A 72,089-nucleotide genomic window follows, 5' to 3' on the forward strand; every position below is an offset into this window, starting at 1 on the left:
TTTAGCGTATAGTGAATACGGCATTAAATTTATACTAGCACCTAAATCAGCCAATGCTTCTATTGAACTAAGACTACCCAGAAAACATGGAATTGTGAAACTTCCTGGATCAGATAGTTTTTCTGGTATCTTATTCAATAGCACTGCTGAACAATTAGCATTCATAGTAACAGCCGAGAGTTCTTCCATTTTCTTTCTATTCGTGATTAGATCTTTCAAGAATTTAGCATATCTTGGCATTCCTGAAATCACATCAATGAAAGGAAGATTTACATTTATCTGTTTAAACATATCCAAGAATTTGGATTGCTCGGCTTCAAGTTTTTCTTTCTTCATTTTACTCGGATAAGGAAGTGGTGGTTGGTATGGTTTAACATAAGGTTTATCCTTAACTGTGTTATCTTCATTAACCTTTTCAACTACCGGTTCTTTTTCCTTATCTTGATCTGGTTGTGGTTCTTGTGGAGTAGGAATAGTTTCATCAGAAGTTACAGGTATTTCAGGTGATTTAAGTGTCGTACCACTTCTTGTGGTAATAGCTTTAGCTGTTTCATTCCGGGGGTTAGCATTTGTATCACTAGGTAGACTTCCCGGTTTTCTTTCACCTATTAACCTTGCTAGGTTACTCACTTCTTGTTCCAGATTTTGAATAGAAGCTTGTTGATTTCTAAATGCTTGAGCATTTTGTTCATTGGTTTGTTTTTGAGATGTGAAAAACTGCGTTTGAGTTTCAACTAGCTTCGTCATCATATCTTCTAAATTCGGCTTTTTATCATCGGTTTGTTGTGGTGGTTTGTTTTGAAAATTCGGTCTTTGCTGATTGTAAGTATTATTGGATACTTGTTGATTGCTAGGACCTTGTTGGTTGTTGTATGGAATATTTCGGTTATAATTCTGGTTTTGATTGTAAATCGGTCTTGGCGGTTGATAATTATTCTGATAATTATTTCCAGGCCTTTGGTTTATGTATGAAATATTCTCTCTTTGTTCCATTGTTAATTCAATACTGAGACAATCTTTTGTCAAATGTGGTCCTCCACACTGCTCACAACTAATTCGTATAGCATGAATATCTTTAGTCATTTTTTCCATTCGTCTCTCGAAAGCATCTATCTTTGCGGAAATGGAATCTAAGTCATGGCTAGAATCGGCTCTAGCTGCTTTAGATGATCTAATGATGTCTTTTTCTTGGTGCCACTCATGTGAGTGGGAAGCAGTGTTATCAATAATTTTGTAAGCATCAGTTTCGGTTTTCTTCATAATAGAACCACCAGCTGCTATATCTATGTCTTTTCTTGTAGTGATGTCGCATCCTTGGTAGAATATTTGTACTATTTGACAGGTGTCTAAACCATGTTGCGGACATCCTCTTAATAACTTCCCATATCTTGTCCACGCCTCATATAGAGTTTCATTTGGCTTCTGTGTGAACGTAACAATTTCTGCTTGAAGTCTTACGGCTTTAGATGCAGGAAAGAATTGTTTAAGAAATTTGTCAATTAAAACATCCCATGTATCGATCGCCCCTTCAGGTAACGATTCCAACCAATCTTTGGCTTCTCCCTTTAAAGTCCAGGGAAATAACATGAGATATATCTGTTCATCCTCCACTTCTCGGATTTTAAATAGTGTGCAGATCCTATTAAAGGTACGTAGATGTTCATTTGGATCTTCCTTCGGTGCACCACTAAATTGGCATTGATTAGTCACCATGTGTAGAATTTGTCCTTTGATTTCATAATCTGGCGCATTAATGTCTGGATGAGTAATTGCGTGACCTTGGCCAGTGCGTTTAGCTCTCATTCGGTCTTCCATACTTAAAGGTTCCAGATTCTCCATAATTGAATTTGTTGACTCGGTATCACTAGATGATTCTGATTTAATAGTTCGTTCCTCAACAATCTCTGTTTGAATGATTGGTGGTTCCGGAGGAAAGTTTAATGGTTCAGGATCTATGAACCGTTCCTGAATATTTTCTGGATTCTCAATTGTGAGGTCGGGTTCAAAAAATGGATTATCGGTATTTTGAACTGAAGTACTTGGTCGACTGGATGACGATTCTAAAGAAAAATCAACGGCGGTTATATTTGTTAAACGATGTCTTGATCGAGTTACAGGTGGTGAACGTACAAAAGGTGGTGAACGTCTTGCTCGGTGCATTCACTGAATATCTTATTAGTTTTAAAAAGGAAAGAAAAATTATAATAAGTTATCCAATTAATAGACTTTTCTGATTTTGCCCACGTTTCGAATAGCCAAAAGATGCAGCAGAGGGGCAGGATTCGTTTGGTCTCAATATAATTGAGGACTGTTTGGCTCCAATAACCCGGTCCACGTACAAATCCAACTATTACTACGAACCAGAAAATTTTGATGTCTATCAATTTAACCACTTAAAATAAATTTTCGTAATTTTAAGAAATTTAGATAAGAAGTAGAAAAAAAAATTCTAAGTCCTAAAAACTAGAATGGCGAGAAATAAGAAAGACAAAGAGTTCGTCGCAAAAGGTCGAAAAAGAAAAATGGTTGAAAAATAAAAGGTGACGGAAAAATAAAAGAAACTTATAAAAACTTAAAAATACTTAACTAATTTAACCTTATTACTACAACTAACTTAAAATTATAATCGCAAATTGAGATTACTAATTGGAATGATAATTGATACATAGTAAAAGGTGTCTAAAAATATTAAAGCTTACAGGAAAAACTAAATCCCAAATGGAAATAACTTAAAAAGAAACTAAAACTTAAAAAGGCGTCGCAAAATTCTAAAGCACCTAAATCTTAGTCTAAAGAAAAAGCACTTAAGGAGTTCTACGGCAAAGCCTAAAAATCTAGGAATAAAAATAACTATAGCAAAAACTAAGTTTAAAATAAAATATGAGCTAAAAAATACAAATATTACGCTACAACGATTAAAAAGGGACAAAATATAAAAATATACAAAAAGTTGTAAAAAGTACAATTTTTATAAAAATATTATTTTTATATTATTTATTTTACTAAACTATTAATTTTACAATTTAATAAAAACTTAATTAATACTAAATACATAAATATAAAGTAAAAAGTAAAAATAAAACTAAAATTAATAATAATAATAATATTTAGGTTTTAATAATAATAATAATTAAAAATAACCCGTGATTAGGGTTTTTTTGTCCGTGTGTCAGAGGGTCTCCGCGAGTCGCGGCAAATAAAGAGGAAAACCCCGCAAGTCGCGGGGTTCAGGAATTCAGTTGACAGCTTTGTCTTTTTACGCGTTTTTCTTTTTATTTTTTTTTTCTTTTTATTTTGTTTTCTGTTTTTTTTATTAAATAAAAGATATTAAAATTAAAACTTATATTTTTATAAACTAAAATAAAAATAAAGAAACTTATAAAACTTAAATATTTAACAAAATCTTAAAAATGCTTATATTTTTGTTTTTTATATTTTAGAATAATTAAAACGTATTTCTACAAAAGCAAATTTTTAATAAAAGTAACTAAAAATCTTGTTTTTTTTTTTTTTATATTAGCGTTGCGCTTCCGGCTTTTAAGATGTTCCCCGGCAGCGGCGCCAAAAATACTTGATGAAGTGCGAGGTGTATATAAAATAGCTTATATTTTACTAGGAAATACTATTAAATACGATACAATTTTACACAAGATATTTATTTATTTATAGAATGGATATACTTAAACCTTGCTACAACACTTATAGGCAGTGTACCTAATCGTACAGTAGTGTAGTTTTTAGTAAGTCCGGTTCGTTCCACAGGGAAATCTTTAAACAAAGCTCAACGCTATATTAGTTTACTTTTATAAAAATACAAATATATATATAAGTAATATTATTATTATAAAGGGGGGTTTTTACCGTTTAATGACCGGTTTGTCGATTTTAAGACTTTAGTCGCAGTTAAAACCTAATGTAAAATATAAAATAAATACAAGACTTTAAATTAAAGCGTAAAGTAAATAACGATAATGAAATTGCGAATAATAAAAATGCGATAAAATTAAATTGCGATAATTAAAAAGTACGATAATTAAAAGTGCGATAAAATAAAATAAATAAAAATGCGATAATTAGAAGTGCAATTAAATATAAAATAAAGGAAATTAAATATGAAATAAAAGAATTATGCTTATTTAAACTTCCGTAATCATGATGTTTGACGTGTTGATTTTAGTTTTATGCCCTTGGGTTAATTGTCCTTTGTCCTGGATTATTCAATATGTCCGTCTGGTTTTTGTCCATAACAGTCCATCAGTCATAAATATAAATTGCAAGTGTCCTTGTCAAATTATTATTATACCCGAAGATAAATATTCCAACTAATTGGGGATTCGAATTGTAACAAGGTTTTAATACTTTGTTTAATGAATACACCAGGTTATCGACTGCGTGTAAACCAAAGTTTTACTACTTTGTTAACAATTACACCAATTACCCTTGAATGTAATTTCACCCCTGTTTTAATTATTCTAGTGGCTATTAATCCATTCCCGTGTCCGGTTAAATGAACGATTATTCGTACATATAAATACCCCGCCCATCGTGTCCGATCGAGTGTATATGGTAATTTATAGGGACGCCCAATTGTAAATCTTTATATTAACATTAACAAACTTTCATTTAGTTAAACAAATATAAAGCCCATTAATAGCCCATAGTCTAGTTTCCACAAGTGTCGTTCTTTTGTCCAAACCCCAATTATGGTACAAAGCCCAATTACCCAATTTTAGTAATTAGCCCAACATCATGATTACTTTGTTTTAAATAAGCATAATAATAACTTAGCTACGAGACATTAATATAAAAAGGTTGAACATAACTTACAATGATTAAAAATAGCGTAGCGTTACACGGGCAGAATTTCGACTTACACCCTTACAACATTCGCTAACATACCCTTATTATTAGAATTATAATTAAAATTAAAATATAAATTATAAATATAAATATATATTACTTCGTATGAATGAGAAGAAAAAATGATGATGATTTTGATCAGAATTCGGGTTGATTTATAGCCAGACTTGATTTTTGGGGCTCCGCGACTCGCGGCCAAATACCCTTAAAACTCCGCGAGTCGCGGAGAGGTATTTACAGTTTACACCCTTGGAGTTTCCTGCTGCCGACGGTTTTAAATATATATATATAATATATATATATAATTAATATAATTAATTATATATTATATTATATTTATATATATAGTTAACTTGTAATTTTTAGTCCGTTGCGTCGAGCGTTAAGAATTGACTCTGGTCCCGGTTCCGGATTTTCGAACGTCCTTGCGTACAATTTAATATCTTGTACTTTGCGTTTTGAATCTTGTACTTCTGTGATTTCGAGACGTTTCTTATCAATAATTGGAACTTTTTTGATTGTCTTTTGTTCTTTTGAGCTTTTTGGTCGTTTGCGTCTTCAAATCGTCGAATCTGTCTTTTGTCTTCACCTTTTATTATTTAAACGAATATCACTTGTAAATAGAACAATTGCAACTAAAAGCTTGTCTTTCTTGAGGAATAATGCTATGAAATATATGTTCGTTTTTAGCATTATCAATCCTCAAGGTCAAAATTCCAATTACCAACAGGGGTCAAGTAGTGGGTTCCAACAACAAACTTCGGGTTTTTATCAAAAACCCCAACAGGAAGAAAAAAGGTCAAATTTGGAGAGTATGTTGGAAAAGTTGATTGCATCACAAACCCAGCTTGTTACAAACATAAATCAAACGAACGAGAAAAACGAACACCAATTTAGGAACCAACAAGCCTCAATTCAGAATTTGGAGAAGCAAATGAGTGGTTTAGCTAGTTTACTTAGTGAAAGAAAACCAGGGAGTTTACCGGGTGATACCAATAAGAACCCCCGAAATGAGCACGCCAATGTTATCACCACACGGAGTGGTCTAGCATACGAAGCTCCTAGAATGCCCGAAGATTCTGATTTCAGTGTTCCATTGAACAAAAATGATGAACCGGTTAAGGAGCCGGAATAAGTGGTTGAGAAGGAAGAACGGGAAAAACCCGTAGTGAAGCCATATCAACCACCGCTCCCATACCCAAGGAAACAACAACAACAAGAAAGGCTCGAAGCCGAAAGGTCAAAATTTTTAGATATGTTTAAATAAATTAACATAAATATGCCTTTCGTTGATGTGATTTCAGGTATGCCCAAGTATGCTAAGTTCCTAAAAGACTTACTTACTAATCGAAAGAAAATGGAGGAACTTTCATCCTGCCTCAACTCCACAATCACAATCATCTGTGAATAAAAAAGGTGGTTTGCTGCTGTCCCCGACATTAGAAAGACCATGAATGCTAATTGTTCCGCAATTTTGATGAACAAAATACCAAAGAAGTTAGCAGATCCTGGAAGTTTTACCATACCATGTCTCCTAGGAGATTTGGAATGCATTAAAGCATTAGCGGATTTAGGGGCTAGCATTAATTTTATGCCTTATTCATTATATGTTAAGCTAGACCCCGGGGTGCTAAAACCAACCCGAATGGCAATACAACAGGCAGAGCGCTCTGTTAAATTCCCTCGTGGAATTTTAGAGAATATGTTAGTAAAAGTGGGTACTCTAGTATTTCCGGCCGATTTTGTAATTCTGGACATGGAAGAGGACACACGTGTGCCTCTTATATTGGGTCGACCTTTCCTCAATACCGCTAGAGCTATGATAGACGTTCATGGTCAAAAATTGACCCTTAGTATTAAGGATATTAAGGTTACCTTTTCCGTTGACCATGCCTTGCAATACCCCGAGTCTACTGATGATAAATGTTATTATTTGCAAACCGTAGACACGTATTCAGAGTTGTTGCAGGAATTTCCAGAATTGCAAGGTTCGGGAGAATGCATTTTGGCGGAAGGTGATGGAGAAAACATGGTGGAAGAAGTGGAGATGTTGACCACTTTGATGGCTAACGGTTATGAGCCAAATGATGAAGAATACAGAAAGTTGGATTTAAAAAATGAGTACCGATGTAAAACATCGATTGAAGAACCTCCCGTTTTGGAACTGAAGCCACTTCCAAATCACTTGGAATATGCTTACCTTCAAGAGGATTCTACTCTCCCGGTTATCATTTCATCCGAACTCTCTGTAAGTGAGAAATCTAAACTTGTTTCCATGTTAAAAGCCCATAAACCGGCTCTAGCATGGAAAATTCATGACATCAAGGGTATAAATCCCTCTTATTGTACACATAAGATTTTAATGGAAGATAACTATAAGCCATGTGTACAAAGACAAAGGCGACTGAACCCTAATATGCAAGAAGTCGTTAAAAAGGAGATTGTCAAACTCCTTGATGCAGGTCTTATTTACCCAATTTTGGATAGTCCTTGGGTGATTCCGGTCCAATGTGTACCCAAAAAAGGGTGGCATGACCGTTATCACCAACGAAAACGATCAATTAATTTCCACTAGGACTGTCACGGGTTGGAGGGTATGTATTGATTACAAAAAATTAAATGATGCTACCCGAAAAGACCATTTTCCCCTTCCTTAAATTGATCAAATGTTGGAAAGGTTGGCAGGAAAGAACTTTTATTGTTTTCTTGACGGTTTCTCGGGATATTTCCAAATCCCTATAGCGCCCGAGGACCAAGAGAAAACCACCTTTACATGCCCTTATGGCACTTTCTCCTATCGACGTATGCCCTTTGGCTTATGCAATGCTCCTGCTACCTTTCAAAGGTGTATGGTAGCTATTTTTCATGATATGATTGAAGACTTTATGGAAGTATTCATGGATGACTTTTCAGTCTTCGGTGATTCTTTTGACTCATGTCTTAATAATCTTGAGCGTATGTTGATAAGGTGTGAAGAATCTAATCTTGTGCTTAACTGGGAAAAATGCCATTTCATGGTAAGAGAGGGCATTGTATTAGGTCATAAAATTTCTTGTGCGGGATTGGAGGTGGATAGAGCTAAAGTGGAAGTCATAGCCAAATTACCACCACCGACAAATGTGAAAGGTGTAAGAAGTTTTCTGGGGCACGCTGGTTTCTACCGTCGGTTCATTAAAGATTTTTCTAAAATTGCGACCCCGATGAACAAACTTCTTGAGAAAGACACTCCATTTGTCTTCACGGACGAGTGTCTTAACGCCTTTAACCTCCTTAAAGAAAAACTCACGCAATCACCCATTCTCATATCGCCGAATTGGTCAATTCCATTCGAACTTATGTGTGATGCCAGTGACTTTGCTATTGGTTCCGTCTTGGGGCAAAGAATTGAAAAACATTTCCAGCCCATTTATTATGCTAGTAAGACATTGCAAGGAGCCCAACTTAATTACACTACCACCGAGAAGGAACTCCTGGCAATTGTCTTTTCGTTTGATAAATTCTGATCCTATTTGGTACTAGCAAAGACGGTTGTCTATACAGACCATTCAGCATTAAAGTACTTGCTTACTAAGCAAGATGCTAAGCCCCGATTAATACGTTGGGTCTTGCTTTTGTAAGAATTCGACATTGATATTAAAGACAAAAAGGGGGCCGAAAACCTAGCTACCGATCACCTTTCTCGCCTTGAGAACACGAATCTTGAGGTTCTCCATGAGACTGTTATCCAAGATAACTTTCCGGACGAAAATCTCATGAAATTTGAGAAAATTGATGATCCTTGGTTTGTTGACATAGCCAACTATCTTGCGGGTGGATTTCTAGAAACCGGTATGTCACATCAAAAACGAAAGAAATTTTTCAGTGACTTAAAATACTATTTTTGGGAAAACCCGTATCTCTTCAAACGGTGTCCCGATGGGATAATCCGTTGTTGTGTCTCCGGGGAAGAATGCAATCAAATTCTTCTCCAATGTCATCTTGGTCCCACTGGTGGACATTTCGGACCCCAAATCACGGGGAGAAAAGTCTATGAGGCCGGTTTTTATTGGCCTACCATCTTTAAAGATGCCCACCGTATATGTAAATCATGCGATTCTTGCCAAAGGGCAGGAAAGATTAGTCAAAGAGACGAAATGCCTCAAAACATAATCCAAGTTTGTGAGGTTTTCGATATTTGGGGCATTGATTTCATGGGACCATTCCCAAAATCTCATTCCATCCAATACATACTCGTTGCCGTTGACTACGTATCAAAATGGGCTGAGGCAAAAGCTCTCCCCACAAACGATGCACGAGTTGTTGTAACTTTTCTTAAAGACCTTTTTGCCCGGTTCGGTACCCCGAAGGATTTAATTAGTGATCGTGGTACCCATTTTTGCAACACTCAATTAGAAAAGGTGTTAAAACGATATGGGATAACCCATAAAATTTCTACATCTTATCACCCACAAACAAGTGGGCAAGTTGAAAATACGAATCGGGCACTTAAAAGGATCCTTGAGAAAATGGTTGGATCCAATCCTAAGGTGTGGTCAACGAAGCTTGACGATGCTTTGTGGGCATTTAGAACCGCCTACAAAACTCCTATTGGAACCACACCTTACAGCCTAGTCTATGGGAAGGCATGTCATCTCCCTTTGGAGATAGAGCACAAATCACATTGGGCCCTTAAGACTTGTAATCTCGATCTTGAAGACGCGGGAAACCTTCGTTTAAACCAACTAAATGAGTTGGATGACTTGAGACATAACGCCTATGAAAACTCGCTCATATACAAGGAAAAGACCAAAATTTGGCACGATAACCGTCTTAAGAATCCGAAAGATTTTAAAGAAGGTGATCATGTTTTGTTATTCAACTCATGATTTAAACTTTTCCCTGGAAAACTCAAGTCCCGATGGATGGGACCATTTGTTGTTAACAAGGTTTTTCCGTATGGAACGGTGGAATTACGGAATGCGAAGGGTGACACATTTAAGGTAAACGGACACAGGGTCAAACTATATGTTGACGGACCAATGAACATTGAAGATGAGGTAAAACTCATTTTCAACCCCAAAGCTACCTAAGTTTGGGGGAAGAGTCGGGTGAAGCGACTCGTGTTTTTAAAACCTTCACAAATGTTAAAGATAGGTTTTTGTGTGAATTACATGATTTTGAGTGATTTTAATTTTTGTTGAATGCCATTACGTTCACCAATCTGTTACCAACCTCACTGTAATGATCAAACGCGAAAAAACAGCTGAAAACCACTGTGCGCGCCGCGCACCCCTCAGATGTGCGCTCAGCGCACTTTGCAAAAACTGGGTCAGAAGATTTTTAAGCTCAGATCGCTAGTGCGCGCCACGCTCCCAAAAGTGTGCGCTTGGCGCACTCTTAAATATTGCTCGGATCAGCTTCAAATTTTTTTGGGGCCCACTATTTTATCTCCTCTTTACAATCACACACTCGTTTTTCACTCACTCCTCACCTAAAATTGCAGATTCATTCTCTCTTTCACTCTAAAAACACTTCAAACCCTAATTTCAATCCTTCCAATTTTAACCAATTCTTCTCAAATCAAAGCCTAAATCAAGATGCATAGGGTATGTTAATATGATTCCACTTAATTTTCTTTTCAATACTTCGATTTCATGCTTAATTTTTCGGATTGTTTAAGAAATTTATGTGGGTTTTCTTGAATTGATAATTGTTATGAACATTAACATGCTTTAGGTTGTTATAATTGCTTTGTATACCTTGAAATATATTACATTGTGTTTTTAGGGTATATTCATGATTCTAGGGTTTATGTAAAACTTAAATCCGAATTTTGGCTTTAAGTTTGGTTGAATTTGGTTCCTAGCAAAGTGTTTGTGAATGTTTGAGATAATTTGTGTACTTCATAAATATGTATCACATTTTGAGCATAACATGGTTCATGTTTTGGAAATCTAACATATTTTGGTTCTTAATTGTTATAAATACTTGAAAATTGTTAAGTTTCCATTACTTTGGGTCTAATGTGATAGTTTGAGGGATGAGAATGATATGAGGTTCATGTTCAAATTTGGTTTCTAAAACGCTAGACTAGTTATGTTAATCTTGGATCTTTTGAGAAAATGTTCATATGAATGATTAACATGATTATGTGCTATATGTATTTTTGAACATATACTTGATTTATGATGAACTCACACTAATGCATACTATTGTCTATGTGCCGCTTTTGTTTTGGTGTATGTTTTATGTGTGCAGTACAACTTTAGATCAAGGGCAAGTCAACAACAAGAAGAACCTTCCCACCGATACCGAGAAGAACAAGATTCTTCGGATGAACAAAATTCTTCACCAAATGAACGACAATCTTCACCCGAAGGATCACCGGATCAAAATGATCCAAGGGTTTGGTTAGCTTATGTCCGGGATCATTCGGATTACGCAAGTGCATATAATTGGGTAGCGAACAAAACATGTGATGCCACTTGGTATTTTGACCCGGCTCCATTGGTTGAAGCAAGGGAATATGATAGAGTCTCGAGAATGTTGAAGGTTAAATACCGGATTTTAACTGGCAGGCTAATAACAGTCAGGGCATGGGAAAGAATTATGGGATTCAATGATGTCATATACCCGGAATTATGCAAAGAATTCATAGCATCCTTACATTTTGATCTCATTATGGACCCGACAAATCAAAATTTCATGAGATTTCTTTTAGGTGGGATCGATCGGGCACTTAGTCAAATTGAGTTGGCCTGACTATTTGATCTGTATATCGAGCTAGATGATGCCCAACTAAATGCTTACTTACGGTTAGCCGAGTATTATGATGATTCTTATGATCCACACCCATTTTGGAACGATATGAGTGACACTCAATTCTCCTCTAGCCGAAGCAAGTTCACCGATATAAATGATAAAGACAAAAGAATGCTTCATCGACTAGTTGCATGTACGTTTAATGCAAGAAAACATGGCACAAATAAGGTAACACGTCAAGATGTTTTTCTTGTAGACAAAATCTACAATCAAAGTAGTGTCGACATTCCATCTACTTTGGTGGATTATCTTGACAACTCGCGGGGAGATAGAGGGTTGAATTAGATTGTTGGTGGGCATTACATCACCCAAATTGCCAGGCATTTTGGTGTCGATTTCTCTCGGTTGATTCCAAACAGTACAACAATGAAGCCTTTAAGCAAGACTTATTATCTGAATGCAGAATTTTTGAGCTACAACAATCATCAAAGGCGTATTCCATTTGTCCCGAGGGTAAACAAACCACCACGTGCCCATGATCATGAAGCTGGTGGTAGCGGTGTTGGAAGAGATGAAGCGGGGGAAGAGGTTCGCATGGAAGAACCTGAAACTGAAGAAGAGTTACCACAAGCTTAAAGGCGAAGGCGTAGGCCGACACAAAGGTCAAGGGAAGAAGAGTTGGAGGAAGTGATTTCCGGTTTTCATGATATGAGGGTAGGTTATCAACACAGGGATAACCAATATGAGGAACAAATGCAACAATTTAACCAATATCATGAAGAACAACGCGAGCATAATAGGGCGGTAAGGTATGACCAAAGGTGGGGGAATTACAGGGGCGATTGGCTTAGCTATAATGTTGGTTTATATATGCAAAACCCACAAGAATATTATGCTACTTCCTACCAACATCCGACCTACTACAACACCCCAAACCGAATTCCGAGTCCTCCGTTATATGAGGAACAGGCGGCCATACAAGATGCTCAAAGATGCTTTGAGGAGCAATACCCGCAGGGAAGACCTAGGAATGATGGTTCGGGAACCTACTCTGACTGGCCTTTTGGTAACTTCTTTGGTGACACTTAGAGGGATCATGTGCCCTATTTGGTAATATTTGGTAACATTTGGTAATTTTTTAGAATTGTTTCTTTTAAGACAATGGTGTGTAATAATTAGAATATTTATGTTGTACGCTTGACATTTGTGGTGGTTGTGTTACATACACCACTTTTATCTATTCTATTTTGTGTGTTTGTTTATTTCTTATTGTTAAGGTTTAGTAATGCTGGCATTAAGTTCAGCGAAGTACAATCAATTAGGAATTTATGATAGAGATCAAGGAATGAACGATGTTCTTATGCTGGCATTAAGTTCAGCGCCATCGCTCACCTACATTTCACGATCTCCGGCTTTATGCCAAGGTTTTTCGAACTCTTTTCACACTAATGCCCTCGCGAATTTTTAAATTATTTCTGATTTTAAGTAATGAGGGCCTTACTTAATCTTAAGTGTGGGGAAGGGGGAAATTCTCTTGGATATGCAATACAACTTGGCTTATTGTCGCATTTTATGAAAAATATTAAATTTTAGAACTAAAAGTATTAGCGAAAAAGCCAAGTGTGGGGGATGTCACCAATCTTTTCGAATTATTATCACAAATTTTTGCAAAGTTAAAACGATTAAAGTACTTTTGGCTTGGAAATAAAAGAACTAAAAATCACTGAACGAAAAGGATGAATAACGACACACTTGCTAACTTATGTTAGAAGATGTAGTCCAGAACAGATGTAGGTTGACGAAAAAACTTGAAAAGTCGTCTCTATCATCGGCTGGAAACCCACCTCACCTCAGCATCAAACAGGGTTTTTGGTGGTCAGATTTATCCTAACCATGAGATGGATTTGTCTCGTACAATGGGGGGCACATTGCAAATTAGCTTTTAAGACTAATGAATCTAATCCCCAGATGAATGATTTTCGTAAAGATCAAACGCATCTATGTTTGACCGCGGTCAACATAAATATGCTATAACAAATTGAGGTGTGCAAACTCATGGTTCACCGATGATATTTGGACACGATATAAGTTTCTTCTAAAACTTATGCTATTTTATGAACTATATTGTGTAAAACCATTTTTTTGGGCATTCGGTTAAGAGTTCCATGATACTACAATCATGGGGGCGGATAGCTTGCTAATCGCCGACTGAGACTTCGATTTTCAGTTACCCTCGACCGGAATTTGATGTTAAAACAGGAAAACGTGTTTAGTTTAAAAACTAACATTGACATTTTCAAAATCTTAAAACGTTTTCTCAAAGATCCATTTTTCCCTAAGGATCCAAACTTTTTTTTAAGAAAAAAAAAAAAAAAAACTTTCACCAAAGTTCGTTTCTCCCAAATAAATCCAAATGTGTGCGTGTGTTCCTTAAATTGTGTGTGTACCTAAACGAGTGTGTATTCCAATGGTGTAAACTTGTGTACTATATCGTGTGAGTGTGTATTCCATTTGTGATTTATGGGTTTCATATAGCGTGAGTTCGTGTGTGTTTTGCGTGATTTGTGTGATTCGTGTAAATTGTACTTCAAATAATGCGTGTGATTCATTTATGTTTGTGTTTCGTATATGAATTATTAGAACAAGACTTGCTTGAGGACAAGCAAGAGTTAAGTATGGGGGATTTTGATATTACTCCAATTAGTCATATCTTTAGTCGTAATATCACGTCCTATTGTTGTTTATTTCATATGTAAACATAGTAAATCCGTTTGTAATTCATAGTATTGTAATATAGTCTAGAATCATTGTAAACTTGAAGAAATATGAAGATTATGTTTGATAACAGCTCAGAGATCGAAAACAAGACCAGAGAGCCAAAGACAAGAGAGTGCGCTCAGCACACCACAAAGAGTGCGCTCAGCGCACATTGTATAATTTTGATCAGAGGATTTCTTGGCCAAAACCAAAGTGCACCAAGCGCACTTTTTGATGGTGCGCGCCGCTCACAGTGGTGCGCTCAGCGCACCCATACGCGCACTTTTGACAGAAAAGCAGATTTGAACGTGCGTAGTCGAGCTGTAAAGTATAAAGTGAAGTACGTGAGAGTGCGCTCAGCGCACCCTTACTGTGCGCGCCGCGCACAGTGCTTTTCACCAACTTTTTAGCTTATTTAATTCCATTTCCAGTTTCATTTGAGGAGTACCAGTTTCCTTTCTGCTCAGGGACGAAAAACATACGATTCAAAGCAGTTCTAGGGCATATCAAAGTGCATCTAAGCACTCAAATCATTGAAGAATCCAAGATCATTCAAGAGCTTCATCCAAGATTACTCCTAAAAGGTTAATCTTGTATTTACAATGAATTCTATCTTTGTTACTGTTATGTTTAAGTTTTCAAGCATGATTGTTGGCTAGTCCATTTTATGTTCATCTAGATAAATAACCGAGATGTTGAATGTTTACTATTGATTGATTGTAATTATGCACGATAGTTTGATGTTTGAATACAAGAACTGTTCTTGTTAAGTTTAATCCTTTCGATTCAACTAGTTGATATGTTCATTTGATTAAGAAACATCATCTTGTTAAGTTAATGTATTGATTTGCACCTAGTGACATGTGTTTATCCGTCTTTTACCAAAAGGGATAAGTTGAGTTCAAATGGTTAATTTACATAAGAATGTAAGAACGACTCTTGTAGATACTTTGGGATAGCTTAATTAGTATGTGTAATTGTCTAGGAGAATGACCAATTCCTTAGAATCTATTATACACACTTTCAACTACCTAGTTACATCAATTAACATGTGTTAGTGATTTGCCTTATCTAGTGACGTTTATAGGGATCTTATTATAACACTTAGTTAATTGTTTGGGTTGGGTGAATTGAGCATTTTACCGGACCAAGGGAATGAACTAAGTTAAATCTTTAGTTGATATAGGAGTGGATCATGTACAACACACCATTGACTTGATTATTCTTCAAGTCTTTAAACTAGTTGAATTAGTTGATTACAAATAGGAGGTCTTAGATGTCAAGAACATCACTTGCGTCGTGTAATCCCGTTTGAGTGTTTGCGCAAGACTATTCTTGGTGAACCAATTAATTAGTTCTCGTGCATAACCAATCAATCCGATCTTAATCCTAAATAACATTCAACATTAAGGGTAAAAAGTCTAGATGAGCATATTTCTTTAATTTGAATTAAAAACTATATTTCTGTTTTCATAAACTAAAAATACCAAAAATATTGTCTTTTTAATCTCATTCATCACTTGATTCGCCTATCGTAAAAGGGCAAACCAAAATATATCTTGTACTTGTAATTTTCTTAGATAATCACAATTTAGTCTATAATCCTAATTTGATTTAGATACTGTCCTTGGAACGATACACAGATTTTACCATTTATTATACTACTACACGATCGGGTACACTGCCCGTTAGTGTGTAGCAATCTCTAATCGGTATTTTTCCATACTATTTCATACGATAATTCATATACCACGTTTTGCACATCAAATTGTCGATACATATAAACGGACATTGTCGATACATATATGAACGATAATTCATATACTTCTTTTGGGTTATTGTTACATTTTAGGAAATACGGACGTTGTCGATACATATAAAGTTCATCGGGGTTGGAATCAGGTTTCTCTATTTTTATACCTTTTCCCTTATTATTTTCTTTTGCTTTATTAAATTGGGTCGAGGTAATTTCTATAACATCATCGAAATCCTTATCGGGATCCGATTCATCGGAAAATTGGTAATCTTCCCAATATTTTGCTTCCTCGGCGAAAACACCATTGACCATTATTGACTTTGGTTCGTAGGTTGAGGATTTTCTTTTATTAAACCGATTTACTGTAGGTATGAATATTTCTTCCTCTGGAACCCCTTCTTCTTCCGGTTCTTCCCCTTCCGGTTCCTCCTCTTCCGGTTCCTCTTCTTCCGGTTCCTCCTCTTCCGGTTCCTCCTCTTTCGATTCCTCTTCTTTCGGTTCCTCTTCTTCGGGAATTTGTGAATCTTCCCAAAGTATATTCGACTCTTCATTATTATTAGGTGAGTCGATGGGATTTGTACTAGAGGTAGACATCTATCACACAATATCAAACACGTTAAGAGATTAATATATCACATAATATTTACATGTTAATAATATATAGTTTTCAACAAAAAAATATTAAGCAATCGTTTTTGAAGAAAAACACGGTCGAAGTCCAGACTCACTAATGTATCCTAACAAACTCGGTAAGATACACTAATGCAAAAATTCTGGTTCTCTAAGACCAACGCTCGGATACCAACTGAAATGTCCCGTTCATATTGATTATAAACGTTCCATATTAATTGATTTCGTCTCGAGGTTTTGACCTCTATATGAGACGTTTTTCAAAGACTGCATTCATTTTTAAAATAATCATAACCTTTATTTTATCGATAAAGGTTTAAAAAGCATTATGTAGATTATCAAATAATGATAATCTAAAATATATCGTTTACACACGACCATTACATAATGGTTTACAATAAGAATATATTACATCAAAAATAAGTTTCTTGAATGCAGTTTTTACACAATATCATACAAGCATGGACTCCAAATCTTGTCCTTATTTTAGTATGCAATAGCGGAAGCTCTTAATAATCACCTGAGAATAAACATGCTTAAAACGTCAACAAAATGTTGGTGAGTTATAGGTTTAACCTATATATTATCAAATCATAATAATAGACCACAAGATTTCATATTTCAATATACATCTCATTCATAGAGATAAAAATCATTCATATGGTGAACACCTGGTAACCGGCATTAACAAGATGCATATAAGAATATGCCCTATCATTCCGGGAAATCCTTCGGACATGATAAAAACGAATTCGAAGTACTAAAGCATCCGGTACTTTGGATGGGGTTCGTTAGGCCCAATAGATCTATCTTTAGGATTCGTGTCAATTAGTACATCGGTTTACTAATTCTTAGGTTACCAAGCAAAAGGGGCATATTCGGCTTCGATCATTCACCCATATAATGTAGTTTCATTTACTTGTGTCTATTTCGTAAAATATTTATAAAACTGCACGTATTCTCATCCCAAAATATTAGATTTTAAAAGTGGGACTATAACTCACTTTCACAGATTTTTACTTCGTCGGAAAGTAAGACTTGGCCACTTGTCGATTCACGAACCTATAACAAATATATACATATATATCAAAGTATGTTCAAAATATATTTACAATATTTTTAATACATTTTAATGTTTTAAATTTATTAAGTCAGCTGTCCTCGTTAGTAACCTACAACTAGTTGTCCATAGTTAGATGTACAGAAATAAATTGATATATATTATCTTGAACCAATCCACGACCCAGTGTATAAACGTCTCAGGCTAGATCACAACTCAAAGTATATATATTTTTGGAATCAACCTCAACCCTGTATAGCTAACTCCAACATTACTGCATATAGAGTGTCTATGGTTGTTCCAAATAATATATATAGATGGGTCGATATGATATGTCAAAACATTTGCATACGTGTCTATGGTATCCCAAGATTACATAATATATTAGAATATATGTATTATACAATAAAAGTTAGCTAGGATATGATTATATAGATTTGTTACCAATTTTCACGTAGCTACAACAAGTAAAAATATCCAATCTTGTTTTACCCATAACTTCTTTGTTTTAAATCCGTTTTGAGTGGTTCAAGTTGCTATGGTTTCATATCGAACTTAAATTTATGAATCTAAACATAAAAAGTATAAGTTTATAGTCAGAAATACAGGTTATAATTCATTTTTGTAAGGGTAGTCATTTCAGTCGAAAGAACGACGTCTAGATGACCATTTTGGAATACATACTTCCACTTTGAGTTTAACCATGATTTTAGGATATAGTTTCATGTTCATAAGAAAAATCATTTTCCCAGAAGAACAAATTTTAAATCAAATTTTATCATAGTTTTTAATTAACTAACCCAAAACAGCCCGCGGTGTTACTACGACGGCGTATATCCGGTTTTTCGGTGTTTTTCGTATTTTCAGGTTTTAAATCATTAAGTTACATATCATATAGATATAAAACATGCGTTTAGTTGATTTTAAAATTCAAGTTAGAAGGATTAACTTTTGTTTGCGAACAAGTTTAGAATTAACTAAACTATGTTCTAGTGATTACAAGTTTAAACCTTCGAATAAGGTAGTTTTATATATATGAATCGAATGATGTTATGAACATCATTAATACCTCAGGTTTTGTAGATAAACGTACTAGAAATGAGAAAAATAGATCTAGCTTCAAAGGATCCTTGGATGCCTTGAAAGTTCTTGAAGCAAAATCATGACACGAAAACAAGTTCAAGTAAGATTTCCACTCGAAATAAGATTGTTAAAGTTATAGAAATTGAATCAAAGTTTGAATATGAGTATTACCTTGTATTAGAAAGATATCTTACTGTAAATAAGAAAGATTTCTTGAGGTTGGATGATCACTCAAAGTGGATTTGCAAGATTGGAAGTAAGCTAGCAAACTTGGAAGTGTTGTTGGTGTGTTCTTGAGTAGTTGTTTTATAACTTGGTTTATGTATGGATTTATGAACTAGATTGAGCTAGATTTTGTTGAAGATGATGAAGAACACTTAGAACAAAGGAATAACACTTGAGAGAGAGTAATTTGATTCAAGAAAATTGAAATGAAAATGTGTTTGTGAGTACCTAAGTTCACGTGAATTAGAATGGCATTATAGTCTCTATTAGTTTGTAATTTTGTGAGATATTTCATGCTAGATGTTAAATGATGGTTCCCACATGGTTAGGTGACTCACATGGCTACTAAGAGCTGATCATTGGAGTGTATATACCAATAGTAAATACATTTAGAAACTAGGTATTGTACGAGTACGAATACGGGTGCATACGAGTAGAATTGTTGAAGAAAATGAACGAGGATGTAATTGTAAGCATTTTTGTTATGTAGAAGTACTTTGATAAGTGTCTTGAAGTCTTTCAAAAGTGTAATAATACATATTAAAACACTACATGTATATACATTTTAACTGAGTCGTTAAGTCATCGTTAGTCGTTACATGTAAGTGTTGTTTTGAAACCTTTAAGTTAAAGATCTTGTTAAATGTTGTTAACCCAATGTTTATTATATCTAATGAGATGTTAAATTATTACATTATCATGATATTATGATGTATTAATATATCTTAATATGATATGTATACAATTAAATTTCATTACAATGATAATCGTTACATATATGTCTCGTTTCGAAATCCTTAAGTTAGTAGTCTTGTTTTTACATATGTAGTTCATTGTTAATATACTTAATGATATGTTTACTTATCATTTATCATGTTTATATAATGTATCAATATCTTAAAATGATTCATATGTAATTAGTAAGACGTTGTTATAACGATAATCGTTATATATATCATTTTCGAGTTTCTTAATTCAATAAACTCATTTTTATGTATATCACTCATTGTTGATATACTTAGGGGGATACTTACTTATCATAATATCATGTTAACTATATATATATATATATATATATATATATATATATATATATATATATATATATATATATATATATATATATATATATATATATATATATATATATATATATATATATATATATATATATATCCATATATATGTCATCATATAGTTTTTATAAGTTTTAACGTTCGTGAATCACCGGTCAACTTGGGTGGTCAATTGTCTATACGAAACCTATTTCAATTAATCAAGTCTTAATAAGTTTGATTGCTTAACATGTTAGAAACACTTAATCATGTAAATATCAATTTCATTTAATATATATAAATATGGAAAAGTTCGGGTCACTACAATTGTCTTAGTATTGAACAAACAATGGAACAAAGAGAGAATGTTTTATACATAAACCAAAGGCCTGGAAATAATTATCAAAGTAATTATCAACCGCCAAGACCAAATTACAATCAAAATCAGAATTATAACCGAAATGTTCCATACAACAACCAACAAGGTCCTAGCAATCAACAAGTATCCAATAATACTTACAATCAGCAAAGACCTATTTTTCCAATTAAACCACCACAAACCGATGATAAAAAGCCAAATTTAGAAGACATGATGTCGAAGCTAGTTGAATCTCAAACGCAGTTTTTCACATCTCAGAAACAAACTAATGAATAAAATGCTCAAGCATTTAGAAATCAACAAGCTTCAATCCAAAATCTGGAACAAGAAGTAAGTAACCTAACAAGGTTAATAGGTGAAAGAAAACCGGGGAGTCTACCTAGCGATACAAATGCTAACCCCCGAAATGAAACAACTAAAGCCATTACCACGAGAAGTGGTATTACACTTAAATCACCTGAAATACCTGTAATTTCTGAGGACGCTATTCCTACTACACATGCACCACAATCTGAGCAAGATAAGGAAACAGAACCGGTAGTTGAAAAGGTTAATGAAGATAACACAGTTAAGATAAAATCTTATGTTAAACCATACCAACCACCACTTCCTTACCCAAGTAAGATGAGAAAAGAAAGACTTGAAGCCGAGCAATCCAAATTCTTGGATATGTTTAAACAAATAAATGTTAATCTTCCTTTCATTGATGTGATTTTAGGAATGCCAAGGTATGCTAAATTCTTGAAAAATCTAATCACAAATAGAAATAAAATGGAAGAACTCTCGGCTGTTACAATGAATGCTAATTGTTCTGCAGTATTGTTGAATAAGATACCAGAAAAATTATCAGATCCAGGAAGTTTCACAATTCCATGTTTTCTGGGTAGTCTTAGTTCAATAGAAGCATTGGCAGACTTAGGTGCTAGTATAAATTTAATGCCATATTCATTATACACTAAACTAGACCATGGGGAATTGAAACCAACACGAATAAGCATACAACTAGCCGATCGATCAGTAAAATATCCTAGAGGGATAATGGAAAACATGCTAGTTAAACTTGGTACTTTAGTATTTCCAGTAGACTTTGTTATTCTAGACATGGAAGAAGATTCTCGAGTTCCTCTCATATTAGGAAGACCATTCTCAAACACGGCTAAAGCAATAATAGACGTGTTCGGTAAGAAACTGACCCTAAGTATAGAGGACGAGAGTGTTACCTTTTCTGTGGATAGAGCCATGCAATAACCGCAATCTTCAGATGATACATGTTATTACATTCAAACTATAAATTCACATGCAGAATTGTTAGAAGAATTTCCAGAATTACAAGGAACAGGAGAATGTTCTTTAGGAGAAGGAACTGAACCAATTGATGAAGCTGAAATGTTAGCTACACTTATGGCTAATGAATACGAACCAACAATAGAAGAACTCCGAATGCTAAAAGAAGAAGACAGATATCGATACAAATCATCGATAGAAGAACCACCGACATTAGAGTTAAAACCACTTCCAACCCATTTGAAATATGCTTATTTACATGGTGAATCTGAATTACCTGTAATAATATCATCTTCTCTTACGGAAAATGAAAAATCTCAACTCATTTCTGTGCTAAAAGCTCATAAACCAGCTATTGCATGGAAGATTCATGACATTAAAGGCATAAGTCCTTCGTATTGCACACATAAAATCCTTATGGAAGAAGGTCATAAAACATATGTGCAACGCCAACGAAGACTAAATCCTAATATGCAAGATGTTGTTAAAAAAGAAATTATTAAACTGCTAGATGCAGGTTTAATTTATCCAATTTTTGATAGTCCATGGGTAAGCCAAGTTCAATGCGTACCTAAGAAGGGTGGCATGACTGTCATTACAAATGAAAAAAATGAGCTTATTCCTACTAGGACTGTAATATGATGGCGTGTGTGTATTGATTATAGAAAATTAAATGACGCCACCAAAAAAGATCACTTTCCCTTACCTTTCATTGATCAAATGTTGGAAAGGTTAGCCGGAAACAGTTACTATTGTTTTCTTGACGGTTTCTCCGGATACTTTCAAATTCCAATCGCACCCGAGGACCAAGAGAAAACCACATTCACGTGCCCTTATGGTACTTTTGCTTACAAACGCATGCCATTTGGACTTTGCAATGCCCCTACAACCTTTCAAAGGTGCATGATGGCGATTTTTCACGACATGATAGAAGAATGCATGGAAGTTTTCATGGATGACTTTTCAGTCTTCGGTGATACTTTTGAAACATGTCTAGTTAATCTTGAACGAATGCTTATTAGATGCGAACAATCAAATCTAGTACTTAATTGGGAGAAATGCCATTTCATGGTTAAAGAAGGCATCGTTCTTGGTCATAAAATTTCAAAGGAAGGAATTGAAGTGGACAGAGCTAAAGTAGATGTAATTGCTAACCTTCCATATCCCACCAATGTTAGAGGAGTTAGGAGTTTTCTAGGGCATGCCGGTTTTTACCGACGTTTCATAAAAGATTTTTCTAAAATTGCCACTCCTATGAATAAACTCCTTGAAAAAGATGCTCCATTTATCTTTTCGGATAAATGCATCAAATCTTTTAATATTCTTAAAGAAAAACTCACTAATGCGCCGTTCATGATAACTCCAAATTGGAATTTACCATTTGAACTTATGTGCGATGCCAGTGATTTTGCAATGGGAGCCGTTTTAGGACAAAGGATTGAAAAACAATTTCAACCTATCTATTACGCTATTAAGACGTTACAAGGAGCACAAACAAATTACACAACTACTGAAAAAGAACTCCTTGCCATTGTCTTTGCTTTTGACAAATTCCGTTCATATCTCGTTCTAGCTAAAAACCGGTGGTCTATACCGACCGTTCTGCTCTTAGATACCTATTTTCGAAATAAGATGCCAAACCACGATTAATCCGTTGGATCTTACTCTTACAAGAGTTCGATATTGAAATCTGAGACAAAAAGGGAGCAGAAAATCTCGCCGCTGATCATCTTTCTCGTCTTGAAAATCCCGAATTAGAAGTTCTAAATGAATCGGCTATACAAGATAACTTTCCAGATGAATATCTTTTGAGAATCGATTATAATGAAATTTCATGGTTTGCAGACTATGCAAACTACTTAGTCTGTGGATTCCTTGAAAAAGGGTTGTCGTACCAAAAACGAAAGAAATTCTTTAGTGATATAAAACACTATTTCTGGGAAGATCCACATTTGTTTAAAAGTTGTCCCGATGGAATAATACGCCGATGCGTATTCGGAGATGAAGCTAGTCAAATCTTAAACCATTGTCACACAGGACCAACAGGAGGGCATTATGGGCCTCAACTCACAGCAAGAAAAGTTTACGATGCTGGATTCTATTGGCCTACAATTTTCAAAGACGCACACCTTCTTTGTAAATCCTGTGATGCTTGTCAACGGGCCAGAAAAATAAGTCAACGTGATGAAATGCCACAAAATATCATTCAAGTATGTGAAGTATTTGACGTTTGGGGTATTGACTTTATGGGTCCATGATGATGTAGCGTGAGGGTACGAAATAGTATTATTTTTAATACAAAATACTACAAAATATGACACAAGTTTTATTAATTTACGGATGGGATATACCTAAACCTTGCTACAACACTATAAGCAGTGTACCTAATCGTAGAGTAGTGTAGTTTTTAGTAAGTCCGGTTCGTCCACAGGGAGCTGGTGATACTTACTATATTTTTAACTATATTTATACAAAATATATATAATTATATAAGTAGTAATATTATTATAAAAGGGGGGTTTTACCGTTTAATGACCGGTTTGTCGATTCTATATTTTAAGCGTAAAGATAAATGACGATAATTAAAGTGCGTAAAATAATGACAATAAATAAAATGACAGTAAATAAAATTGCGAGTAATAAAATGACAGTAAATAAAGATACGATGAGAAATATAATAAAAGAATTATGCTTATTTAAACTTCCGTAATCATGATGTTTGACGTGTTGATTTTAATTTATTACCATGGGTTAATTGTCCTTTGTCCTGGTTTATTTGATACGTCTATCTGGTTTTTGTCCATAATAGTCCATCGGTCATAAAAATAAAGTGCGAGTATCCTCGTCAAATTACCCTTATACCCGAAGTCAAATATTCCAACTGATTAAGGATTTAAACTGTGACGCAGTTATCACTTCTGTCAACAATTACACCAGTTATCACTGTATGTAATCCACCCCTGTTTTAATTAGTTTATGAATATTAATTCATCCACTTGATCAGAATGAATAATCAATTACCCAACCCAATTGATTAATTAAATGATTATAACAGATTCCATATGAACATCACTAAATAGGACAACCATAATCATTATTAATTATTAGGTTAATTAATTTGAAGATAGGTTTGACAGACTCCAATGAGTTGTCACTCAATTAGACAATACCCCCCATCTATTAATAGTCAATAGTTCAATTTCCACAAGTGTCGGTCTTTTGCCCAAACCTTAATTATGGTCCAAAGTTCAATAACCCCTTCTTAATATTTTAGCCCAACATCACGATTACTTCGGCTCAAATAAGCATAATAATAACTTAGTTACGATACATTAATGTAAAAAGGTTGAACATAACTTACAATGATTAAAAATAGCGTAGCGTTACACGGACAGAATTTCGACTTACACACTCAAACGATCTCTATCATAAATCTTATTATTATCATAATTTAAAATTAAAATTAAGATTATTGTTATATCTTATTAAGTTAACATTATGATAGAGATATAGAATATAGATATTGATAATTGATATTGATAAATAAGAAAAAGATAGAAAAAGGTGTGTTTTTACATTACAATTACAAAGCCTTTTATAGGCGAATTTAGAAATTGAATTTTCACTTATGACCCCTGAACTATGCTCAATTAACAACTTTTTATTATTTAATATTATTCTTATTATGAATTATTTAAATATTATATTTTATTCTTGTGCATAGTTGACTCGTAATTTTTACACCGTTGCGTCGAGCGTTGAGAGTTGACTCTGGTCCCGGTTCCGGATTTTCGAACGTCCTTGCGTACAATTTTATATTTTGTACTTTGCGTTTTGTAACTTGTACTCTTGTCATTTTTAGACGTTCCTCATCAATAATTTGAACCTTTTTGATTGTATCTTGTACTTTTGAGCTTTTTGGACCTTTGTGTCTTCAATTCGTCGTTTTCGCCTTTTGTCTTCGCACTTATTTAAAATAAACGAATATTACTTGAAAATGGAACAATTGCAACTAAAATCTTGTCTTTCTTGGGGGATTTTGCTATGAAATATATGTTCCTTTTTAGCCTTATCAATATCCCCACACTTGAGCGTTGCTTGTCCTCAAGCAATACAGTCTTGAAATAATATAATACATCACACGAATCACTTCTTTATTCTTCACACTTTGTACATCAGTGATTTTGATAGAGCGGTATAAACAATGATAGTAACGATATGGTTAAAGGTGGGTGTGTCATCCACAGTTGCCTTGGGTTTAGGACAACGACACTTGCAATCAAATAGCCGATTTACTTTCGGTTTCCAAAGCAAAGTGCACATTTGAAAGGCGGTTTACAGTCCCACATGACTATAAAAATTTAGATCCTTTAAGGAAATTGGATCTTTATGAAAACATTTGATCTTTTGAAAATTCAAGCTAGATTTTACCCTAGACAAGTTTTCTGATTTGATCCATCATCGGTGTTGCAAAATATATTTGTGGATCAATATTTTGGCTAAAACTTTTAGGTTCGTGTAATCCACTGCTATCCCGGTATCGGAAAGTACACATCTAGTTTACTTGTTCCGTATATTATCTTTCGGTAAACTACCGTCCGGTTGTAAAGGAAAGCGATGAACAAGAAACTGTTAAGGCAATGTCCCGTGACATGCAGATGATTATGGTCTTTTAACGTGTCGGATGCTAGAACTATCCTTGGTAGGAGCGATAGTAAAGATCATCCTATGATTTTTCGGTCTGGCACAAGGTCCTGTCTCCGACCATGCTATGCAACCACCGTTCTTACGGTTGACACCCGATTTGGTTCAGGTGACCTAATGAATTCCAGGTGAATTCCTAGGATTTTACGTTCAATGGTAATGAACGCATTGAAAATGGGTTTTCAGAAAACAAATCGGTTTGTATTTTTGATCAAAATATTTTCTCGTTCAAGCTCGAGTTTAGATATCATTGAATTCCATGAGTTTGAATTCTCAATCTTTAAGGTCAATCTCAAGGATTGAGTAATATCAGTCTTAAAAGCTGATTTTTAATCTTTAAGGAGATTATCCTTTCTGGGGATCTGATTCATTAGTCTTATCAAGCTAATTTGCACGGTGCCTCCCCATTGTACGAGATAAATCCTTCTCATGGTTAGGATAAATCTGACCACTTGGCGACCCTGTTTGATGCTGAGGTCCGTGGATTTCCTGCTGATTTTAGAGATGACTTTTCTAGATTTTTCGTCAACCTACAGCTGGTCTGGACGACAACTTCTTGACCTAAATCAAGAAGCGCGTGTCTTTTTCGGAAGACTTTACTTCCTTTTAATGATGGAATTGATTCATCGTGTAGATCCATCTTTCTTTCAAATATATTACAGTAAACCGGGTAAAACTGATTAGTATCATCCAAAACAAAAGTACCTGCAATAATCTTGTACAAAGATATGTGATAGATAATTTTTAATTGAATAACTTGGTACATTCTCCCCACACTTAGTTTCTTTCTTTGCCTTTTTATTCTCCTTTATTCCATTTTAAATGAATTCAAGCATTTTAGGTTGTTTCTCAATTTATGTCCTTTCCGAGGTAACGATAATTTCGGCATTAACACCTAGTTTTATCGTTCATAAATATGTATAAACATGATTTTGAATTCATTTAGTTAAAAAATTTTAAAATTTTCATAATATTTAGAAAATAAGCCAAGTATAAACCCGAGAGAATTTATAACCCTTCCCCACACTTGAGATCATGCAATGCCCTCATTTGCATGAAATCAGACTATAATTATTAATTCATGAGGGTGATTAGTGTAGAAAAGTGATTAAAAATACCCAGTTTGTAATTACAAAGCTCGTCGAATGATAGATGGCGCGCCTCATCGTTCATTCCTTCATTTATTATATCACATATGTTGTTTTGCATCTTGTCGTCAAAATCAATACCTTTTGCTGAACTTAATGTTAGTCTTTGAAAGTGCGTTGTTTTACCCTGTTGTTTACATGATAAAATACGAACATATATACATATTTTTAAAGTTGGGTATATTACCCCACGTTCAAAAATTTATAAAATCAAATATATTTTTTTTTTGGCATACTTTAAATCAATAAAATTAAAAATAATGATGAAAAAATTTTTTGCCCCGCCCTCGGGTAAAGTAATTTCGGCTCAACGGCCTAGTCTTCAACTCACGACGAATTTTAGAAATCATTTTTTTTCAACTTAATGAAATAAAGTAAATTTTTGTTTTTAAATTCACACAAAACTTAAAAAGAAAACATATTAATTTCATATAAAACCTAAAAAACAAAAAAAATTCAGAATGGGGGGAGAAAACTAGTTCTTTAGTGTCTGCTAGCGGAAAAGACCAATCGAATTCCATTCTCGGAACTACACGAGAACAGAACAACTAACTCCAAACAGCATTTTCTTTTTAGAATATTTGAATCTCCTCACACTTAGGTAGATGTGGTGTCGAAATTGTGATTAACTTCATCGTCAATTTCTCTTGGACCATAATCAACTTGCATATCTGTGACTTTTGCTTTAAGCCAGTGACCAGCTTTTTCCGTAATATCCACAAATTCAACTAGCTTTGCCTTTTCTTTAGGCGACAGATTGGATACTAACCGGTTATATAACCTAAAGTTTCCCTTACTTTTAGCATCAATAACCCGTTTAAAAAGTTTCTTCATTGAACTGTTAATAACGGGGTTATTTAATTTCGTATCAACTATGGGGTTCTTTATTATCAAGTCATCATTAGGTGTTACTTCATTTTCCCCACACTTAGGCGTTCTATTATTGTTAAGCATTACCGTTGGAGTTGGTAAAACAACATGGTTCTTACCAATCGTTTTTGTCGGTTCAACGGTTTTGGTTTGTGGATATTTAGACTTTCGAATCATAAAGGTGATCGATTTCTCATCATTACTAAGTGTCATTCTACCCTTTCTTACATCAAATAACGCCCCGGTGGACGCTAAGAATGGTCGACCTAAAATTAGAGGAACGTTTGAGTCCTCTTCTATGTCAATGACAATGAATTCGACTAGAAAGGTTAAATTACCTACTTGAACGGGTAGGTTGTCAGCAATTCCAACTGGGTGCTTAATGGTTTGATCAAGGAGTCGAACACTCATACCCGTTGGAGTTAACTCACCTACACCTAATCTCTTATATAATGAAAGAGGCATAACACTCACACTTGAACCTAAATCTGCTAGTGCATCATACATGACACAGTCACTAAGTAGACAAGGAACAATAAATTCACCCGGATCACCTACCCTAGGTGGAGGATTTGGTGGAACTGTCTTCACCGGGTTTACTTCTACTGTTTTTGTTTCTTGCACTTTTTTATTCTTCTTCTTCTTCTTTCCAGAGGTATCACAAACTTTATTACCTATTACTTGCTCATACTCAACTCCTTTTCTTGGAAACGGGATGGGTGGTCTGTATGGTGCCACCACTAGCTTTACATACTCGGGTGGTGGTGGTGGTGTAACTTCTTCATTGTTACTTACATCTAAAACTTTCCCATCTTCTGGTATTGGTTTTTCAGAATTTGTTGATATCATGTTAACATTTTCATTCCGAGGATTTACTTCATTATTACTCGGTAGCTTTCCTTGTTCCCTTTCACTCATCAATCTAACAAGAGTACCTACTTGTTTTTCTAGATTCAAAATGGAAGCTTGTTGAGTTCTAAATGACTGCTCAAACCTCTCATTCGTTTGGGTTTGAGTTTCAATAAATTGTGTTTGAGATTCAACTAGCTTAAATACCACTTCTTCCAGATTTGACTTCTTCTCGTCGGTTTGTTGTGGTGGTTTATACAAGCCAGGTCTTTGTTGATTGAAAGTGTTGTTTTGAGTTGTTGGTTATTCGGACCTTGTTGGTTATACGAGTTATTGTCGGGTCCTTTTGGATTGTAAAGAATGTTTTGATTTCGATTGAAGTTTGGCCTTGGCGGTTGATAATTATTCTGATAACTATTTTCCAGCCTTTGGTTCATGTAGACAACATTCTCACGTTGTTCCATCGTTTGTTCAATGTGACAGTCTTTCATTAAGTGTGGTCCACCGCATTGCTCACAACTGATTCGTATTGCGTGAATATCTTTATTCATCTTTTCCATTCGTCTTTCGAAAGCATCTATTTTTGCGGAAACGGAATCAAAGTCATGGCTAGAATCGGCTCTAGCCGCTTTAGATGAACGAAAAATATCTTTTTCTTGATGCCACTCATGAGAGTGGGAGGCTGTGTTATCAATAATTTTGTAAGCTTCAGTTGCGGTTTTCTTCATAATGGAACCACCAGCTGTTATGTCGATGTCTTTTCGTGTAGCAACGTTGACACCTTGGTAGAATATTTGTACTATTTGATAAGTGTCTAAACCGTGTTGAGGACATCCTCTCAACATCCTTCCGAATCTTGTCCACGCCTCATATAATGTTTCATTTGGCTTTTGTGTGAACGTAACAATTTCTCCTTGAAGTCTCACGGCTTTAGATGCCGGAAAGAATCTTTGAAGAAATTTTTCAACTAAGACATCCCATGTGTCAATCGCCCCTTCAGGTAACGATTCTAACCAATCTTTGGCTTCTCCCTTTAAAGTCCAGGGAAACAACATGAGATAGATCTGCTCATCTTCCACTTCTCGGATTTTGAATAGTGTACAAATTCTTTTAAACGTACGAAGGTGTTCGTTAGGATCTTCATTCGGTGCACCACTGAATTGGCATTGGTTAGTTACCATGTGTAGAATTTGTCCTTTGATTTCATAATCTGGCGCATTAACTTCTGGCTTAATAATGGCGTGACCTTGGCCCGTGCGTGTGGCTCTCATTCGATCTTCCATACTTAGAGGTTCCGTTACTTCCATAATTGAATTTGTTGAATACGAATCACTAGAGGATTCTGATTTAATGGTTTGTGGCTCAGGAGGAATAATTAGTGGTTCAGGATCTTGGAATTGTCCTTGAATATGCTCCGGGTTCTTAATTGTGAAGTCGGGTTCAAAAGATGGATTATCGGAAATTTGAGTTGGAGTTCTTGTTCGACTAGATGACGATTCTAAAGAAAAATCAACGGCGACAATATTTGCTAGATGTCTTGATCGAGTTACAGGTGGTGAACGTATGAAAGGTGGTGAACGTTTTGCTCGGTGCATTCACAGAATATCCTATTATTTATAAAAATAAGAAAAACTTATATAAGTTGTCCAATCAATAGACTTTTCTGATTTTGCCCACGTTTCGAATAGCCAAAAGATGCAGCAGAGGGGCAGGATTCGTTTGGTCTCAATATAATTGAGTACTGTTTGGCTCCAATAACCCGGTCCACGTACAAATCCAACTATTACTACGAACCAGAAAATTTTGATGTCTATCAATTTAACCACTTAAAATAAATTTTCGTAATTTTAAGAAATTTAGAGAAGAAGTAGAAAAAAATCTAAGTCCTAAAAACTAGAATGGCGAGAAATAAGAAAGAAAAAGATTGCGCGTCGAAAAAGGTCGAAAAATAAAAGGTCGAAAAATAGGCGTCGAAAAATAAAAATAAGAAAGTAGCGCGAAAAACGGCGTCGCAAAATTCTAAAGCACCTAAAACTTAGTCTAAGGAATAAGCACTTAAGGGATTTTACGGCAAACCCTAAAAATTCTAGAAGTAAAAATAACTATGGCAAAAATAAACTTAATACTAAAAGTTGCGACTATAGTCTAAAAATCTAAAGGTAATAAAATTAAAAAAAAACTTTTTTTTTTATAGACAAAATCTTAAAAAAATATATTTTTTTTAATAATTTTTTTTTTTACGTTTTTTTTTACGTTTTTGTTTTTTTTTACGTTTTTTTTTTTAAGTTTTTTTTTTTTTTTTAAGTTTTTTTTTTTTAAAAACGAATTTTTTTTTCTAAAAAAAAACGTTTTTTTTTTTTACAATTTTTTTTTTTTTTTAAAAAAATGATTTTTTTTACAAATTAATACTTTTTTTTATAATTATTATTTTTTTTTCAAAACTTTTTTTTTTAATTCATTTACTATTCATGAATAGTAAATGAAAAGAAATTAATTAATTTACTATTCACATGAAAGCGATATGATAGAAATTATTAATTACAAGTTACATAATATACCCCTGACGTATTTAATAAATACGACTTTTTAAAACTTTTACGATTCAAAATATATTCTAAAATATTATTATATTATTATATTCTATTTCAATATTATTATATTATTATATTCTATTTCAATATTATTATATTATTATATTTTATTTCAATATTATTATAATTAAAAATATAGCGTTTTAGCGCTCCCCGGCAGCGGCGCCAAAAACTTGATGATGTAGCGTGAGGGTACGAAATAGTATTATTTTTAATACAAAATACTACAAAATATGACACAAGTTTTATTAATTTACGGATGGGATATACCTAAACCTTGCTACAACACTATAAGCAGTGTACCTAATCGTAGAGTAGTGTAGTTTTTAGTAAGTCCGGTTCGTTCCACAGGGAGCTGGTGATACTTACTATATTTTTAACTATATTTATACAAAATATATATAATTATATAAGTAGTAATATTATTATAAAAGGGGGGGTTTTACCGTTTAATGACCGGTTTGTCGATTCTATATTTTAAGCGTAAAGATAAATGACGATAATTAAAGTGCGTAAAATAATGACAATAAATAAAATGACAGTAAATAAAATTGCGAGTAATAAAATGACAGTAAATAAAGATACGATGAGAAATATAATAAAAGAATTATGCTTATTTAAACTTCCGTAATCATGATGTTTGACGTGTTGATTTTAATTTATTACCATGGGTTAATTGTCCTTTGTCCTGGTTTATTTGATACGTCTATCTGGTTTTTGTCCATAATAGTCCATCGGTCATAAAAATAAAGTGCGAGTATCCTCGTCAAATTACCCTTATACCCGAAGTCAAATATTCCAACTGATTAAGGATTTAAACTGTGACGCAGTTATCACTTCTGTCAACAATTACACCAGTTATCACTGTATGTAATCCACCCCTGTTTTAATTAGTTTATGAATATTAATTCATCCACTTGATCAGAATGAATAATCAATTACCCAACCCAATTGATTAATTAAATGATTATAACAGATTCCATATGAACATCACTAAATAGGACAACCATAATCATTATTAATTATTAGGTTAATTAATTTGAAGATAGGTTCGACAGACTCCAATGAGTTGTCACTCAATTAGACAATACCCCCCATCTATTAATAGTCAATAGTTCAATTTCCACAAGTGTCGGTCTTTTGCCCAAACCTTAATTATGGTCCAAAGTTCAATAACCCCTTCTTAATATTTTAGCCCAACATCACGATTACTTCGGCTCAAATAAGCATAATAATAACTTAGTTACGATACATTAATGTAAAAAGGTTGAACATAACTTACAATGATTAAAAATAGCGTAGCGTTACACGGACAGAATTTCGACTTACACACTCAAACGATCTCTATCATAAATCTTATTATTATCATAATTTAAAATTAAAATTAAGATTATTGTTATATCTTATTAAGTTAACATTATGATAGAGATATAGAATATAGATATTGATAATTGATATTGATAAATAAGAAAAAGATAGAAAAAGGTGTGTTTTTACATTACGATTACAAAGCCTTTTATAGGCGAATTTAGAAATTGAATTTTCACTTATGACCCCTGAACTATGCTCAATTAACAACTTTTTATTATTTAATATTATTCTTATTATGAATTATTTAAATATTATATTTTATTCTTGTGCATAGTTGACTCGTAATTTTTACACCGTTGCGTCGAGCGTTGAGAGTTGACTCTGGTCCCGGTTCCGGATTTTCGAACGTCCTTGCGTACAATTTTATATTTTGTACTTTGCTTTTTGTAACTTGTACTCTTGTCATTTTTAGACGTTCCTCATCAATAATTTGAACCTTTTTGATTGTATCTTGTACTTTTGAGCTTTTTGGACCTTTGTGTCTTCAATTCGTCGTTTTCGCCTTTTGTCTTCGCACTTATTTAAAATAAACGAATATTACTTGAAAATGGAACAATTGCAACTAAAATCTTGTCTTTCTTGGGGGATTTTGCTATGAAATATATGTTCCTTTTTAGCCTTATCAGTCCATTTCCAAAATCTCATAATAATCTCTACATTCTCGTTGCCATTGATTATGTATCTAAATGGGTGAAAGCACAAGCTCTCCCAACTAACGATGCACGAGTTGTAGTTAACTTTTTAAAACGTCTTTTTGCTAGGTTCGGAACACCGAAAGCTTTAATAAGTGATCGGGGTACTCATTTTTGTAACAATCAACTTGAGAAAGTTCTCAAAAGATATGGAGTGACTCATAAAATCTCAACCGCTTATCATCCACAAACAAGTGGATAAGTTGAAAATATCAACCGAGCATTAAAACGTATTCTAGAGAAAACTGTAGGATCGAATCCAAAGGAATTATCCATGAAATTGGAGGATGCACTCTGGGCTTTTAGAACAGTCTACAAAACTCCAATTGGAACCACACCTTTTAGACTCGTTTACGGAAAAGCATGTCACCTTCCAGTAGAAATTGAGCATAAAGCATTTTGGGCTTTGAAGACATGTAATCTTGATTTACATGAAGCTAGACGTCTACGGTTAAGTCAACTAAACGAATTAGAAGAACTAAGACATGAAGCATATGAAAATTCGTTAATCTATAAGGAAAGAACGAAGAAATGGCATGATAAAAGAATCAGAAGTTCAAAAGAATTTAAGGAAGGAGACAGATGAAAGGACCCGTTCATATACATTATAAACGATTCACAATAGTTGATTACATTGCGAGGTATTTGACCTCTATATGATACATTTTACAAACATTGCATTCGTTTTTAAAAGACAATCTTTCTTTACATCGAAAATTGACATGTATGCATACCATTTCATAATATCCAAACTATAAATGACCTAATCTGTCATTTACTTAATAATAATCTTTAATGAACTTCAACGACTCGAATGCAACGTCTTTTGAAATATGTCATGAATGACTCCAAGTAATATCTTTAAAATGAGCTAATGCACAGCGGAAGATCTCTTTCAAACCTGAGAATAAACATGCTTTCAAGTGTCAACCAAAAGGTTGGTGAGTTCATTAGTTTATCATAATCATTTATTTCCATCATTTTAATAGACCACAAGAATTTCATTTCCAGTTCTCATAAATATACGTCCCATGCATAGAGACAAAAATAATCATTCAAATGGTGAACACCTGGTAACCGACATTAACAATATGCATATAAGAATATCCCCTATCATTCCGGGATCCTCCTTCGGACATGATATAAATTTCGAAGTACTAAAGCATCCGGTACTTTGGATGGGGTTTGTTAGGCCCAATAGATCTATCTTTAGGATTCGCGTCAATTAGGGTGTCTGTTCCCTAATTCTTAGATTACCAGACTTTAATAAAAAGGGGCATATTCGATTTCGATAATTCAACCATATAATGTAGTTTCGATTACTTGTGTCTATTTCGAAAAACATTTATAAAAATTGCGCATGTATTCTCAGCCCAAAAATATAAAGGGTAAAAAGGCAAATGAAACTCACCATACTGTATTTTGTAGTAAAAATACATATAACATCATTGAACAAGTGTAAGGTTGGCCTTGGATTCACGAACCTAAATTATTTATATATAATTATGTATTTGTCAATATTTGTCTAATACATTAAGTTAAGTCATAGTGTACCACAATCCTAATGCTCGAGTCTAGTATGCAAAGGTCGACAAAAATTAGTTTAACTCCAAATGATTTCAAAACTTTATAAATGTTTTATTATATAATTTAAATATCGTCGTTTTATATTTTTAAAATATTTTTTTTTTAAAGATTTAATAAAGTAAATAATATAATTCGTTTATAAATAAAATTTTATATTAAAATATACTTTTATATATCTTAAGTAATAAAACTTATAAAGTTCATTTAATATCATAAAAATACTGCGATAGATTCTATTAAGGTAGTTATATAATTTGTATTACATTTCTAGTTAATAATATAGTATTGATAATAATAATAAGTAACAGTCGTGTTATTTTGGAATAATAACAATTTGATAAAAAAATTAAGACAACGATATTAACGACGATAATAATCATTTTTACGAAATTTTAATTGACTATAACTTTTAATCCGTCCATCAAATCTATTTGGCATCTAAAGGAAAAGTTCTTAATTTTTTTCTAGCTTTTTAAGGACATGCAAATCTTATATCTTCCTTCAACTATAATATAACAACCTTTAAGATTCGGCATAACCTATCTAAGGGCACTATCAAATTTACAAGCATGCATAATCCTATTTTCTCGAGCACTAGTCAGGGATACACTATTAGTATGTAAAAATTAAATTAGGAGTACTCACGTATCAATATTGAGGTTCAATATTGTAGGAAAGGTACGTAGACGCAATGGAGGTGACAAACACTAGTTTAACCTCACAAGCATACCCATGAACAATACCCATCACCTCCATAACCGTAACTCATAATTTCCTTAGCTCTATCCCGCTCATAAAACCCGTTTTGAAATAACTCGCCCATGACCTCGTCGTAGTATTTTATGTATAATAATACTAATAATAATAATAATAATAACACTAACAATAATAATAATAAATATAATTATAGAGAGAGTGTGAGAGATAGATAGTTAGAAAACAATTATGATCGATCCTATATATATAGATTTATAAATAATATAATAATATAATATAATATTAATAAAAATTAAAAACATGTTGCATAGTGAGCCGCCACCAAAATATGTCGGCACAAGATTACACGTTTCGTGTAGATAGGTACACGATTCGTGTATGGTGTCTTCATGAAAGTTGTAGATTTTTGAGTTACGGTCGTTTGGACACCGGAATCACCCTTTTTCGAGTCAGTATGATTTAGTTATGATTTTTCTCGTGTAAGTGCGCAGGTTTAGTGATTTCCAACATTTTAACTTTCAATCTTGTGATGAAATGTTGTAGTCTTTTGGTGCTCATTAGAAATCTTTATTTTATATTTATTTTTATTTTTATATCATTGAAAATCCATAAAAATATTTTATAATCAAATTCTATTATATCGAAAAAAATGTGTTTGTACTAAATTGAATAAATATAATTTAGTTTTCCAGAATTAGTTATATTCAAAATCATTCTTTAAAAGGTTTCATCTATATCGTAAAATGTCTTCAATATTAAGAAAACTAAATAATTAACCTACCAAGTGACACAAGTCAATCATTGCAAGGTACGCTTTTGATAATTAAACGAGACTCTCCGCTAACCTCTGTCTAATCCTCAATAATAACACTTTTGTTCTTACATGGAATCACTTTACTAAATATTCCGAATACCGTTAAAAGTAAGAGTTTTCTAATTCAAGTGGACCTCATAACAAAGACTCGTAATTATAATTCAATGTACCTGATAAATCAATCACTTGATATTATCTTTTAATCTCATTGATAAACTTACATCGAACAAATACGTTCAAGTAAAGTATTATTCACTAACTACTGTGATAGCATTTCTATGTTCATAAAATAGATCTCGTAGCTTATATTCATATCAACTAATTCGTTCAATGCTTTCAAGTCACATAATAATCTCATAATCTATTTTTGTATCACCAAGCTCTTAACTGTTTTATCAATATTTCTTAGCTTAAAAAAAAATACACATATGTACATACACATACATTTCTATTTACACATTTTTGTTCGTGAATCGTCAGACATGGTCAAAGGGTAATTGATTACATGAATATAGTTTTCAAACTTTTCGAGACTCAACATTACAGATTTTGCTTATCGTGTCGGATACATATAAAGATTAAAGTTTAAATTTGATCGGAAATTTCCGGGTCACTACAGTACCTACCCGTTAAAAGAAATTTCGTCCCGAAATTTGATAGAGGTCGTCATAGCTAATAGTAAGAATGTTATTATGACGAATATAAGCTGATACATAGAGTTTTATCATGATTAAGAAGTACGGATAAAATAATTCGATTTCTCGAAGCGTATGAGTGAAGCTATCATAAAAGAGCGAAATGAGTAAATGTAGATTTGTTTTAACTGATGACGTAGCTATGATTGATTTCCGGAATTTAAGGGATTTAAAGAAAATTTTCGTAATAAGATTTGGTTCTTCGGCGACTTAGGAAATCAGGATCTTCTTTGAGTAAATGTAATAATCTGTTCCGATTGCTCTGTCGGATATTTTTCTATAAATCCACCCTCTTTGTTTCCTTACAACTCACACCTTCTATTCTTTCTCCTCAGTTCATACTTTAAAACATTCGTCAATATGCTCCATCCCATTTTGATCCTTGATATACTCTTAATTTTTACATCTGTCATCCTTCTCTTTCATCTACCACCGGAAGATTTTATTTACTTCTACTATTATCTTGGGGTTATAGTGTTATTAATTTTTCCGTGCCTTTACGTGGCAATACGTATTGATATGCACGGTTTGTAGCTTCAGGGTGGTTGTTGAGTTTTATATCTTCCCTTATATTTCGATGCCCCTGCATCTGTCTTCTATAATCATTGTCACCCATAATTAATATTCTCTTTTATTTGCTGCGGTTTATGCTCCAATTTCTAGTTTGGAGCTTCATTCTTTCGTTTCCTCTTCCCGTCCTCGAGTCAAGCGAGTAATGGTCCAGAATTTGCAGTTATGAATTTCGGAATGAACATAGTTAATGTTCTAAGAAGGAAATCTTAATGATGCGATTTTGACTTGTCAAATTACCAGAATATCCTGTAAAAGATCGAATCATCAAGAAATATTTTCTTGCTATGTTTAAGGATTAGATCGAATGTAAGAGTCGTGTAAATGGCACATGATGATGGTGCTGTGAATCATCACATCCCATTAGAAACTTAACATGACCTACTGTAATATAATGACGTTGATCAAGTGTCATTATATTATATTAACTCATGTATCAGTTCCCAACACTACTTCAAAAACATTCATATTCGAATTTTTCAGTATTTAGAAACTAACACAGTTTCTTTTTATGTTGCAGATATTACAGAGAGATAATTGATTTCAAATGAGAATACTTATGAAAATATCTTCAGAATTATCAAGGATATTTATAATGAAAGATACTATGATATCTTAGAATATTCAAGATATGATGATGATGAATAATATTTGTCTGTGGAGATTTAGAATAAGAAATAAGGTGTTCGCTAACGAGTTCAGCAGGCACTGAATCATTTGGATCCTTTGAAGGCAGATTCAGTCTCTGTGATTTGTCCATGGCTTCCTTCATACTTTGCTCAATCCATTTTTCAGTACCAAATCCTTTCTTTTTCTGAGCTTTACCAACTTACTATCTTTTATCATCAAACTTTTGACCGTTTAAACCATCTACCATTTTTATGTTTCCTCTGCATTTAATGCAATAATATCTGAATCTCTGGTTATCGATCTGAGGTGGGTTCAGAAGAATCGTGTTTTAGATGATTAAACGCTGGTGGTAATATGGTGGAATATGAAAGGTTCCCCAGTAATAATGACGAAAGGGCAACGTATCTATCAGGGTTATAATAAGACTGGTCCGACTGAAAAAAATCGAAGTTGACTTGCTGGATCCGTGACAAAATTGGCTACTTTGAAAAGGAATCGAAATGTTGTTCTTGCTAGAAGAATTCGACGCAGGTACATGTTAGATTATGACTTTGGTTTCGAAAGTTTTTCAGGTACAAAACTTCGGGTAACGTGTGGTTGGATCATCATCTCAATTGTTTATTATTTGAAGTGTCTTCTAGAATTTCGGAGGGTTTTGATTGCAGATTGTCATAGTCAATATCCAAATGATGAAATCGTCCTAAATCCCGAATGATTTCTCATATCCATCTAGTGTGTTACGATTAAAAGTGATGTGCTATCACAGTTTTGAAGTCAAAGTATAGCTTTGAAAAATATAAGGATCTAAGAGTGATGATTTTGGTTGTATCTCGAGTTGAATTCTGAAATTCCCAAAATCAGAATATGTAATTAGATTCGAATGAGTATGATTGTTTTGATTTCTATAGAAGAATGTATATTGGTTTAGTTGATGATTATTGAATCAGAATTGAAGAATGTAACATATTAATTGTGATTTTATATATCTCTCGGGTATTACCTACCCGTTAAAAAAATTTCACAAATAATATTTTGAACAAGAATTCTCATTACAATCTTTATGAAAATATATGTGGGTATATTTTCTTCAGATGTAGTACAGATTCAATGAGTTAATATCATACTAAGCTCATTTGATTTTCGGATTGAATTAGAAATGAATTTTCTCTAAAACATTAGAGATTACATAAACTTTGCGGAGTATTTCACTAATGTAATCAATGCTTCAATATTTATATGTATTTCCTTAGTGAATCATGCTGATGCTCATGGAACTCTTGCTAACTTCGCAAGATACGAATATTGTTTTCCCGTAAATTTCGGGTATATCAAAGATGAAAGTGTATAATCAAACATGTTATTGAATGATACACTTGATTTATTATGAAATAAAATTCATTGAGTTGAAGCAGAGATTGTAGTTAACAATGATTAAATTGTTAACGAAGAATGTACATCATAGCAAATTAGTAATATGAATTAACCAGATAGTTAAGTTCCATACATAATAGCTTAGTACAGAAAGATTTATTATGGTAAAAATTTTTTTATAGAATATACATATAAATTCTTCGGAGGAACTGAGTTAATACTTCATAACTCGTTGATACAATATACTTGTTATTAATTTGTAATGGTTTCCACAGTGATTCTTGAATTGGCGAAACTTGTGAGGTTAGAGGTGCTGACGATTCTAACAATGTTGACAGCATTGACTGTGTTGGTGAGGCTATTGGTACTGCTGATGATGTTGGTAAAACAAGTCTAGCTTGTACCTTACGCACCAGTCTTGTTAGGGTTTCAGTTCTTCTCTCTATCATCTCTGTCCACTCATCTGGTTTACGGTTAAGGCTGAGATAGATAATCTCTAAAACTTTAGAGATTACCTAATCACCACAGAATGTTTCTTCGATGAAGTTATGAATCAATACTTCATCGTTTGTTGTTGTTGGTACTCCTTGGTATCTTTGGTGCGTGTGACGTTGATATCCGATATACAGATTGGGATATTGAGGTGTGTGATGCGGATGTGATTGTTGGTGGTGGTAATGATCCTGTTGATGTTAATAATGGTGGTTGATGTTGATGTCGGTGATGCTGCTGGTGCTTTTAGTATTGAGACTTGCGATGTGGATGTTACTGGCGGTACTGGTTACGCTGCTGGTGCTGCTGATGGTGTTTGTAACCTTCGCACCGTATTCTCCAAAGCCACTACCCGAGCGCGAAGCTCGTTAACTTCTTCTATTACACCGGGGTGATCGTCGGTTCGGACGAGCGGATAAATATAATCAAGAATTTGGTGTAGTATATAATCGTGACGAGATACTCTGGAGATGAGAGAGAAAATGGTTTCTCGAACAGGTTCGCCGGTAAGTGCTTCAGGTTCATTGTCAATAGGGCAATTTGGTGGATGGAAAGGATCACCTTCTTCTTGTCTCCAATAATTGAGGAGGCTACGAACCCATCCCCATTTCATCCAGAATAGGTGATGACTGATTGGTTGATCTATTCCGGTCATACTGCTTTCGGAGCTGGAATGAGACTCCATATCGGAATAGCTGTCGTAATCTGAGGAATTCGAACTGGTTGAGGGATCCATCTCGTATGATCAAGGGAATGAATTTTTGATATGAAATAGATTATAGGAGTTAGATTTGATATCTTTCTATACATAATTTACATATGTATATATAATACCAAAATCCCATAAATTACGGAGAATCTTTGAAAAATGTCAGTCAAAGTTCACAGTATCAGATATGCTAAGATAAGAATTCGTCTATACACTATTATGCAATAAATGCAGGAAAGCGCGTCTAGACTTAAAAATGATAAGCAGGTAATTTTCGACACGAAATGATAAGCAAAACTTTTGACATGCAGACACGGTCGAAGTCCAGACTCACTAATGTATCCTAACGACTTATCAGTTAGACACACTAATGCAGACCTGGTTCGCTAAGACCACCGCTCTGATACCAACTGAAAGGACCCGTTCATATACATTATAAACGATTCACAATAGTTGATTACATTGCGAGGTATTTGACCTCTATATGATACATTTTACAAACATTGCATTCGTTTTTAAAAGACAATCTTTCTTTACATCGAAAATTGACATGTATGCATACCATTTCATAATATCCAAACTATAAATGACCTAATCTGTCATTTACTTAATAATAATCTTTAATGAACTTCAACGACTCGAATGCAACGTCTTTTGAAATATGTCATGAATGACTCCAAGTAATATCTTTAAAATGAGCTAATGCACAGCGGAAGATCTCTTTCAAACCTGAGAATAAACATGCTTTCAAGTGTCAACCAAAAGGTTGGTGAGTTCATTAGTTTATCATAATCATTTATTTCCATCATTTTAATAGACCACAAGAATTTCATTTCCAGTTCTCATAAATATACGTCCCATGCATAGAGACAAAAATAATCATTCAAATGGTGAACACCTGGTAACCGACATTAACAATATGCATATAAGAATATCCCCTATCATTCCGGGATCCTCCTTCGGACATGATATAAATTTCGAAGTACTAAAGCATCCGGTACTTTGGATGGGGTTTGTTAGGCCCAATAGATCTATCTTTAGGATTCGCGTCAATTAGGGTGTCTGTTCCCTAATTCTTAGATTACCAGACTTTAATAAAAAGGGGCATATTCGATTTCGATAATTCAACCATATAATGTAGTTTCGATTACTTGTGTCTATTTCGAAAAACATTTATAAAAATTGCGCATGTATTCTCAGCCCAAAAATATAAAGGGTAAAAAGGCAAATGAAACTCACCATACTGTATTTTGTAGTAAAAATACATATAACATCATTGAACAAGTGTAAGGTTGGCCTTGGATTCACGAACCTAAATTATTTATATATAATTATGTATTTGTCAATATTTGTCTAATACATTAAGTTAAGTCATAGTGTACCACAATCCTAATGCTCGAGTCTAGTATGCAAAGGTCGACAAAAATTAGTTTAACTCCAAATGATTTCAAAACTTTATAAATGTTTTATTATATAATTTAAATATCGTCGTTTTATATTTTTAAAATATTTTTTTTTTAAAGATTTAATAAAGTAAATAATATAATTCGTTTATAAATAAAATTTTATATTAAAATATACTTTTATATATCTTAAGTAATAAAACTTATAAAGTTCATTTAATATCATAAAAATACTGCGATAGATTCTATTAAGGTAGTTATATAATTTGTATTACATTTCTAGTTAATAATATAGTATTGATAATAATAATAAGTAACAGTCGTGTTATTTTGGAATAATAACAATTTGATAAAAAAATTAAGACAACGATATTAACGACGATAATAATCATTTTTACGAAATTTTAATTGACTATAACTTTTAATCCGTCCATCAAATCTATTTGGCATCTAAAGGAAAAGTTCTTAATTTTTTTCTAGCTTTTTAAGGACATGCAAATCTTATATCTTCCTTCAACTATAATATAACAACCTTTAAGATTCGGCATAACCTATCTAAGGGCACTATCAAATTTACAAGCATGCATAATCCTATTTTCTCGAGCACTAGTCAGGGATACACTATTAGTATGTAAAAATTAAATTAGGAGTACTCACGTATCAATATTGAGGTTCAATATTGTAGGAAAGGTACGTAGACGCAATGGAGGTGACAAACACTAGTTTAACCTCACAAGCATACCCATGAACAATACCCATCACCTCCATAACCGTAACTCATAATTTCCTTAGCTCTATCCCGCTCATAAAACCCGTTTTGAAATAACTCGCCCATGACCTCGTCGTAGTATTTTATGTATAATAATACTAATAATAATAATAATAATAACACTAACAATAATAATAATAAATATAATTATAGAGAGAGTGTGAGAGATAGATAGTTAGAAAACAATTATGATCGATCCTATATATATAGATTTATAAATAATATAATAATATAATATAATATTAATAAAAATTAAAAACATGTTGCATAGTGAGCCGCCACCAAAATATGTCGGCACAAGATTACACGTTTCGTGTAGATAGGTACACGATTCGTGTATGGTGTCTTCATGAAAGTTGTAGATTTTTGAGTTACGGTCGTTTGGACACCGGAATCACCCTTTTTCGAGTCAGTATGATTTAGTTATGATTTTTCTCGTGCAAGTGCGCAGGTTTAGTGATTTCCAACATTTTAACTTTCAATCTTGTGATGAAATGTTGTAGTCTTTTGGTGCTCATTAGAAATCTTTATTTTATATTTATTTTTATTTTTATATCATTGAAAATCCATAAAAATATTTTATAATCAAATTCTATTATATCGAAAAAAAATGTGTTTGTACTAAATTGAATAAATATAATTTAGTTTTCCAGAATTAGTTATATTCAAAATCATTCTTTAAAAGGTTTCATCTATATCGTAAAATGTCTTCAATATTAAGAAAACTAAATAATTAACCTACCAAGTGACACAAGTCAATCATTGCAAGGTACGCTTTTGATAATTAAACGAGACTCTCCGCTAACCTCTGTCTAATCCTCAATAATAACACTTTTGTTCTTACATGGAATCACTTTACTAAATATTCCGAATACCGTTAAAAGTAAGAGTTTTCTAATTCAAGTGGACCTCATAACAAAGACTCGTAATTATAATTCAATGTACCTGATAAATCAATCACTTGATATTATCTTTTAATCTCATTGATAAACTTACATCGAACAAATACGTTCAAGTAAAGTATTATTCACTAACTACTGTGATAGCATTTCTATGTTCATAAAATAGATCTCGTAGCTTATATTCATATCAACTAATTCGTTCAATGCTTTCAAGTCACATAATAATCTCATAATCTATTTTTGTATCACCAAGCTCTTAAATGTTTTATCAATATTTCTTAGCTTAAAAAAAAATACACATATGTACATACACATACATTTCTATTTACACATTTTTGTTCGTGAATCGTCAGACATGGTCAAAGGGTAATTGATTACATGAATATAGTTTTCAAACTTTTCGAGACTCAACATTACAGATTTTGCTTATCGTGTCGGATACATATAAAGATTAAAGTTTAAATTTGATCGGAAATTTCCGGGTCACTACAACAGAGTCCTTCTTTTCAATTCACGATTCAAGCTATTTCCTGAAAAATTGAAATCAAGATGGTCTGGACCATTCATAGTCAAAAAAGTTTTCCCATATGGAACAATAGAGTTAATAAATTCAAATGGGATTGAATTTAAAGTTAATGGTCACAAAGTTAAACATTACATACATGGTTCAATGGAAGTTGGCAATGAAGTTAATCACAATTTCAACACCACAGCTAACTAAGTGTGGAGAGAATCAAGTCTTTTTAAGGATAATATTTATTTCTGTTAGAGTTAGATATTCTGTTTTCGTGTAGTTCTCGAAAATGGAATCCGAATGGTCTTTCCCTAGCAGACCCTAAAGAACTAGTCTTCTCCCTCTATTCTGAATTTTTATTTTTTTTAGGTTTTACGAGATGAAGAATTCCTTTGATCTGAACCATGGTCTACTACTACACGCTTTGATTACTAAACGTAATAATAATATCTTCTCGAGTGAACTGGTATCATTCATAAGAGGCAAAATGGACGAAGTGAGGAAAGAACTCAGGAAAAATCATCATAAGACACATTTTGGTAAAGGAAAATCAAAATCCGCAACAAAAAGAAGAGCACGACACCTTGAAAGATGTCATAAATGCGGAAAATGGTCACACGAAGGTAAATGTTCAAACAATCAAACATATTCAAATACTGAATTTGTTACTCTATGCAGAGAAGGACCGTTCATATGTTTAGAAGAAAAGTTATTGAAGAATCGAGGTTACGCTTATGTAGCTATGGAAAACCAAATCACACGACTCTCCTATGAGTCGGCTAAAGCAGGTCTCTGAGAATTCTTTCTCATAGGTAAGTATGTACAGTTTTTATTTTATTTTATTGCTTTTAACCTTTTGATAATAAACGCTGAATCGTTCGCTATAAAGTATTAGATTGATATTCAATAAAATTAGGTATGCGAAACCGAAATTATTGATATCATACAAAAATTTATTACATCACTGCGAAATTTACCGTTTATTCTTAAGGTATAAATATCTTTAATCAATCAATCCAAAATATTTCAGAAATTCGTCAGGAGTAAAACTAGGTAATATAGCCGAAATTACTTTACCCAAAAGAGGGCGTATATTTTTGATAATATTTGATTGATTAAAGTGGGATAAAAGACCAAAAAGATTTTTAATTTTATTTTTACCATATTTTTAAAATTAATATATAAATATTAAATTATTATTGTAAATATTTTTAAATCAATATATTTAAGTTTTTTAAATATTTTAAAAAGTAATATTTTCAATATAAAGTTTGTAAAATTAATGTATAAAAATATTAATAATATTAATATGAATTTTTAATTTTATGCATTTTAAATTTAAGTTTGGTGTGAATTTAAAAACAAAAATTTACTTTATTTCATTAAGTTAAAAATTTGATATTTAAAATTCGTCGTGAGTTTAAGACTAGGTCGTTGAACCGAAATTGCTTTACCCGAGGGCGGGACGAGAAATTTTGTTATCATTATTTTTAATCTTATTGATTTAAAGTATGCCAAAAACATTTAAAAAACCCAAAAATCTTTGCTTTTAAAAAAACGCTTTAAAATGACAAATTTTAAAATTTTGTCGAGGGACGGACTAGGTAAACGTACTGAAACAACCTCGTCCTAAATAAAAAGGAAAACTAAATTTTAAATTTAATTAATTGTTTTATTCTTAAAGATTTTATATAAAAAAAAAAGAAATCCGCACTCGCGGAGTTTTTGTGGTACCCACATCTGCATTCGCGGAGTTTGAAAATCCCAGACCAGTTTAACTGGTTGAGACAGACCAGTCCCCAACACACCCACACACAAAATTCTGCGAAAAACACACACAAAACACTCTAAAAATTGCGATTTTTCACCGTTAATCATCAAATTTTTTGCTAAAATCATGTTGAGAAGGATCCTACCAAGAAGTTACTCAAGGAGATCGTTAATTTCTACATCTAAACACTCTTTAATTCGGATTTTTAGTGTTCTTGAATAAATTTATACCTAATTTGATTTTGATGATTTCTAGTTTAATTATGCTTAAATTGTTTGTGCATTATGCGTGTATAACCTAGATTGATGCTATTTAACATGATTAGAAGCCTTAAACTTCAAATTTTGAGTAATCAAGGGTTTGTGTTCTTGAGCAAAATTGGGGCTTTTTGATATAAACGGGTTATGGCCGAATTTTGTTGTTAGTTTATACTAAATTGAGTAGTGTAACATGTTTAGGTTGCTAAATGATCAAAACTTTGATCCTAAACATGATTTTTGAATATTAAAGTGGACTTTTTGAGTCAAAAATGCATGAACTCGATTTAATTAATATGAAGGCCATTCGGAACTCATTTAATTGCTATAATGATTATTTTTGACATGATTTAGAAGATGAATGCTAAGGAACATTGTATACATTTTCATATATGTTTATTTGTAAAAGTGTAGAATTGTTGATATTGTGAAAATGCATATAAAGTTTAATATGGATTAAACATGTCATTATGATTGTTTTGATTTATGATTCTGATAACACTAATGCATATTTGGATGCACAAAAATTGTGTTTAATGTGTTTTGCAGACTGAAAGGGGTGAATCTTCATCCGCATCTCAGGCTCAAAATGCTCCTCCTGAGAATGCAGAAGAATAGGAGATTAACGACCAATATAGACAAAATCTACCGCATCAATTCATTTCATATTCAAATATAGAATTGGTAGATTTATACCCTAATTTAAAATTTGACAGACATTGGATAGATTATCCAAAATATCAAAGGAACTTGCACACCCTTCAGTCTAATATTGTTGAAGTACCCAAGGTAATAGATTGAGAACCGTTAGAAACAGTGGGATTGGCCAATCCAATCAGAGAATTACTTACACAAAGGTATGGTAATTCTACTTTTAATGATTGGGAACGTTTGTTCAATATGCGTAGGCGTGTATATAGAGAATGGTGTGTGGAATTATTATGTAGTGTTGAAATAAATAATCGGGTAGCTACCTTAACCGATCGGAGTTTTGTTAGATTTTTATTAGGAGGTGTGATGCGCCATATGTCTCTACTACACATGGCTCAGGCTTTGTACATATATACGCCTGAGGAACTAGCATCTACTGATTGTCAAAGGTTGATAGTTAATGTATGAGGGTTGATGAAAATTTTGATATGAATGGAATATGGAGTAGAATGACTAGCCATAACTGATTTCATGGGGGGAATAACTCTTATACTGATATTGATAGAGGTGAGCTAAGAGTAATCCATAGGTTCTTAGTAAACTCGATTACACAGCGAGATAGGAACAAAGAGACGGTAAATGAGAATGATTTATTTTATCTCATGTATATTCGAGACCCACAAAGCGCTGTGAGTATACCTTATTGTGTGGGTTATTATTTATCGGCTATGGTTAGGAGTATACGGCCTAATAGTATAATAGGAGGTGGTATCTTTGTTACTTTAATTGCTGAGTATCTCGGTGTCGATAGAAGTCAGGGGGGATTAATAATTGCAGCACCAGAACCCCGTGATACAATTGGTTTGAAAGTATATCATGGTGCTAAGGTTTTAAAGAAACGACATAACACTGCAGCACCATATGATGGCAATCATCTACAGGTCGAAAGAGATCAGCAGCAAGGTAATGCGGGAGGGGGGAATCAGATGATAGAAATGCAAATTTTTATGGCTCAACATGAGTATGAAATGGCTAGACAACGAGCATTTCAAGATTGGCAGTATCATCAAAACCAAATTATAAGTCATTGTACATACATAAATACAAACTACATTCCTACTCCAATGCCCGTATTTCCTCCCTAGACTATACAGACCCGACCACCGTACCTTATATATGACCCAGCTCAAGCATTCTACAGCACATAAGGCTATGAATGGAATCCCTACTGGCACCATCCTCATCAACCCTAATTTTCTTTTATGCCTATTTTTATTTATTTGGTAACTTGTAATTTTATACTTTTAATATTTCTTTTGATACTATAATAGTTTTTATAATTTTCTAACTTTTATTATTAGATTTTTAATAATTTTTGAATGTGGGGTGATATACCCTACTTCAAAAATATGTATATATATGTTTGTAGTTTATCTCATGTACAAAACAGGGTAAAACAGCGCACTTTCAAAGACTGGCATTAAGTTCAGCAAAAGCTATTAATTTTGACGACAAAACAAAAAACAAGTGTGATGTAACAACAGACGGAATGAACAAATGATGTGCACCATTTATCATTCAACACAAACAACAATATGTTTGGAAACTTTGGTAAAATTTAATCATTTTTCTACGCTAATCACCCTCAATAATTTAAATTGTTACTAATTTCTCGCAAATGAGGGCATTGCAAGATCTTAAGTGTGGGAAGGGGTTAAATTCTTTCGGATAAATTCTTTCGGATTTTTAAAATTTTAATTTAAACACTTGGTTACCATAAAAAAAATACTAGTAACGCAATAGTTGTATTAGAATCTAGTGCTCTCTGATAATAAAGAACAACCCTAGTCTTATATACTGACTACCCAATTCTAGTAAAAATTTTTAAAATTTCCAACTAAATGAACTCAAAATCATGTTTATACATATTTAAGAACGATAAAACTAGGTGTTAACACCGAAATTATTGTTACCTCGGAAAGGACATAAATTGAGAAACAACTCAAAACGCTTGAATTCATTAAAAAATGGAATAGAGGAGAATAAAAAGGCAAAGAAAGAAAAATAAAATCTAAGTGTGGAAAAATTCACCAAGTTATTTAGAACATATATCACATATTTTTGTACAAATAATTGAAGATACTTTTGTTTTGGACAATTTTATCAGTTTTACCCGATTTCTTATAATATATTTGAAAGAAATGTGCCACTTGATTTAAAAGGAAGTAAAGTCTTCCGAGAAAAAAGACACGCGCTTCTTGATTTAGGTCAGAAAGTTGTCGTCCAGACCAGTTGTAGAGTCTACAAAAAACCTTGAAAAGTTTTCTCGAAAATCAGCTGGAAATCCACGGACCTCAGCATCAAACAGGGTCGCCAAGTGGTCAGACTTATCCTAACCATGAGAGGATCTGTCTCGTATAATGGGGGCACCATGCAAATTAGCTTATAAGACTAATGAATCAGATCCCCAGAAAGGATAATCTCCTTAAAAGATCAAAAATTAGCTTTTAAGCCTGATATTAATCAATCCTTGAGATTGACTTTAAAGATTGAGAATTCAAACTCATGGAATTCGATGCTATCTAAACTCGAGCTTGAACGAGAAAATATTTTGATCAAATTACAAACCGATTTATTTTCTGAAAACCCATTTTCAATGCGTTCATTACCATTGAACGTAAAATCCTAGGAATTCACCTGGAATTCATTAGGTCACATGAACCAAATCCGGTGTCAACAGTAAGAACAGTGGTTGCATAGCATGGTCAAAGACAGGACCTTGTGCCAGACCGAAAAACTATAGGGTGATCTTTACTGTTGCTCCTACAAAGGATAGTAATTGCATCCGACACGTTATAGACCATAATCAAAAGCATATCACGGGACATTGCCTTAACAGTTACTTGTTCAACGTTTTCCTTTACAACCGGACGGTAGTTTACCGAAAGGTAATATACGGAGCAAGTAAAATGGACGTGTTGCTTTCTTAATACAAGGTTAGCAAGTGGGTGACACAAAACCATAAGTTTTGAGCTAAAATTTTCAAACCTGAAACCCACAAAACCCACAAAAATAATTTGCAAACACCGGTGAAGGGTTATTCCGGAAAACTTATCTAGGGTAAAAGCTAGATTGAATTTTCAAAAGATCAAATATTTTCATAAAGATCCAATTTCCTAACGGATCTAAATTTTCATAATCATGTGGGACTGTAAACCACAACGTTACTATCATTATTCATACCGCCGTATAGAAATCACTGATGTACAAAGTGTGAAGAATAAAGAAGTGATTCAAGTATGTTTTTATTCAAAGTGCTATATTGCTTGAGGACAAGCAACGCTCAAGTGTGGGAATATTTGATAATGCTAAAAACGAACATATATTTCATAGCATTATCCTTCAAGAAAGACAAGCTTTTAGTTGCAGTTGTTCTTTTTACAAGTTATATTCGTTTAAATAATAAAAGGTGAAGACAAAAGATAGATTCGACACATTTAAAGATGCAAACGACCAAAAAGCTAAAAAGTACAAAGTACAATCCAAGTGGTTCAAATTATTGATGAGAAACGTCTAAAAATTACAAGAGTACAAGCCACAAAAAGCAAAGTACAAGATATTAAATTGTACGAAAAGGTGTTCGAAAATCTGGAACCGAGACATGAACCAACATTCAGCGCGCGACGCAACGGACCAAAATTACAAGTCAACTATGCACAAGAATATAATATAATATATAATTAATTATATATATTATTATATATTATAATTTTACGCAGCTCACATTTTGAATTTGATCTTTGAGCTGGAATCCAGACCTCCGCACTCGCAGAGCTGTGATGAAGAAAACCTCTGCACTCGCGGAGCTCAACAGTTAAACGTGGGCCTATAAAAGGTCGCGCATTCTGATCGATTAAACACACCTTTTTCTATCTATCTATCTACGATATATTTATATTTATATTTTATAATTTTAATTTTAATTTAAGTTTAATAATAATAAGGTTATAGTGGCGAATGTTTTAAGTTTGTAAGTCAAAACTCTGTCCGTGTAACGCTACGCTATTAATACTCATTGTAAGTGATGTTCAACCTTTTTAAATTAATGTCTCGTAGCTAAGTTATTATTATGCTTATTTAATCCGAAGTAATCGTGATGTTGGGCTAAATATTAAAGACGGGGTTATTGGGCTTTGTACCATAATTGGGGTTTGGACAAAAGAACGACACCTGTGGAAATTAGACTATGGGCTATTAATGGGTTTTATATTAACTAAATAATACCTCGTTAATTTAATATTAAAGGTTACAATTCGTCGTATCTATAAATAACCACATACGCTTAATCGGGTACGGTGGGCAGGATATCTATAAATACCAATAATTGTTCATTTTACCGGACACGGGGATGGATTAATAGTCAATGGACTCGTTGAAACAGGGGTGGATTATATTCAAGGGTAATTGGTGTAATTATTAACAAAGTATTAAAACCTTAGATTACACGCAGTCGATAACATGGTGTATTCATTAAACAAAGTATTAAGACCTTGTTACAGTTCGAATTCCCAATTAGTTGGAATATTTGACTTCGGGTATAAGGATAATTTGATGAGGACTCTCGCACTTTATATTTATGACTGATGGACTATTATGGACAAAACCGTATGGACATATCGAATAATCCAGGACAAAGGACAATTAACCCATGGTAATAAATTAAAATCAACACGTTGAACATCATGATTACGGAAGTTTAAATAAACATAATTCCTTTATTTTATATCTTATTGCATTTTTAATTATCGTACTTTTTAATTATCGCAATTTTATTTATCTTCATTTTATTTATCGCACTTTAAATTATCGCACTTTTATTATTGTTATTTACTTTACGCTTTAAATTAAGTCATTTATATATTTAATATTTTACATTAGGTTTTAATTGCGACTTAAGGCATAAAATCGACAAACCGGTCATTAAACGGTAAAAACCCCATTTTATAATAATAATAATAATATTACTTATATATATATATATATATATATATATATATATATATATATATATATATATATATATATATATATATATATATATATATATATATATATATATACAAATATAGTTTTTTAAAAAAATATAGCGTTAAACTTGGCTAGCTCCCTTCGAAATGAACTGGACTTACTAAAAACTACACTACTGTACGATTAGGTACACTGCCTATAAGTGTTGTAGCAAGGTTTAGGTATATCCACTCTATAAATAAATAAATAGCTTGTGTAAAATTGTATCGTATTTAATAGTATTTCGCAATAAAAATATAACTATTTCGTATACTACCTCGCATAACATCAGCGTTGTCTAAAGATACAAACAACTCAACGATCTCGAAAATCAGTTTGGCGATGAAAAAAGGAACGTATGAATCTCAGTAATTAGATGAAACTCGGATAGCTGCAAATAAGGCAGAAATTGGAGCAACAAGTGTGAGGTAGAAATTCATAATTCGAATTCGTAACTTTCAAGGATAAAGGTGTTGAAGAGACTGATGTGGAAGATAATGAATTTGAAAATGATGATGATGAACATTTGGAATAATCACCAGTTAAGGCGAAGAAATTAAACTTCAATTTACAAATACAACGGTTGGAGAAGTGAGCAAAAGTAGTGCATCCCGGAGTGAAACAAATCTTATGGCAATAATGATTTCACAAGATGTTGAAACACAGTAATGAAAAAATTGAAAGGTATGTTCAGAGGAAAACAGTAAGCTAGATGGCAGCAAACTTAAAGTGAATTTAGGGAAACTGGAAGGATAAGTTTGGGTAGTCGACATTGATGCTGAACTGGCAAAGAAAAAAAAGAAGGCTAGTGTTGGCCCATTCAGAAATGATCCAATCTTTCTACCACCATTCATACTTAAGCTCATAATAGAAGATCTTCCTAAACTCTTCCCAGATGTAAAGATTAAAGAAGAATCGGTTTATGAAGATTAGAATTTTATTCTTCTAAGAATCTTTAACTTCTGTAATATTCCATTAAATTTGTAATTAACTCTAAATGGAAATTGTAAGTAACTAGGGGTGGCGAATAATTACTTAGTGTTTTATTAAAACTTTTTTGAAATATTTAACAATCAAAACATAAGTTTTAAGTATGGAAGTGTCTGTGTTTGTTAATGCAAGTATGTAAAGAATGTAAGTGCACAAACACAAGGATTTATAGTGGTTCGGGAGGATGTTAACTAATCCTCCTTAATCCGCTCCCCGATTCACTAATCAGGAATTAGCTTCACTAAGCATTTCTCCAAACCCGGTGGGGATTCGTTTACTCCAATGATCTTCAATAAGCCACACCAACACTACTCCTAGATCACACTCGTCTTCACCTTGGACAAGCATCAGTTTCCCAATGGAAATATGAACAACTTCCTAGTTCCCTTTAAGGAAGAAGGATCGCTAGATAAGATTATGTTCTTATCACAAGATCAATTCTACTACCTCAATCTCTCATAGTTCTTTAATAGGTCACACCAACCTTACTTAGATCAAACTTGTCTTCACCTTAGACAAGTATTAATTCCCAATATAATTAATCAACTTCCTAGATCCCTTTAAGGAAGTTGAATCACTAAGTAAGATGGCGTTTCCTATCACAAGAAATATTTAACTTCCTTGACCCCCTAAGGAAGTATCTCACAAAGTAAACTTAAAGATATAAATGATTAACATAAAGTTTACAATGTAATTCTACTTAGTGTAAGCAAAATCTCTCTTTCTCTCTTATAATCTCTCCATTGATGTGTGCTTGAGGTTTAGGAGATTAGTTGATATAACTTTGAAAATATGTTGGAAAGAGGTGGTCTTCTAGTTTGGAAAGTGGTGTATTTATAGTCCAAGAAAATCTTGACAGACAAAACTGCAGTCCATCCACGATCGACCGTGGAGTCAACCGCAGAGCCTTCTTTCAGCTTTTCAACATATCTGTTATGACCCAGAAATTTCTGACCAAATTTAAACTTAATCTTTGTATGATTAACGTTTCCGACACGATAAGCAAAGTCTATGAAGTTGAATCTCAAAATTTTGAAATATTCAATTACCCTTCGATTGTTCTCAACGATTCGCGAACAATTATATGTAAATAGATACATATATACACTATAACTTGAAAACGTAACAAAGTGTTAAGTAAATGATACTGTGCATTAAAGTTATTGGTTTGATTATCTGATTGATATATTTACCTATGGAGTTAAAAGAGAATGCCAAACGATTGAATTAAAAGATATTTATCAGGTCTCTTAATGATTATGATATTGTTACGGGCCCCTGTTGTGAGGTCCACGCTGATTTGAGAAATCATTCCTTTTTAACGGTATTCGGAATAAATGGTAAAGTGTTTGATGACAAAAGTTAGATAAAAGTTAGTGGAAAACTAAACTGCATAATATTCAATTGATTGTGTTCCAAATGTGTGAAACCGTTTTTAGATATCATAGAATTGATTGTTAATATGTTTTTGTTTAAATAATGTAATTTGAATATGTATGACAAGCTAGAATATTAATTGTTAAGAATTAATTATATGAATAACTTCCGATATGTATTTTAAAACGTGTTTATGAATATTGGATATATATATTAAGTTGGTTATAAAACGTTTTGATTTAAAACTATATATACTTTGATAACGAGACGATGATTTATAGAAGTAATTGACCAAAACACTCAAATGTATAAGTTATATCTCGTGTGGTATAGTTTATGGATAATTTAAGACTATATTATGACAAAGGTACGAGTCACGAAACGAAAAGTGCAAGTTTTCTCAGTATACGAAAGGACGTTCGGAAAACCGAAAACGGGACATAAGTCGAGTGACGACGTACGAGTCATCGGACCAAAAATTACAAGTCAACTATGCACGTAAATATAATATAATATATAATTAATTAATATAAATTAAATATATTATATATATTATATAATATTATGTCGACAAGCAAAACGTTAAACGAATCTGAGCTGGAATCAAGGGCCATGCGATCGCATGGCCATGATGCCCAAAAACCATGCGATCACATGGAAGGCTGGGGCATGTCTGGTCCTATAAATTCAAACGAATTCAGTCGATCACACACACATCCATCTATATCGTACTCCCTCTGTAATTATTATTATTATTTATATTATTATTATTATTATTATTATTATTATTATTATTATTATTATTATTATTATTAAAGATTATTATAATTAATCTTATGATATAAATATTAGTAATAAGTATTTTACATAAAATACTACGACGAGGTTATGTCCAAATGATTTCAAAACGGGTTTTTCGAGTGGGATAGAGCTAAGGAAATTATGGGTTATAGCTATGGAGGTTATGGGTATTGTTCGGGAGTATTGCTTGTGAGTCAAACTGAAATGTCTGCAACTAATCCATCCGGACGAAGTCTTCAACAGTTGGTCCCATTGCGATGATCGACTCCAAATAATATCTTTAATATGAGTTAATGCACAGCGAAAGACTTAATTCGTACCTGAGAATAACATGCTTTAAAATGTCAACATAAAGTTGGTGAGATATATAGGTGTGATGCTAGCAGCGTTATAACTATGGACCACAAGATTTCATATATTTAAACATAATACACTCGCAAGTGTATGTTGTAGTGACCCGAACTTTTCCATGTTTATATATATTAATTGAGATTGATATTTACATGATTAAATGTTTCCAACATGTTAAGCAATCAAACTTGTTAAGACTTGATTAATTGAAATATGTTTCATATAGACAATTGACCACCCAAGTTGATCGGTGATTCACGAACGTTAAAACTTGTAAAAACTATATAATGACATATATATGGATATATATATATAGTTAACATGATACTATGATAAGAAAACATATCATAAAGTATATTAACAATGAACTACATATGTAAAAACAAGACTACTAACTTAATGATTTTTAAACGAGACATATATGTAACGATTATCGTTGTAAAGACATTTAATGTATATATATCATATTAAGAGATATTCATACATGATAATATCATGATAATATAATAATTTAAAATCTCATTTGATATTATAAACATTGGGTTAACAACATATAACAAGATCGTTAACCTAAAGGTTTCAAAACAACACTTACATGTAACGACTAACGATGACTTAACGACTCAGTTAAAATGTATATACATGTAGTGTTTTAATATGTATTTATACACTTTTGAAAGACTTCAATACACTTATCAAAATACTTCTACTTAACAAAAATGCTTACAATTACATCCTCGTTCAGTTTCATCAACAATTCTACTCGTATGCACCCGTATTCGTACTCGTACAATACACAGCTTTTAGATGTATGTACTATTGGTATATACACTCCAATGATCAGCTCTTAGCAGCCCATGTGAGTCACTTAACACATGTGGGAACCATCATTTGGCAACTAGCATGAAATATCTCATAAAATTACAAAAATATGAGTAATCATTCATGACTTATTTACATGAAAACAAAATTACATATCCTTTATATCTAATCCATACACCAACGACCAAAAACACCTACAAACACTTTCATTCTTCAATTTTCTTCATCTAATTGATCTCTCTCAAGTTCTATCTTCAAGTTCTAAGTGTTCTTCATAAATTCCAAAAGTTCTAGTTTCATAAAATCAAGAATACTTTCAAGTTTGCTAGCTCACTTCCAATCTTGTAAGGTGATCATCCAACCTCAAGAAATCTTTGTTTCTTACAGTAGGTTATCATTCTAATACAAGGTAATAATCATATTCAAACTTTGGTTCAATTTCTATAACTATAACAATCTTATTTCAAGTGATGATCTTACTTGAACTTGTTTCGTGTCATGATTCTGCTTCAAGAACTTCGAGCCATCCAAGGATCCATTGAAGCTAGATCCATTTTTCTATTTTCCAGTAGGTTTATCCAAGGAAATTAAGGTAGTAATGATGTTCATAACATCATTCGATTCATACATATAAAGCTATCTTATTCGAAGGTTTAAACTTGTAATCACTAGAACATAGTTTAGTTAATTCTAAACTTGTTCGCAAACAAAAGTTAATCCTTCTAACTTGACTTTTAAAATCAACTAAACACATGTTCTATATCTATATGATATGCTAACTTAATGATTTAAAACCTGGAAACACGAAAAACACCGTAAAACCGGATTTACGCCGTCGTAGTAACACCGCGGGCTGTTTTGGGTTAGTTAATTAAAAACTATGATAAACTTTGATTTAAAAGTTGTTATTCTGAGGAAATGATTTTTATTATGAACATGAAACTATATCCAAAAATTATGGTTAAACTCAAAGTGGAAGTATGTTTTCTAAAATGGTCATCTAGACGTCGTTCTTTCGACTGAAATGACTACCTTTACAAAAACGACTTGTAACTTATTTTCCCGACTATAAACCTATACTTTTTCTGTTTAGATTCATAAAATAGAGTTCAATATGAAACCATAGCAATTTGATTCACTCAAAACGGATTTAAAATGAAGAAGTTATAGGTAAAACAAGATTGGATAATTTTTCTCATTTTAGCTACGTGAAAATTGGTAACAAATCTATTCCAACCATAACTTAATCAACTTGTATTGTATATTATGTAATCTTGAGATACCATAGACACGTATAAAATGTTTCGACCTATCATGTCGACACATCTATATATATTTCGGAACAACCATAGACACTCTATATGTGAATGTTGGAGTTAGCTATACAGGGTTGAGGTTGATTCCAAAATATATATAGTTTGAGTTGTGATCAATACTGAGATACGTATACACTGGGTCGTGGATTGATTCAAGATAATATTTATCGATTTATTTCTGTACATCTAACTGTGGACAACTAGTTATAGGTTACTAACGAGGACAGCTGACTTAATAAACTTAAAACATCAAAATATATTAAAAGTGTTGTAAATATATTTTGAACATACTTTAATATATATGTATATATTGTTATAGGTTCGTGAATCAACAGTGGCCAAGTCTTACTTCCCGACGAAGTAAAAATCTGTGAAAGTGAGTTATAGTCCCACTTTTAAAATCTAATATTTTTGGGATGAGAATACATGCAGGTTTTATAAATGATTTACAAAATAGACACAAGTACGTGAAACTACATTCTATGGTTGAATTATCGAAATCGAATATGCCCCTTTTTATTAAGTCTGGTAATCTAAGAATTAGGGAACAGACACCCTAATTGACGCGAATCCTAAAGATAGATCTATCGGGCCCAACAAGCCCCATCCAAAGTACCGGATGCTTTAGTACTTCGAAATTTATATCATATCCGAAGGGTGTCCCGGAATGATGGGGATATTCTTAAATATGCATCTTGTTAATGTCGGTTACCAGGTGTTCACCATATGAATGATTTTTATCTCTATGTATGGGATGTGTATTGAAATATGAAATCTTGTGGTCTATTATTATGATTTGATATATATAGGTTAAACCTATAACTCACCAACATTTTTGTTGACGTTTTAAGCATGTTTATTCTCAGGTGATTATTAAGAGCTTCCGCTGTCGCATACTTAAATAAGGACGAGATTTGGAGTCCATGCTTGTATGATATTGTGTAAAAACTGCATTCAAGAAACTTATTTTGTTGTAACATATTTGTATTGTAAACCATTATGTAATGGTCGTGTGTAAACAGGATATTTTAGATTATCATTATTTGATAATCTACGTAAAGCTTTTTAAAACCTTTATCTATGAAATAAAGGTTATGGTTTGTTTTAAAAATGAATGCAGTCTTTGAAAAACGTCTCATATAGAGGTCAAAACCTCGCAACGAAATCAATTAATATGGAACATTTTTAATCAATAAGAACGGGACATTTCATATGTAAAAGTAGTTGAGCACTTGGTAACCATACTAAACATTTAAATCATCGCAGCATATTCTTAAATAATCGCTACACCGTACCAAGTGTAGTATACAGAAACGAAGTACTGTGCAACCGTTGAAAATTGGTCGTCCAGCCCGGTTGGGGTTGTCAGGCCCGATAGATCTATCAACAGGATTCGCGTTTACATTCCTCATGTAAATATTAGCTACCAAGTATAAAGAAATATGCCATGGTACAACTCAACATAGAATTTATTTTTGATCACTTGTGTCCATAACGTAAATCATAAAATGCATGTATTCTCATCCCAAAATATTTAGAGTTTAAAAAGGGGACTATATACTCACCATACTGTATTTTGTAGTAAAAATACATATAACATCATTGAACAAGTGTAATGTTGGCCTCGGATTCACGAACCTATATTAATTGTATATCTATTAAATCATATAATCGTAATAGAACAAAATATATGTACATCACTATTAATGATATAATTCTTATATTAATAACTTATAGGTTTCATTATTTAATTAAATATATTCATTTTATATATATTAATGTTATATATAAAATTTATACTAAATCTTAATTAAGGTATATATATATATATTTTATTTGCATTTTATATCTTAATTTATATGTTACCCGTATTTATTTTGTATTCTGTAAATAAATAATTTATAAAAATATTAATATAGTTGATAGTGCTCCAAATGAACATATATTTTGTAGCAATATCGTTCCAATATGTAAAGTTTTTAAATGTAATTTCCTTATTTTTAGTTGTAATAGTTAAATAAATAAGTGCGAAGACGAAAGACGCAAATCGCTCGAAAATGAAGATTTAAAGACAAAAACGAAGATTTGAAAGACCAAAACATCCAAAAAGCTCAAATGTACAAGATACAATTCAAAAGGTTCAATTTATTGATGAGAAACGTCTAAAAATGACAAGAGTACAAGTTACAAAACGCAAAGTACAAGATATTAAATTATACGAAAGGACGTTCGAAAATCCGGAACCAGGACATGAACCAACTCTCAACGCTCAACGCAACGGTGTAAAAATTACGAGTCAACTATGCACAAGAATAAAATATAATATTTAAATAATTCATAATAAGAATAATATTAAATAATAAAAAGTTGTTAATTGAGCATAGTTTAGGGGTCGTAAATGAAAATTTCATTTCATAATTCGCCTATAAAAACAAGTTATATCGATCAATTTTAGGGACACACTTTTCGATCATATTTTCTATCCTCGATCCATCTATCAAATATCTATATCTAATATCCAATATCTATATTCTATATCTCTATCATAATGTTAACTTAATAAGATATAACAATAATCTTAATTTTAATTTTAAATTATGATAATAATAAGATTTATGATAGAGATCGTTTGAGTGTGTAAGTCGAAATTCTGTCCGTGTAACGCTACGCTATTTTTAATCATTGTAAGTTATGTTCAACCTTTTTAATTTAATGTCTCGTAGCTAAGTTATTATTATGCTTATTTGAGCCGAAGTAATCGTGATGTTGGGCTAAAATATTAAGACGGGGTTATTGAACTTTGTACCATAATTGGGGTTTGGGCAAAAGACCGACACTTGTGGAAATTGAACTATGGGCTATTAATAGATGGGGGGTATTGTCTAATTGAGTGACAACTCATTGGAGTCTGTCGAACCTATCTTCAAATTAATTAACCTAATAATTAATAATGATTATGGTTGTCCTATTTAGTGATGTTCATATGGAATCTGTTATAATCATTTAATTAATCAATTGGGTTGGGTGATTGATTATTCATTCTGATCAAGTGGATGAATTAATATTCATAAACTAATTAAAACAGGGGTGGATTACATACAGTGATAACTGGTGTAATTGTTGACAGAAGTGATAACTGCGTCACAGTTTAAATCCTTAATCAGTTGGAATATTTGACTTCGGGTATAAGGGTAATTTGACGAGGATACTCGCACTTTATATTTATGACCGATGGACTATTATGGACAAAAACCAGATAGACGTATCAAATAAACCAGGACAAAGGACAATTAACCCATGGTAATAAATTAAAATCAACACGTCAAACATCATGATTACGGAAGTTTAAATAAGCATAATTCTTTTATTATATTTCTCATCGTATCTTTATTTACTGTCATTTTATTACTCGCAATTTTATTTTCTGTCATTTTATTTATCGCAATTTATTTTACGCACTTTAATTTTTGTCATTTATTTTTACGCTTAAAATCGACAAACCGGTCATTAAACGGTAAAACCCCCATTTTATAATAATACTACTACTTATTTATATATATATTTTTACAAATAAACTTAATAATATAGCGTTAACTTCACCAGCTCCCTGTGGAACGAACCGGACTTACTAAAAACTACACTACTCTACGATTAGGTACACTGCCTATAGTGTTGTAGCAAGGTTTAGGTATATCCCATCCGTAAATTAATAAAACTTGTGTCATATTTTGTAGTATTTCCTAGTAAAAATAATACTATTTCGTACTCTCACGCTACACATCAAGTTTTTGGCGCCGCTGCCGGGGAGCGCTAAAACGCTATATTTTTAATTATAATAATATTGAAATAAAATATAATAATATAATAATAATGAAATAGAATATAATAATATAATAATATTGAAATAGAATATAATAATATAAAAATATTTAAGAATAAAAAATTTACGTAAATTTTAAAAAAAAGTCGTATTTATTAAATACTTCAGGGGTATATTATGTAACTTATAATTAATAATTGCTATCATGTCGCTTTCATGTGAATAGTAAATTAATTAATTTATTTTCATTTACTATTCATGAATAGTAAATGAATTAAAAAAAAAAAAGTTTTAAAAAAAAATTATAATTATAAAAAAATTACTAATTTATAAAAAAAAATCGTTTTTTTTTAAAAAAAAAAAAAGCGTTTTTTTTTTTAAAAAAAAATTTCGTTTTTTTAAAAAAAAAAAAAAAAAAATTTTGTGTAAAAAAAATCGTTTTTTTTTAAAAAAAAAAAAAAAAAAATTCGTTTTTAAAAAAAAATTTGTAAAAAAAAATCGTTTTTTTTTAAAAAATAAAAAAAAAAACAAAAAAAAAAAAAATAAAAAAAAAAAAAAACGTAAAAAAAAAAAAAAAAAAATTTTATTAAAAAAAATATATATATTTTTAAAATTTTGTCTATAAAAAAAAATGTTTTTTTTTAGTTTTATTACCTTTAGATTTTTAGACTATAGTCGCAACTTTTAGTATTAAGTTTAGTTTTGCCATAGTTATTTTTACTTCTAGAATTTTTTAGGCTTTACCGTAAAATCCCTTAAGTGCTTATTCCTTAGACTAAGTTTTAGGTGCTTTAGAATTTTACGACGCCGTATTTCGCACTACTTTCTTATTTTTATTTTTCGACGCCTATTTTTCGACCTTTTATTTTTCGACATTTTTCGACGCGCAATCTATTTCTTTCTTATTTCTCGCCATTCTAGTTTTTAGGACTTAGAATTTTTTTCTACTTCTTCTCTAAATTTCTTAAAATTACGAAAATTTATTTTAAGTGGTTAAATTGATAGACATCAAAATTTTCTGGTTCGTAGTAATAGTTGGATTTGTACGTGGACCGGGTTATTGGAGCCAAACAGTCCTCAATTATATTGAGACCAAACGAATCCTGCCCCTCTGCTGCATCTTTTGGCTATTCGAAACGTGGGCAAAATCAGAAAAGTCTATTGGTTGGATAACTTATTATAATTTTTCTTTCCTTTTTAAAACTAATAGGATATTCAGTGAATGCACCGAGCAAGACGTTCACCACCTTTTGTACGTTCACCACCTGTAACTCGATCAAGACATCGTTTAACGAATATCGCCGCCGTTGATTTTTCTTTAGAATCGTCATCAAGTCGACCAAATCCTCAAACTCAAATTTCCGATAATCCAGTTTTTGAAACAAACCTCACAATTGAGAATCCGGAGAATATTCAGGAACGGTTTGTAGATCCCGAACCATTAAACTTTCCTCCGGAACCACCAATCATTCAAACAGAGATTGTTGAGGAAAGAAACCATTAAATCAGAATCCTCTAGTGATTCGGATACAACAAATCCAATCATGGAAAATCTAGAACCTCTAAGTATGGAAGAACGAATGAGAGCTAAGCGCACTGGCCAAGGTCACGCCATTATTAAGCCAGAAGTTAATGCGTCAGATTATGAAATCAAAGGACAAATTCTACACATGGTAACTAACCAATGCCAATTCAGTGGTGCACCGAATGAAGATCCTAACGAACACCTTCGTACGTTTAAAAGAATTTGTACACTATTCAAAATCCGAGAAGTGGAAGATGAGCAGATCTATCTCATGTTGTTTCCCTGGACTTTAAAGGGAGAAGCCAAAGATTGGTTAGAATCGTTACCTGAAGGGGCGATTGACACATGGGATGTTTTAGTTGAAAAATTTCTTAAACGATTCTTTCCGGCATCCAAAGCCGTGAGACTTCAAGGAGAAATTGTTACGTTCGCGCAAAATCCAAATGAAACATTATATGAGGCGTGGACAAGATTCGGAAGGATGTTGAGAGGATGTCCTCAACACGGATTAGATACTTTTCAAATAGTACAAATCTTCTATAAAGGCGTAGACATCGCCACACGAAAAGACATCGACATAACCGCTGGTGGATCCATTATGAAGAAAACCGCAACTGAAGCTTACAAAATTATTGATAACACAGCCTCCCACTCGCATGAGTGGCACCAAGAAAAAGATATCTTTCGATCATCTAAAGCGGCTAGAGCCGATTCTAGCCATGACTTTGATTCCGTTTCAGCAAAAATAGATGCTTTCGAAAGACGAATGGAAAAGATGAATAAAGATATTCACGCAATACGAATCAGTTGTGAGCAATGCGGTGGACCACACTTATTGAAAGATTGTCACATTGAACCAACGATGGAACAACGAGAGAATGTTTCCTATATGAACCAAAGGCCGGGAAATAATTATCAAAATAATTATCAACCGCCAAGGCTAAACTTAAATCGAAATCAAAACATTCTTTACAATCCAAAAGGACCCGAAAATAACTGGTATAACCAACAAGGTCCGAATAACCAACCAACTCAAAACAACACTTTCAATCAACAAAGACCTGGCTTGTATAAACCACCACAACAAACCGAAGAGAAAAAGTCAAATCTGGAAGAAGTGGTATTTAAGCTAGTTGAATCTCAAACACAATTTATTGAAACTCAAACCCAAACGAACGAGAGATTTGATCAGTCATTAAGAACTCAACAAGCTTCCATTTTGAATCTAGAAAAACACGTAGGTACTCTTGCTAGCATGATGAGTGAGAGGGAACAAGGAAAGCTACCGAGTAATACTGAAGTAAATCCTCGGAATGAGAATGTTAATATGGTTTCAACGAATTCTGAAAAACCAGCACCAGAAGATGGGAAGGTTTTAGATGAGAGTAACAATGAAGAAGTTACACCACCACCACCCGAGTATGTAAAGCCAGTGGTGGCACCATACAAACCACCCATCCCGTTTCCAAGAAAAGAAGTTGAGTATGAGCAAGTGATAGGTAATAAATATTGTGATACCTTTGAAAAGAAGAAGAAGAAAAAGAATAAGAAAATGCAAGAAACAAAAGCCGTAAATATAAACCCGGTGAAGACAGTTCCACCAAAACCTCCACCTAGGGTAGGTGATCCGGGTGAATTTATTGTTCCTTGTCTACTTAGTGATTGTGTCATGTATGATGCACTAGCAGATTTAGGTGCAAGTGTAAGTGTTATGCCTCTTTCCTTATATAAGAGATTAGGTGTAGGTAAGTTAAGTCCAACGGATATGAGTGTTCGACTCTTTGATCAAACCATTAAGCACCCAGTTGGAATTGCTGACAACCTACCCGTTCAAGTAGGCAATTTAACCTTTCTAGTCGAATTTATTGTCATTGACATAGAAGAGGACCCAAACATTCCTCTAATTTTAGGTCGGCCATTCTTAGCGTCCACCGGGGCGTTATTTGATGTAGGAAATGGAAGAATGACACTTAAAAGTGGTAACAAATCTATCACCTTTATGATTCGAAAGTCTAAATCTCCACCAACTAAAACCGTTGAACCAGTAAAAACGATTGGTAATAACCATGTTGTTTTACCAACTCCAACGGTAGTGCTTAGCAATAATAAAACGCCTAAGTGTGGGGAAAATGAAGTAAAATCTAATGATGACTTGATAATAAAGAACCCCGTTGTTGATACGAAATTAAATGACCCCGTTATTAACAGTTCAATGAAGAAACTTTTTAAACGGGCTATCGATGCTAGAAGTAAGGGGAACTTTAAGTTATGTAACCGGTTAGTATCCAATCTGTCGCCTAAAGAAAAGGCGAAACTAGTTGAATTTTGGGATATTACGGAAGAAGCCGGGCACTGGCTTAAAGAAAAAGTCACAGATAGGCAAGTTGATTATGGACCAAAAGAAATTGACGATGAAGTTAATCACAATTTCGACACCACAGCTACCTAAGTGTGGGGAGATTCAAATGTTCTAAGAAAATGTTATCTAGAGTTAGTTGTTCTGTTCTCGTGTAGTTTCGAGAATGGAATCCGATTGGTCTATTCCGCTAGCAGACACTAAAGAACTAGTTTTCTCCCCCCATTCTGAATTTTTGTTTTTTTTTTTAGGTTTTATATGAAATTAATATGCTTTTAAGTTTTGTGTGATATTTAAAAACAAAATTTACTTTATTTCATTAAGTTGAAAAAAAAAAAAATGATTTATAAAATTCGTCGTAAGTTGAAGACTAGGTCATAGAGCCGAAATTACTTTACCCGAGGGCGGGGCGACAAATTTTGTTATCATTATTTTTAATTTTATTGATTTAAAGTATGCCAAAAATATTATACTTTATAAATTTTTGAAAAGTGGGGTTATAAACCAAACTTCAAAAATATATATATATATATGTTTGTATTTTATCTTATGTACAAAACAGGGTAAAACAGCGCACTTTCAAAGACTGTCATGAAGTTCAGCAAAAGCTACTGATTTTGACAAGACGCAAAAAATCAAATGTGAAATAACAATATGTTTGCAAACTCGGTATTTTTAATCACTTTTCTACGCTAATCACCCTCATGAATTTAAATTATAGTCTGATTTCATGCAAATGAGGGCATTGCATGATCTTAAGTGTGGGGAAGGGTTATAAATTCTCTCAGGTTTATACTTGGTTTATTTGCCAAATTTTGTGAAAATTTGAAAAATTTTCAACTAAATGAACTCAAAATCATGTTTATACATATTTATGAACGATGAAAACTAGGTGTTAATACCGAAATTATCGTTACCTCGAAAAGGACATAAATTGATAAACAACTTAAAACGCTTGAATTCATTTAAAATGAAATAAAAGAAAATAAAAAGGCAAAGAAAGAAACTAAGTGTGGGAAGAATGTACCAAGTTATTCAATTTAAAACAAATATCACATATTTTTGTACAAGATTATTGCAGGTACTTTTGCTTTGGACGATACTAATCAGTTTTACCCGGTTTACTGTAATACATTTGAAAGAAAGATGGATCTACACGATGAATCAATTCCATCATTAAAAGGAAGTAAAGTCTTCCGAAAAAGACACGCGCTTCTTGATTTAGGTCATGAAGTTGTCGTCCAGACCAGCTGTAGGTTGACGAAAAACTTAGAAAAGTCATCACTAAAATCAGCAGGAAATCCACGGACCTCAGCATCAAACAGGGTCGCCAAGTGGTCAGACTTATCCTAACCATGAGAGGGTCTGTCTTGTAAAATGGGGAGGGCACCGTGCAAATTAGCTGGATAAGACTAATGAATCAGATCCCCAGAAAGGATAATCTCCTTAAAAGATCAAAAATCAGCTTTTAAGCCTGATATTACTCAATCCTTGAGATTGACTTTAAAGATTGAGAATTACAAACTCATGGAATTCAATGATATCTAAACTCGAGCTTGAACGAGAAAATATTTTGATCAAAAATACAAACCGATTTGTTTTCTGAAAACCCATTTTCAATGCGTTCATTACCATTGAACGTAAAATCCTGAGAATTCATCAGAATTCATTAGGTCACCTGAACCAAATCGGGTGTCAACCGTAAGAACGGTGGTTGCATAGCATGGTCGGAGACAGGACCTTGTGCCAGACCGAAAAATTATAGGATGATCTTTACTATCGCTCCTACCAAGGATAGTTCTAGCATCCGACACGTTAATAAGACCATAATCATCTGCATGTCACGGGACATTGCCTTAACAGTTTCTTGTTCATCGCTTTCCTTTACAACCAGACGGTAGTTTGCCGAAAGGTAATATACGGGACAAGTAAACTGGACGTGTTGCTTTCCTAATACAAGGTTAGCAAGTGGGTAACACAAAACCACAAGTGTTGAGCTAAAATTTTCAAATCTGAAACCCACACAACCCACAAAAATATTTTGCAAACACCGGTGAAGGGTTATTCCGGAAAACTTATCTAGGGTAAAAGCTAGATTAAATTTTCAAAAAGATCAAATGTTTTCATAAAGATCCAATTTCCTTAAGGATCTACATTTTAATAGTCATGTGGGACTGTAAACCACCTTTCAAATGTGCACTTTGCTTTGGAAACCGAAAGTAAATCGGCTATTTGATTGCAAGTGTCGTTGACCTAAACCCGAGGCAACTGTGGATGACACACCCACCTTTAACCATCATTACTGTCATTGTTTATACTGCTATATCAAAATCACTAATGTACAAAATGTGATGAATAAAAAAGTGATTCATGTATGTTTTTATTTCAAGTTCTGTATTGCTTGAGGACAAGCAACGCTCAAGTGTGGGGATATTTGATAGTGCTCCAAATGAACATATATTTTGTAGCAATATCGTTCCAATATGTAAAGTTTTTAAATGTAATTTCCTTATTTTTAGTTGTAATAGTTAAATAAATAAGTGCGAAGACGAAAGACGCAAATCGCTCGAAAATGAAGATTTAAAGACAAAAACGAAGATTTGAAAGACCAAAACATCCAAAAAGCTCAAATGTACAAGATACAATTCAAAAGGTTCAATTTATTGATGAGAAACGTCTAAAAATGACAAGAGTACAAGTTACAAAACGCAAAGTACAAGATATTAAATTATACGAAAGGACGTTCGAAAATCCGGAACCAGGACATGAACCAACTCTCAACGCTCAACGCAACGGTGTAAAAATTACGAGTCAACTATGCACAAGAATAAAATATAATATTTAAATAATTCATAATAAGAATAATATTAAATAATAAAAAGTTGTTAATTGAGCATAGTTTAGGGGTCGTAAATGAAAATTTCATTTCATAATTCGCCTATAAAAACAAGTTATATCGATCAATTTTAGGGACACACTTTTCGATCATATTTTCTATCCTCGATCCATCTATCAAATATCTATATCTAATATCCAATATCTATATTCTATATCTCTATCATAATGTTAACTTAATAAGATATAACAATAATCTTAATTTTAATTTTAAATTATGATAATAATAAGATTTATGATAGAGATCGTTTGAGTGTGTAAGTCGAAATTCTGTCCGTGTAACGCTACGCTATTTTTAATCATTGTAAGTTATGTTCAACCTTTTTAATTTAATGTCTCGTAGCTAAGTTATTATTATGCTTATTTGAGCCGAAGTAATCGTGATGTTGGGCTAAAATATTAAGACGGGGTTATTGAACTTTGTACCATAATTGGGGTTTGGGCAAAAGACCGACACTTGTGGAAATTGAACTATGGGCTATTAATAGATGGGGGGTATTGTCTAATTGAGTGACAACTCATTGGAGTCTGTCGAACCTATCTTCAAATTAATTAACCTAATAATTAATAATGATTATGGTTGTCCTATTTAGTGATGTTCATATGGAATCTGTTATAATCATTTAATTAATCAATTGGGTTGGGTGATTGATTATTCATTCTGATCAAGTGGATGAATTAATATTCATAAACTAATTAAAACAGGGGTGGATTACATACAGTGATAACTGGTGTAATTGTTGACAGAAGTGATAACTGCGTCACAGTTTAAATCCTTAATCAGTTGGAATATTTGACTTCGGGTATAAGGGTAATTTGACGAGGATACTCGCACTTTATATTTATGACCGATGGACTATTATGGACAAAAACCAGATAGACGTATCAAATAAACCAGGACAAAGGACAATTAACCCATGGTAATAAATTAAAATCAACACGTCAAACATCATGATTACGGAAGTTTAAATAAGCATAATTCTTTTATTATATTTCTCATCGTATCTTTATTTACTGTCATTTTATTACTCGCAATTTTATTTTCTGTCATTTTATTTATCGCAATTTATTTTACGCACTTTAATTTTTGTCATTTATTTTTACGCTTAAAATCGACAAACCGGTCATTAAACGGTAAAACCCCCATTTTATAATAATACTACTACTTATTTATATATATATTTTTACAAATAAACTTAATAATATAGCGTTAACTTCACCAGCTCCCTGTGGAACGAACCGGACTTACTAAAAACTACACTACTCTACGATTAGGTACACTGCCTATAGTGTTGTAGCAAGGTTTAGGTATATCCCATCCGTAAATTAATAAAACTTGTGTCATATTTTGTAGTATTTCCTAGTAAAAATAATACTATTTCGTACCCTCACGCTACACATCAATAGTTTTATTAAGGATGATTTTATAAGACTAATTTTTATTGTAATAATAATTATAATATAGTTGTAATAATAAATATAATGATACTAGTAAAAATGATAATAATAATAATAACTACCTTACAAGAGAAAGGCTCCAAAAAGAAATAATTGCCCTTGTCAGGACTCGAACCCAGGACCTCTCGCTCACAAAGGCAACACCCTAACCAACCCTCCATTCCTCCGTTTCTGTTTAAATTACCTACTGTAAATTTATATCTATTTATTTCGGTCTATGCTTAATTCGGCCCAACAGAAACCTCTATCTCGGCCCAATATGAAGTTCTAGTCCAATAATGGACCCAAGTAACAGGAACGGCCCAACTGGAATTTAATGTTGAATCTCGGCCCAACTTGTGTAGCTATTAGAAAAAAATATAAATACTAAAACGCAGCAGTCTTGATTCCAAATCAAGACCTTCTGTTTAATACTGTCATAACCCGTCCTTAACCGTAAGAACGTGTTAGATAACGTATGATTTCATTGCGAGGTATTGACCTCTATATGCGACATTTTTAAAAGAAAAACTGCATATATTATACATTACAAACCATGATTCTTATTTTTGATACAAGCTTTGGACGAAATAAAGATGATTATCGTTTAGCGATAATCTTCGACTTACAAACTTTACAAATGATGATAACAACACGATTTCTAGCATATTTTACAACACAAGTTCTTGGATATGCAGTCTTATTTTTGACACAAATATGCGTACGCAAGATCCTGCTCAAATTCAACATAATGCAGCGGAAACTTCTAATTATCACCTGAGAATAAACATGTTTAAAACGTCAACATAAAGTTGGTGAGATATAGGTTTAGTGCCGGCAGCAATATATATATAGACCACAAGATTTCGTATATAAACAGTTTAATAAAAATATTCTAAGTGGTTGAGCACTTGGTAACCATACTTAACAATTAATCACGTCGCATATTCCCTTTAATATGAAATCTTACTACACTGTACCAAGTGTAGTCACGAAACGAAGTACTGTGCAACCGTTGAATACTGGTCGTCCAGTCCGGTTGGGGTTGTCAAGCCCGATAGATCTATCAACAGGATTCGCGTTTACAATACCGCTGTAAATATTAGTTACCAAGCTACAGGGAAGTATGCCAGTGGTACAACTCAACGTAGAATATATTTTTCAGTTACTTGTGTCCATAACGTAAAACATAAAATACATGTATTCTCATCCCGAAATATTTAGAGTTTAAAAGTGGGACTATATACTCACTTTCGTCTTGAAGATATATATATTTTGACTTGGTCTCCCGGTTGATATCACGAACCTATCCATATATAATATATCAATACCTTTTCTTTTTAAACAACGTCACATATATATTCTTGTTATACTTTTAATACTTTTTATAATTCCTTAGTCCGTAGTTAGCAGTTCGTTGTTAGT

At 32.8% G+C, this 72,089-nt stretch overlaps 1 non-coding gene across 1 annotated transcript; it reads left to right on the forward strand.

Moving 5' to 3' along the window:
• Window positions 1-30,217: 30,217 nt before the first annotated feature.
• Window positions 30,218-30,324, forward strand: LOC139846176 (small nucleolar RNA R71). Its single transcript, XR_011758912.1, has one exon. It is a non-coding gene; the product is annotated as a small nucleolar RNA R71 (small nucleolar RNA).
• Window positions 30,325-72,089: the final 41,765 nt, after the last annotated feature.

The sequence above is a fragment of the Rutidosis leptorrhynchoides genome, chromosome 4 (assembly GCF_046630445.1).
Source record: "Rutidosis leptorrhynchoides isolate AG116_Rl617_1_P2 chromosome 4, CSIRO_AGI_Rlap_v1, whole genome shotgun sequence".
Classification (NCBI taxonomy): Eukaryota; Viridiplantae; Streptophyta; class Magnoliopsida; order Asterales; family Asteraceae; genus Rutidosis; species Rutidosis leptorrhynchoides.